The following is a 69,399-nucleotide window of genomic DNA, read 5'->3' on the forward strand; positions in this document are numbered from 1 at the left end:
GGCCTGTGAACGGATCTGGTTGGCGGGCTGAGGTCTCCTGGATGTCTGGGTCAGCTGTCCCTCCGGTGGTTTGGTCCTCTGCGCCTCCGTTCCTGCCCACACCTTATGCTCCCTTTGGTTCCGTTTCATGGTGATCATCGGTGATGCAGCTCATCTCGACCCAGCTGTTTTCCTGGTCTCGACGCTGCCCCTTCACAAGGGTCCCCTCCACAGCCGCCCGCTCCCCTGCTTTCTCCTCCTCAGTAGTTTCTGAGATTCTGAGCTCCTGTGTGGCATTAGGATCTTCCACTCTGAATGTCAGTTTGCCAATTTTACAGCAAAGTTCTGCGTGTTTTTTTATTTCTATATGTTTGAAGCTATACTTACAAACCTTTAGCAATTCTCTCAGTGTGTCTTACTTGACATCTTTGTCTGATCGTATTATGAGATGAACTTTAGAATACTAAAGTAGTGCCTATTACATTAGCGTTTGTCTTTCTTTTAGAGGTTTATTTTTTATAGCCGGGCGTGGTGGCGCATGCCTTTAATCCCAGCACTCGGGAGGCAGAGGCAGGTGGATCCCTGTGAGTTCGAGGCCAGCCTGGTCTACAAAGTGAGTCCAGGACAGCCAAGGCTACACAGAGAAACCCTGTCTCGAAAAACCAAAAAAAAAAAAAAAAGTTTATTTCTGTGTCCCATTTTTTTTTCTTTTGAGGTGGGTTTTCACTGTCTTGAATTCCTGGACCCTGCAAGCAATCCTGCTTTAGCTAGGTGCTGTGTCATGTGTGTGTAACCACACCTAGGCCAGTGTTTTTTTGTTTTTTGTTTTTTTGAGACAGAGTTTCTCTGTGTAGCCTTGACTGTCCTGAACTTGCTTTGTAGTCCAGGCTGGCCTCGAACTCACAGCGATCCGTCTGCCTCTGCCTCCCCAGTGTTGTGATTAACGGCGTGCACCACCACGCCCGGCTAGGCCAGTGCTCTTATTGTAGATCTCTCTTATGAAGGTGTTTTGTAGTGAGAATTTTGGAACCTTGGTTTCTTAAAAAACCAGCTATATTATAAGAGTGTGTTTTCATTTTAATCCCAGGTGTGGGAACATGTGGTTGCTTTGCAGCAACTGACTACGATTTGTCCCGTGCTCTAGCAGAGGTGTGGTGCTGCCAACTGCAGGTAGTTTCTGTGATTGGGTGACGTTTGGAACCTTGGGAAGTTTGCAGAGGGTACATAAACGCTAGGGCCCCAGGACGTGGGTGGTTGTTTGTTGTTCAGGGGAGTTGTTGGTGGGTTGTTGGCTGCTGTTGGTCACAGTTTGTTAAGTAGTCATGTGCAAAGAAAAAACAACAACAAGAAGAAATTAGACGACCTGACTTCAAAGATGAAACTCTCCCCAAGGAGAGGCGTGAGCGATACCCCTAACCAGCAGGAAGCAGTCTAACAGCCATGTCACCCCCTTTCCAGCCCCCCTCTCCAGCAGGAAGCAGTCTAACAGCCATGTTGCCCCCTTTCCAGCCCCCCTCACCAGCAGGAAGCAGTCTAACAGCCATGTCGCCCCCTTTCCAGCCCCCCTCTCCAGCAGGAAGCAGTCTAACAGCCATGTCGCCCCCTTTCCAGCCCCCTCTCCAGCAGGAAGCAGTCTAACAGCCATGTTGCCCCCTTTCCAGCCCCCTCTCCAGCAGGAAGCAGTCTAACAGCCATGTCGCCCCCTTTCCAGCCCCCTCTCCAGCAGGAAGCAGCCTAACAGCCATGTTGCCCCCTTTCCAGCCCCCCCCTTTGTTCAGGAATCTCTTTCCTTTCTTCTCTATCCTTTTTTCTCTCATATCTAGTCTTGGGGGTTGAAAGGGAAGAATAAAAGGTGTGAAGAAAGATGGGAGATAGAGGAAGGCGCACAGTAGCTAATGCAGCCGCAGTAGCTAATGCAGCCACAGTAGCTAATGCAGCCACAGTAGCTAATGCAGCTGCAGTAGCTAATGCAGCCACAGTAGCTAATGCAGCCACAGTAGCTAATGCAGCCACAGTAGCTAATGCAGCCGCAGTAGCTAATGCAGCCGCAGTAGCTAATGCAGCCACAGTAGCTAATGCAGCCACAGTAGCTAATGCAGCTGCAGTAGCTAATGCAGCCGCAGTAGCTAATGCAGCCACAGTAGCTAATGCAGCTGCAGTAGCTAATGCAGCTGCAGTAGCTAATGCAGCCGCAGTAGCTAATGCAGCCACAGTAGCTAATGCAGCCACAGTAGCTAATGCAGTCGCAGTAGCTAATGCAGTCGCAGTAGCTAATGCAGCCACAGTAGCTAATGCAGCCGCAGTAGCTAATGCAGTCGCAGTAGCTAATGCAGCTACAGTAGCTAATGCAGCTGCAGTGCTTGGCTGGACCCTTCCCTGCCAAAGTTCTATTTTCAATTTGTAAGCTCAGTTCATATATGTTTATTGATCCACTTGAGTGTTTCTACAATTTTACTTTTCAATTATTTCCTACTCTCCTTCTTTCTCCTTTGTTGGTGATTTCTCTTGTTTTATCTCCTTTCATTTCAGGTGTGGGCATTTTAAGTTCTATTTCTAGTCCTACATGGGCTCCAGAGCTCAGACTGGTCCTGAGCGCAGGGCTCACAGGCATGTGCCCTATGACCAACAGTAGTTCTTCCTAAGATAAACACGGCATCCGAGCAGAATCTCCCGGCCTGCCCCACAGCAGGTGGACCCAAGAACGTCCTCACTGCAGCAAGCCCACGTGTCACATACTGTCCTGAGCTGTCCTCCTATTCTACCGTTCATATCACTTGCTCATTATTATTTTATGCTAATAACCAGGCATATATATGTATATATCTATCTATCCCTATATATCAGACTACCAGACTTGTTTACATATATGTATGTATGTATATATCTATCAGACTTGTACACACACACATACCAGACTACCAGATTTGTTTTTATATATGTGTGTGTATATATATGTGTGTGTGTGTATCAGACTTGTTTACATATACATACACACACATATACCAGACTACCAGACCTGTTTACACATATGTATGTATGTTTGTGTATATATATATCAGATTTGTTTACACACACACACACACACACACACACACACCAGGCTACCAGACCTGTTTATACTTGTGTATCTTGTTTACATATACATACACGCACATACCAGACTACCAGACCTGTTTACATATGTTGTGTATGTATGTATGTATGTATGTATGTATGTATGTATGTATATATCAGACTTGTTCTCACACACACACACACACACACACACACACACACACACACACACACACACCAGACTACCAGACCTGTTTACAAGCTTCTTGAATCTCACTCCTGGTCTGGACACATTTAGCATGTTGCTGCATTGCTTGGTGATTTTGGGGCTTGAATAAGATATTGCTCTCACAGGTGCCATAAGCATGTTTTCCAGTTGCTTCTCAAACTTCCTGGCCTCATCTTTTTTCTTTAGTTTCTCAGAGTGAGGGGATATGAATACTAAAATTTCAGTTTTAACATATTGCAAATAGTCTCCTTCCACTATCGCGCCCACTCCTGCCTGGCAGCTTAGCTGGGTATAAAACCCCACGCTGACAATGTGATATATTCTCTCTGCACCATGGAGACATCTTTCCACCACCCTCTGCCTTCCAATGCTTCTAGTAATTTACTGTCAGCTGAATTGCGGCTCCACTGCAGGTCCCCTGCCGCCATGAGCTGGCCTGTGGCCACTTCACCCAGGTGACGATGTCTCCTTCTCAGTTCTTTGTTCTTGGAGGACATTTTGCAAGAGCGGATTGAACAGGGCGGCTTTAATTCCGTCTAGACAGATGTTCGTTTAAGGAGAGGAAGAGCCACACAGAGGAAAGGCCATGTGGGGGTTTGGTGCACAAGTGGTTGTCTGAAGGCCAAGGAGGGGCACTTACAAACCTGCTTACACGATGCCGTGATGCCTTGACTCTGGGCTGCCAGTGTTCAGAGCTGCAGAGATGAGCCTTTGTTGCTGGAGCCTCCTCACTCTCATCTGTCATGGGATGACAATTCAAGGGAAATTTTTATTGTGATAAAATATATTAACAACAATTAGACTCTCGGGGTTGGAGAGATGGCTCAGCAGTTAAGAGCACTGGCTGCTCTTCCAGAGGCCATGGTTCAATTCCCAGCACCCACGTGGTGGCTCACAACCATCTGTAACTCCAGTTCCAGGGTTTCCATACCCTCTTCTGGCTTCTGTGGGCATCAGGCACACGTGGTGTACAGATGAGTATGCAGGTAAAACACTCATACCCATAAAATTAAAAAAAAAGTACAATCTTAAATTTCTGCAAAATCCTGTATGAAATGCTCACTATTTTGTGGTGTGTTCCTCAGTGAGTGTGTGCTGACTAAACAGCACGCCCCTGAAGCACAGAGAAGTAAAAAGGGACATGCCCTAGTGCGTATGCCTGGGAATGACACTGCTGGATGATGTGCTTCACGTGGCGTCTCACACAGGCTCCTGAAGCAAGGCCATCACAGAGGCGGGCTATGGCTTGGTTGTTGTCTCTGATGAGGATTTGGGGGGCAGAGGGCATTGCAAGCAGCTGTAGAGGAGAATTGTCTACACTTTAGTCACCTTAGTGGAGAGATGATCTTATGTAGAGTGTGTAGGGAAGGGCACACAGTCGCTGATGCAGACATGCAGATGAACACGTGTGTAACCAGGGAGGGCTGATAAGATGGGCACCTCAGTGTGTCCTATGGAGGATGCCGACGTGAATTGAGTCAGGGTGTCTACTCTCCTATGCATTTCTTTGCAACTTCCTTGTGACTCTATGATTATTACAAAACAAAATGTTAAAACCTATGGAGCTCTATCTCTCTGTGTCCCTGTCTTTCTGTCTCTCTGTCTCTATCTGTCTCTTCTCTCTCTGTCTCTTTCTCTCTCTGTCCCTCTCTGTCTGTCTGTCTGTCTGTCTCTCTCTCTCTCTCTCTCTCTCTCTCTCTCTCTCTCTCACACTTGCTCTTTGTGTGGAAACAAGCTGCTGACTCCTTATACTGAACTGTTGTGTGGCTCGGGCTCCCCTCACTCATGGGCTTCCGATGTCAGTACGCACATGCCAGCACCCACTGCTTCCTCTACTGAGGCTCCAAGAAGGTGTAGAGTCCCCAAATAGGCAGTCTTACCTTGTAGCTTTCTTTCTTTCTTTTTCTTTTGGTTTTTTGAGACAGGCTTTCTCTATGTAGCCTTGGCTGTCCTGGACTTGCTTTGTAGACCGGGCTGGCCTCGAACTCACAGTGATCCACCTGCCTCTGCCTCCCGAGTGCTGGGATTAAAGGCATGTGCCACCACTCCCGGCTCCCTTGTAGCTTTCTTTTCTAGCATTTTGCTATTTGTGTGTGTGTGTGTGTATTTGCTTTACATTAACTTGTTTGGTCCATTAAACAACAACAACAACAACATCATCAACAACAACAAATACCAACCCAACAATCTTGTTGGTGATTTAACAATAAAGTAAAATAAAAAGTTAAATAAAAAGTTGACTTTGCAAGTCAAAGTAGGGACTGGAGAGGTGGCTCAGCAGCTAAGAGCCCTGGCTGCTCTTTGCGGAGGACATGGGTTCAGTTCCTGGCATCAAAACTGTAATTTCAGTTCCAGGGGAATCTGATGGCCTCAAACTCACAGAGATCCACCTCTCTCGGCCTCCCCAGTGCTGGGATCACAGGCATGCACCACCACGCCCTGCCCTAATAAATCTTAAATAAAAGTCAAAGCAAATGGAACCAGTATCCCTGGGGTGGTTTTAGTTTTAGTTTTAGTTTTGTTTGTTTGTTTGTTTTGCATTTTCAGGCTTTCTTCTGGTAGGATTGCTGTTTTGTTTTTGTTTTTTGTTTTTTCCCAAAAAGCTTATTCCTAGAAAGACACCCAAGCTATCGGTGCCACTATGCTGGGTGAATATGTGGTAGAGATGGTAAAGATGGAACATGTGGTGGAGAGATGGGAGAGAAAGCAAAGCTGAAAGGTTCATACACTGTGGAGGAAGGTACAACTGGAGGCTCACGGCAGGCAGACCGGAGGAGCATGAGCAAGCACCTGAGGCCATGGTGATGTCCAGGCCTGAGCTGCTGCCAGGGGCATGTCTAGGTCTGTGGTCCTGCTGTAGCTGGGGTCTATGTTGACGTCTGAGGCTTGTGTCACCACTAAAGACCGTGCAGATGTTTCTGGTCTGTGCTCCTGCCCAAGGCCATGTCAATGTCCAAGCTCTGTGCTGAGATCCACTCTCTTCACTTTGACCTCACCCCTTGCCACACTCTGGAGAGCTGGCCCTGCTGCTCCTCATCTGCCGTGAGGTGTGAGGTGACATGGCCGAGGGAGAGATATCCTCTCCGTTCCCTCATCGTCACTTGACACCTCTAGCAAGTGGAAGAGCTGGCCTGGAGGTCATGAGAGTGGGAGAGCTGGTCCTGCCTCTCATCAGTTATAGCATTTGGGACAGAGAGCCCTATACTTTGCCTTGGCAGCACAGTAGAGCTGGCCTTGGTATCATGGGGGGCAGATGAGTTGTCCCTGAGGGCATGAGAGGGAGAGCTGGCCCCACCTCTTACTGCAGCATTGGGTGAGATAGCCAGGGCAGTGCTGGAGAGCTGGCCCTGCCCCTTGCTGGCTGTAGCATTGGGTGAGATAGCCAGGACAGTGCTGCAGAGCTGGCCCTGCCCCTTGCTGGCTGCAGCATTGGGTGAGCTAGCCAGGACAGTGCTGCAGAGCTGGCCCTGCCCCTTGCTGGCTGCAGCATTGGGTGAGCTAGCCAGGGCAGTGCTGCAGAGCTGGCTCTGGTGGTGTGGTGGAAGACAGCTGACAGGCTGACCAACTCAGCTTCCACCCAGGCCCAGATTCAGGGCTGTGGGTTGGCCCAACTCAACATTTACCTCTTCTATGAGCTGCTGGAGCTTGTGAAGGGGCCAGGCTTGCAGATCCAACGCTGCAGGACTTCCACGACACAGGGTGGCAACAGGATATCTGAGAGGAGTCCTGGTGAGGATCCAGTATTGATGGTGTGTGTAGCAGAAGCCAGAGGCCTCCAACCAGACCAATGAACATTTGCAAGTAAAGATGAGTGGACAAAAGGGTCTGCTGTGTGACACACAGCGACACACTGCAGCTTCCAAAATGAGATTTTTGTTTTGTTTTTTAGTTTTAGTCTTTTTTTTTTTTTTTTTTTTTTTTTTTTGTGGGAGGTGGGGGCGTGTAGGTTGCAAGGGTAGAAGGGACCGGGAAATGAGTGAGATTGGGGTGCATGATGTGAAATTCACAAAGAATCAATGAAAAGTTTTTTATAAATAAATAAATTTGCTTCTTGTAAAAAAAAGTTTATTCTTAAGCTGCCTTTCTACCTCCCCTCCCCCACTTCAGGTTTTTTTTTTTTTTAATTTTGTTTTTCCAGACAGGGTCTTTCCGTGTAGCCTTTGGCTGTCCTGGATTCACTTTGTAGACCAGGCTGGCTTCGAACTCACAGTGATCCTCCTGCCTCTGCCTCTGCCTCCTGAGTGCCACCATTACCCAGCAGTCACTTTGTGGTTCTTTGACAGAGATTTTCTGAAACACTGTTAGTGCTTTCTGTGCAAAGACTGCTGGCTTCTGGGCACTAACTCCCAGCCTCACACGTCCAGCATAGCCCGGGAGTGTTGGAGTCCTTGCTTGTCCTGATCTCAGAGTTTCTTGCATTCTGTTTATTCTCTGAAATCATTTTTGTCTATGTTTTGTATCTTATTATTAGGTCAGTTTGGGTATAAATATTTTTCTAAAATTTTTTTTTCTTTGCCAACAAAGTGCCACACAGTGAGTGATATAAAACAGAGACACTGTCTCATAGCTCTGGACACGTCCTCTGAGGTGACCCTGGGCTATGCTTCCCGGAGGCTTGGTGTGGTGTGTGAGTCTTTCTGAGGGGATGTAAACAAATGTCTGTGCACTCCAGATAGGACACTGACCACAGACGAAGGAACTAATTCCACTGGAGTGTAGCTTCACGAACCGGGGAGTTTATTGGAGTCACTTGTGGGAGCCTGGCTGAAGGGCTACTCACAGGAAGGTGTGGTGCCAGAGGCAGCTGCAACACGGAGAGTCTCACTTCAGCCTGGGAGAGGACTCACAAACGCTGCGATCTGGATCTCTCTGCACAACCTGCAGGTTGCCCCGATGGTGTCTTCGCTCTCTTGCACTTGTCTACTGCGTGTGTAACCCTGGGAAAGGTGTTGTGAGTCTTGTGCCTTTCTGAACTTCAGGAATGAGTGAGTTTAACAGTTTCCTGTGTCGTAGGAAACACTCTCCTCCCTCATCCTTCAAGGGTCAAATATTTCAATTTGTAGGAAAAAGTCACACAGGGTTGTGCCTGCATGCTCCTCCCCTCTGCCTGCTTTGTGGCTGGCTGGTGCTCTTTGGCATTCCCTGCTTGCAGAAACAGCACTTGTGTCTCCGCTTTGGTCTTCTCATCGGACAGCCCTCAACCTGAGTGCTGGTGCTCAAATGTCCCTCTTCCTGTAATGGCTCAATCAGATCAGATGAAGAGCCCGGCCCCCTCCCCAGCTCCACTCGGCTCATCACAGAGAGATTCCACTTCCAGGCCAGGGGCCGCTGGCAGGGCTCCATCAGCCCTGCAGGCTCACACACAGTGCCAGGCTTTCAGATTGCACACACAGGTATCTGTGAAGTGGCGAATGGCCGTGAGCTGAGGACAGCTGTGTGTGAACTGTGTGTGAGCTGAGGAGGGCTGTGTGTGAGCTGAGGAGGGCTGTGTGTGAGCTGAGGAGGGCTGTGTGTGAGCTGAGGAGGGCTGTGTGTGAGCTGAGGACAGCTGTGTGTGAGCTGAGGAGGGCTGTGTGTGAGCTGAGGACAGCTGTGTGTGAGCTGAGGAGGGCTGTGTGTGAGCTGAGGATGGCTGTGTGTGAGCTGAGGAGGGCTGTGTGTGAGCTGAGGACAGCTGTGTGTGAGCTGAGGAGGGCTGTGTGTGAGCTGAGGACAGCTGTGTGTGAGCTGTGTGTGAGCTGAGGACAGCTGTGTGTGAGCTGTGTGTGAGCTGAGGATGGCTGTGTGTGAGCTGAGGACAGCTGTGTGTGAGCTGTGTGTGAGCTGAGGACAGCTGTGTGTGAGCTGTGTGTGAGCTGAGGACAGCTGTGTGTGAGCTGTGTGTGAGCTGAGGATGGCTGTGTGTGAGCTGAGGATGGCTGTGTGTGAGCTGAGGACAGCTGTGTGTGAGCTGTGTGTGAGCTGAGGACAGCTGTGTGTGAGCTGTGTGTGAGCTGAGGATGGCTGTGTGTGAGCTGAGGACAGCTGTGTGTGAGCTGTGTGTGAGCTGAGGACAGCTGTGTGTGAGCTGTGTGTGAGCTGAGGACAGCTGTGTGTGAGCTGTGTGTGAGCTGAGGATGGCTGTGTGTGAGCTGAGGATGGCTGTGCGTGAGCCTTGTGTGAGCTGTGTGTGAGTTGTGTGTGAGCTGAGGAGGGCTGTGTGTGAGCTGAGGACAGCTGTGTGTGAGCTGAGGACAGCTGTGTGTGAGCTGAGGACAGCTGTGTGTGAGCTGAGGACAGCTGTGTGTGAGCTGTGTGTGAGCTGAGGAGGGCTGTGTGTGAGCTGTGTGTGAGCTGTGTGTGAGCTGAGGACGGCTGTGAGCTGTGTGTGAGCTGAGGACAGCTGTGTGTGAGCTGTGTGTGAGCTGAGGACAGCTGTGTGTGAGCTGTGTGTGAGCTGAGGACAGCTGTGTGTGAGCTGTGTGTGAGCTGAGGATGGCTGTGTGTGAGCTGAGGATGGCTGTGCGTGAGCCTTGTGTGAGCTGTGTGTGAGTTGTGTGTGAGCTGAGGAGGGCTGTGTGTGAGCTGAGGACAGCTGTGTGTGAGCTGAGGACAGCTGTGTGTGAGCTGTGTGTGAGCTGAGGAGGGCTGTGTGTGAGCTGTGTGTGAGCTGTGTGTGAGCTGAGGACGGCTGTGAGCTGTGTGTGAGCTGAGGACAGCTGTGTGTGAGCTGTGTGTGAGCTGAGGACAGCTGTGTGTGAGCTGTGTGTGAGCTGAGGAGGGCTGTGTGTGAGCTGTGTGTTAGCTGAGGACAGCTGTGTGTGAGCTGTGTGTGAGCTGAGGACAGCTGTGTGTGAGCTGTGTGTGAGCTGAGGACAGCTGTGTGTGAGCTGTGTGTGAGCTGAGGACAGCTGTGTGTGAGCTGTGTGTGAGCTGTGTGTGAGCTGAGGACAGCTGTGTGTGAGCTGAGGACAGCTGTGTGTGAGCTGTGTGTGAGCTGAGGAGGGCTGTGTGTGAGCTGAGGACGGCTGTGTGTGAGCTGAGGACAGCTGTGTGTGAGCTGAGGACAGCTGTGTGTGAGCTGAGGAGGGCTGTGTGTGAGCTGTGTGTGAGCTGAGGACGGCTGTGAGCTGGTCTCCAGCATTGACGTCTCCTTGCCTCTTCTGCTTCCTGTAGTCAGGGGAGCCTGTGTTTTCCTACTTTGTCAGCTTCAATTCAGAATTTGATTCCATTTGTTTGTTTGTTGGTTGGTTGGCTTTTCGAGACAGGGTTTCTCCGTGTAGCCTTGGCTGTCCTGGACTTGCTTTGTAGACCAGGCTGGCCTGGAATTCACAGTGATCTGTCTCTGCCTCCCTAGTGCTGGGATTAAAGGCGTGCACCACCACGCCAGGCTCAGAATTTGATTTGTGAACTGGGTCAAATACTCTTCTGTCTTCCACCTCACGGAGGTCCACGCTGCTCTTCATCATCCTGATCTTGCTGCTCTTGTTTGAGTGAGGAACTTATTACCCTTTCGTATTCCATTATGGCCAGAATTGAGTTTTAATCCCCATTTTGAATATATCCCATGGAGTCAGCTGAGGGAACTTTTCATTAACATTTTAACTGTACATGTGTCGTTTGTGTCTGTGTGTGTGTGTCTGTGTATGTGCATGTTCCTGCCATGGTGTGGGTATGTACGAAGGCCAGAAGACAATTAGTTGGAATTGGTTTTCTTCTTCTTCCTCATGGGTCTTGAACTCAGGTTGTCAGGCTTGGTTACATGTGCTTTTACCCTTGAGCCATCTCACCAGGCCTTTCATCACCGTCGTCGTCGTCATCATCATCATCTTCATCGTCATCATCGTCACCACCATCATCATTGTCATCATTGTCACCATTGTCATCATCATCATCATCTGTTATGGGTATGAGTGTTTTGCTTGCATGCATGTCTGTGTACCGTGTGCCCTCCTGGTGCTCATGGAAGCCAGCAGAAGGTATTGGATCCCTTGGCCCTGGAGTTACAGCCAGTTGTGAACCGCCGTGTGGATGCTGGGAACTGACCCCACGTCCTCTGCAAGAGGCGCCTCTTCAGCTCCTGGGATCATTACTTCTAAAGGAGACTCTGTGATTGCAGTTTGTAACTCTCCACATCTGACAGTTACTCAGGAGATTACAGCATCTCCCATTTGGAAGGACTTTTGCTTTGCTTTTTTTTTTTTTAAAGATTTATTTATTTATTTATTTATCTATCTATTTATTTATTTATTTATTATGTATACAGTATTGTGCCTGCATGTACACCTGCAGGCCAGAAGAGGGCACCAGATCACATTATAGATGGTTGTGAGCCACCATGTGGTTGCTGGGAGTTGAACTCAGGACCTCTGGAAGAACAGACAGTGCTCTTAACCTCTGAGCCATCTCTCTAGCCCCCGACTTTTGCTTTTCTTATCTTATCATTAACTTTTAATTTTGTCATTTATGGTCAGGGACTGTCGTATGTGATGTTTCTGCCTTATGGAATGTACCGCTTCCCGTGATCCATCCGGAAATCGGCTTTCATCTCTGTTGCATGCGTGCTTGAGAGGGTGCAGGCGTCCCTGACCCCCGCTCTAGGGTGAAACTTGTGTGGGGTGGATGTGAGCTCCTCAGCCCTGGGCTGGGCCATCCTCACTGCTCCTTAGATCTTTTGTCCTTCGTGGCCGTTTGGTGGTACCACTCAGATCTCTCTTTCAGGAAAAATGCATTGCTTGCCTTCAACAAGGGCAGTTAGACAGCAGCTGCGCGTGCGTGTGCCCGAGGCCACCTTCTTCCTGGACTGCCACAGGCAGTGGCAGTGCCAGGTGGCCTCAGGACCTGTTGCTTCCCCCATGCATGTGGGACTCCTCGATGAGCAGTCTTTGCTGAGAGCCTCCAGGTGGGTTTTCGAGACTTTTGTCAGGTGTAGGTGTTTGGAGGGGTCCCTTCATAACCTCTTGTACCCTAACTCCATCACTGGCCTTGTCCTGGAGGACAGGAGTACTGGTGTTCAGGATCAGGCTGGAAGTCCTGTACGCGCTGGCTCCCAGCACTGCTTGTGTCTTCTGCAGGTCATGGCTGAATTATGTTACCTACTGCTTTATCTGTGGCAGGAAACCAGTCTTTTGCCTTAAAGTCTCTTTTGTGTTTAAAGCCAATTTCTTGGCCTTCTTTTTGTCTGGGGGCTGAGTCAGCAATCTTTCCCGCGTCTCATTCTAGGGGTGATGGCGTTGGGAGGGCGAGGACTTCAGAGTCTTCCCAAGTCTTGCTGGACTTGAAGCCCCACCCTCTTGTACTGGTCACTTGTGTATGTACATTTCCTGTCTGTTTTTTCCCAGGGCCACTGTCTTGCCTTGTACACCTCTGCAGTGAGGACTGAGCCTCAGAGTGATGACTGTCCCATACTGGCCTTCATCCTCTTTTTCCCTCAACCACTCGGCTCCAGTTCCTATTGTGGTCAGGGCAGCTACGTGAGGTGTGCCTTCGCTCTTTCTCTTTCAGTTGTGTCCCAGGTGGGTACTCTGTCTCTGCCCGGGGATGGCTTCCGCAAGGTTATGTTCTTCTCCCTGTCTGTCCTGTCCTAGGATGAGATTGGGCCCAACAGAGCAGTGAAGTCTCTGGTACCTTCTGTGGTGCTTGACCTTTGTGTGTGTGTGTGTGTGTGTGTGTGTGTGTGTGTGTGTGTGTGTGTGTGTGAGATGGTCTGCCTCCTTTTGTGTATGAGATTAGCTCACTTCAGGGTTGTTCCTCCAAGCCTGCATTGCCTGTGGACCTTGCTGGAGCTGAATGTCGTGAGCACCGCTGCAGGTGGGTGGTCTGGCCCTGGCACCTGCTGGGAACTGGGAGAGTGGGATCGTCATGCAGAACAGGGACATAGCTCCCTCTGTGTGAAGCTGCAGTGGAGGCCAGGGGACATAGAGGAGGCAGGACTGAGAGTGCCACGTGTCCAGAGCAGAGCACTTGTGGCGGCCTCTGCAGCTGTCACACTCAGAGCCCTGAGGTCCAGATTAAAGGAGTGGTGGCAAATGTAGTGCGTGTGTGTGATCCATGCAGTGGGGCAGAGCATGGGGCCCGTCTGCACACATACTGTTTGTGAAAAGCAATTAACAGTTCAGCTACATGAGGGAGGTTCTCATTTTCACTTTCAGGGACAGAGTCTCGGCCCATGTGCACAGATGTGATGTCTTGCAAATGACTGAGCAAGCCATTATAACTTATTATTTAAAATAAATTTGGGTTCCATTTTGGCTTTCTTAGATTTGGAGGTTTTTCTTTTGAAAAAGGAAGTGAAGTGACCAAAAGTCACTATATACCCATATTAAGTTAAAAAAATAAAAGTATTGCAAGGTGTGTGTGTGTGTGTGTGTGTGTGTGTGTGTGTGTGTGCGCGCATGTGTGTGTGTGTGTCGGGGGGCGGGGGTACAGGCTCACGATCCAAAAACTCAGGAGACCATGGTAGGAAGATGGTAGAGGCCAGCTTGGAATACAGAGAGACGGCTCAAAAAAAAGAAAGAAAGAAAGAGAGAAAGAAAGAAAGAAAGAAAGAAAGAAAGAGAAAAAGAGGAAGCAGAACAGGAGGAAGGAGAAGACAAGAGGAGGAGAAGAAAAGGAGGAAAAGGAGGAGGGAGAGAAAGGAGGAGGAGGAAGATGAGGAAGAGGAGAAGGAAGAACATGAGGAGAAGCAAGAAGAGGAGGAGGAGCAGGGGGAGGAGGAGCAGGAGGAGGAGGAGCCTCTTCTCCAAGGGCAGAGCCTCTCCTGACTTGCGCTCCTTTTCTCCTTTCTCTGTCACAGAGCCCAGGTCAGGAAGCTCACCCGTGGGAAAGCCCGGGTTGAGGATCTGGAAGGGCTTAAAGCACCCGGAGAATGAGGATATGGGAGCTTTGCTCACAGCTCAGCTTTCCACTTAGGGCTGAGAGTCATAGCTGGGACAGCGCCATCCTGGAGATAGAAGTTCCCTTGCCCAGTTAATAACGAGGGGGAGATGGCTGATACAGACCTTCATGCCTGTTTTGGGAGAGCAGGAATCTCTAACCCTAACCCTAACCCTAACCCTAACCCTAACCCTAACCTAACCCTAACCCTAACCCTAACCTAACCCTAACCCTAACCCTAACCCTAACCCTAACCCTAACCTAACCCTAACCTAACCCTAACCCTAACCCTAGGGCTGTTTGCTTCTTTGCAGTTTGGGTTGAGGCACGTTGTAGTTCCTGACAGAACATTTCTCCATGACCAACATGCCACAGGTAGAGCTGACTTAAGGTGGTAAAGGCACAGGGAGGACACGAAGCCAAAGACGCTGAGCCTTCTCATCCCATTCCAGTCACCTAAATGTACTTATTGGCAGCTTCTTTCTAGGGAGGTGGGGGGTCATACCTGTGCATACTGCCCTCCTGCCTGCTTGGGTCAAGTGAATGGGACCTGCTTGGGGTGTCCTGTACAGTCCAGGGAATGATCTACAATAGATACAATTTTGGCTTTGAATGAGTGAGTTTACTATGTATATAGCAAACAAGTGACAGATAGAAAAACATGAAACCATGTACTGAGTCACCCGGCTGACCAGTGTCCTGTGGAAGCGCTGTCCAGGCAGCTGGCCGGATGTCACCCCCTATCCAGTGGAGTCTGTGTGACAAGTACTACACAGGCCTGAGACTAAGACCCCCTTTTTGAGGCTAAGACCCCGAAGAGAAGAGAGGCTCCTGGAATGGGGTCGATGTTCCTGCCAGCAGAGAAACTGCAGTTTCAAAGCTCTCATTGCTGGGATCTATTTTCTATTATTTCTCTCTAATTCTAACTTCATTTTACTCCCAAAGTAAAGACCCCTCAAGTGTAGCAATGGTTGCTATAAGACCCTGGCCCAGGACTGCAGCCAGGGACTGTCCGTGGCCGAAGCGGTTCTCTTTCACTTCCACTTATTAAAAGAAACATGACTAGAGATTAATAATCAGTTAATAAGTTATACTATGTCCTACAAAGAAATGCAACGGTGGGGGGGGCACTTGACAAAATGATGCTTGGGTTTGAAGTCCAGGGTCCGGTGCACTATTGCTACCACAGACAGATTCTCAGTGAGTTCAAATATCACCTGAGTTTGTCAAGGACAGACAGCCCTCCAAGAGCAAGTGCTCAGCTACTGAGGAAAAGTTCACGTGCAAGAAGGAAGGTGGAGATCCCAGCAGGAGAGGCAGGAACAGAATCACAGAGCCACTGAAAACCAAGCAAATACCAGTCAGTCCCCAGAGGGGGATGAAATCCTTGGTGCCTCTGCCAGGGAGAGGGCGTGGCCTGTGAAAGCCAAGGAGGGAGGGGCTGGAAAGTGGCTCAGCAGCAAAGAGGGATGGCTGCCCTCCGGAGGACCCAGGTTTGGTTTTTTTTCAGAACCCGTGTCTGGTAGCTCACAACAGCCTGTAACTCCAGCCCCAGAGGATCCAACTCCCCTATGGGCACTTGAATAGGTGTAACATACACTCATGTATGCTATACATAAATAAAAATAGAGTAAGTTAATTTAAAAAAGCCTAAGGAAGCAAACATAAAGCCCCCCACAGGTGGGCTGGTGGCAGAGTAGACACAGGCAGAGGCAGGCTGGAGACGGTGCCAGAATCCCAGGAGGAATGTGACCCAGAGGACAAAAAGCTTGGGAATGCCACAGGTCAGTGGAATTTTCGGGTGAATTTGGGGATTCCCAAGCCATGAGACAGGGGCAAGGAGGAAGGGGCAGTTGTACTAGCAAGTTTTTATAGAGTTTTCCGGTTAAAAAAAAAAAAACCGGGTTGGAGAAATGGCTCAGAGGTTGAGCACCACTTACTCTTCTAAAAGGTCCTGAGTTCAATTCCTAGCAACCACATGGTGGCTCACAACCATCTATAATGAGATCTGGCGCCCTCTTCTGGCCTGCAGTTGTACATGCAGGCAAAACATTGTATTCATAATAATCAAATATTAAAAAAATAAACATATTAAAAAAACCCTATGCATCTGTTTATCTGTTTCTGTCTCCTGGTTCTGTACTTCTGTCTCTATCCACCTCTATATGTATTTATCTCTCCTGCCAAGAGAGTCCGTTTTCCATGTTGTCATGTGACAAGGAGACCCTTGCCGGAGGCAGTTGCTCAACCCTGGACTTTAGGGCATCCAGAATTGTGAAAAGCAGGTTTCTATTTTTTAGGTTGGAGACGGTGCCACCATAGCCTGCTTGCTTACCATCCTGTCCCATTCATGCTGCTCGAAGGACTTGCAGTAGATTTTTCTAATCAAGTAGGCATTTAGGAAATGTCCTGTCACACACAGCAGGGACAATGCCACGGCCATGGCAGCAAGGATGCATGCCACCCCTAATCACATGGGGAAGGATGTTCACATCCACTCCTGTGGATGCCTTACCCTTGAGAGCTCAGCATCGGCGACATGTGTTTTTGCTACAACAGGGACAGTGTGGCTGTGCCTTCCAAAATCATATTTGATTCTCTCTCTCCTTGTTCGGGTGCCGAGTGTTTTGTGACATTTCCTGGGGAGTCTATTTCTATTTGTGCCAGAGGGCAACAGACCAAAGAAACTGTCTGCCTAAGTCCAGCTTGATGAAGCAATGAGTTTAATTGGGGTTACTTACAGGACCATGGGCAAGTTATTGGCAGCTACACCACTGAAGACAATCTTCCCCCCCAACAATTATCAATCATTTTAAAAAGATTTATTTATTTATTTATTTATTTATTTATTGTATATGAGTGCTTTATCTGCAGAAGAGGGCACCAGATCACATTATGGATGGTTGTGAGCCACCATGTGGTTGCTGGGAATTGAACTCAGGACCTCTGGAAGAGCAGGCAGTGCTCTTAACCATGGAGCCATCTCTCCAGGACCCAATTATCAGTCATTTACATATCCTTGAGTTGAGTAGAGCACTTTGAGCCTCCCAAGCCTTACCATGAGGGAATGTTAGCAGAATCAGTCTTGTAAGAGCCATATACAGGTTACCACAACTGGTCTGATTTCAAAGTGGTAGTGACCATGCCGAACCTGGAGGACAGAGCTCCAAAATGCCTGTCAATGGTTGAATCTACTGAGTCAGAACCAAACCATCAACACATGAGCCTTTTGGGGATACTTCCCATGCAGGCTGTATAGGAGGCTCTGTTGATGTCACAGAGGCTAAGGGCATTGCAAGGACTAAGGCTGGGTGCAGCAGGAGAGCTCTTGCTTGGCTCTGTAAGAAAACCTAGTGACTCTGAGGATGGGACGCATCCTGGTGGACCTAAAGTTGGCACAGGCCACTTTTTCACCTGCAGAGGACTGCTGAGGTGGAGCCTGAGAAGGACATGAACCACCACTGCTGGCTTTGAAGATGGAACTAGAAGGTGGGGAACCAAGAGTCTAGAAACTGGGAAAGCTAAGGAAAACCCTTCCCTAAGACCCTCAGAAGGGAGGCATAGCCTGAGTTTAGATTCTGTGCTCCAGAGTGTCAGGGGACAAGCCTGTGTTGCCCAAGCTACTCAGTCTGTTGTAATAACAAGAGAAACTGTGTATTAATATCTCTGAGGTGCTTGGGAGACAGAGAGTCTACCCTATGGGAAGTGGAAATACCAGAATGGCCCCGGCAGACCGGGGAGGAGGGCCAGGGGCTCACACATGGGATGTGAAATGGCCTTTAGAACATCTACCTGAGGTCTGTGTCCCAAGCAGGAGCTGCAGAACCTCTACTAACTAGAGCTGTGTGACTGCATCCGGGAAAGACACCTGCACCGCCGCGGATCCCGATGGCGCCCCCTGGAGGTGCAGGGTGGGAGCACACAGTTCTCAGGTACCTGAGAGGAGGATCAGAAGGGCACAGCACAGGGGGCATCTCTAGAGGACGAGTGGGCACCGTCCCTCTGCTTTCCTGAGGGCAGCCTTCACTGCCCCATGTCAGACACTGTGACCTCTTGCCTAGTTTCTGAACTTGAGCCATTTTCGACCCAGAACCACTGACTGGACACAGGGAAGGGCCAAAGAGAAAGGACAGAGCCTGTCCCGCCCCCTCACAATTGATCCCTCAGGCCAGGTCTGCACCATGTTGCTGCCTGCGGCCCCCAGCCTGTTTCTCAGGAAACATGACCTCCTCGCTCATTTAGAGGAAGGCTACTGAATTTTTATATGTTTGTCTGGTGTCCAAGCTTCTTACAAAATGTTCTTGAAAATTCTAATTGTCGCAGCAGAATAGCTTGAGATCTCTTGGTGCAAAGTCACATTATCTCCCAATAAAGATAATCCCACTCGTTTCCATGGAGACGAGATAGAATCCTCTGTTCACTAGATAGCATCATCAAATAAGTGGTCAACAGTAGCTGTGACAGTGAGCATCCCTGCCTTGTTTTACATCTGGACAGGTACAAACTTGATGCCTTAAAGGCAGACCCTCATACTCTGGTGGCTCCTTCTATTTCCACACAGAAATGAAGAAATGGAAAGGGAAACTTCACACAGTAGCGTTCAGATATGCCTTGACACAGAGTGTAGGTTTCCCCCTTTACTCCTGCACCTCAACTCTTCTTGCATTTTTAGGATAAATTTTACTTATGCGTATTTTATTATTAATACATTAAATTTCATTCAATTTACTGTTTTATAAAAAAATTGGCATCAATATTTGCAAATGCAGCTTGTTATCATTTATTTTCCACACTGTTCTGGTAAGGATTTTCCATTAACGTAATGCTGTCTTTTTAAAATAAATTGTGAGATCTGGATGTAGTTGGGCCCGTCTTTAGTAAAACACTTAGGAAGCAGAGGCAGGTGGATCTCTATGAGTTCATGTCTACAAAGTTTATATAGATTGAAATCACCTACATAATAAAGGGGTTCATTTTATGGCTTAAATTAGTTGGACAAGATGTCCAGACATGTGGCTAAACATTATTTGGGAAATTTTTTATGGATTTAAAAAATAAAGTCCACATTTAAAACAATTGGGTAAAGCTGTTTTTCTTGGTGCTGTGAGTGGGCTTATTCCATTAGTTACAGGTCTCTATAAAACAAGCCTGGTCTACTTGGCTGCTTGGGACAAGAGGGGATTCCACGTCAGGAAAACTGTGAGCTTGAACCAGGTCTCATCGTGGTTCCCAGTTTTCCAGCCAAACCTGTAAACTGAGCTTTCCAGTTTCCACAGCCATGTGAAGTAATTCCTAAAACAACACTCCACTCTGTCTTTGTCTCTGTTGAAAAAGGACACACATACATTGGCATTGTATCGCACATATTTGTGTGTATATACGCATCCTGTTGGTTCTGTCTCTCTGGAGAATCTGAGTTAACACAAATGCCAAGGGAATCCCTGATTTCAACCTCAGTCCAGACATGACTTGATGTGCTGGGGTGGGTTTGTGTGGGTGGGGCTTTCCTTCTCTGAGGAACAGGAGAGGAGGGAACGGGGCTGTGATCGAAATGTAAAGTGGATAAATACATTATTTAATTAAAAAATGTATTACTTTGTTTTATGTGTGTGGGCATTTTGCCTGCACCCACATCTGTGCAATGCTTCCATGCCTGGTGCTTGCAGAGATCAGAGGTCAGAAGAGGGTACCTGGTCTTCTGGAACTGGAGTTAAACACAACTGTGCTCCACCACGTGGGTGTAGCCCCTGCATTTTGTTTTGTTTTGTTTTTTATTTTAGGTTTAAGTGGAACTCATACATAAGAGTACCAGAGCCTGTCCCTTTCAGATGCTGGCGTTCAATCATCCCTCGACTCAATCTTTCTCTCTTTCTGTCTCTGTTTCTCTGTCTCTTTCTCGGTCTGTCTGTCTCTGTCTGTCTGTCTCTTTTTCTCTCTGTCTCTGTCTCTGTCTCTGTCTCTCTCCAGGGTTTCTCTGTGTAGTCCTTGCTGTCATGGACTTGCTTTATACATCAGGCTGGCCTCAAACTCACAGCAATCCACCTGCCTCTGCCTCCTGGGTGCTGGTATTAAGGTGTGTGCCACACCCTGGCCTGTTTCCTTCTCAAATGTCAGGGGCTTTATTTTTTATTTATTTATTTATTTATTTTTTGGTCAAAGCTTTCAAGTGCTGATGAGTGGGTTGGATCTGTGTTCAGGTTGGGGCAGGCTGAACTTCCCAAATGATCCCCCTGGTTTGGACTGGGGGATTTAGCAGTGGAAGAAACCCTGTGTGAATTCTCTGTGGAAAGGGTAGCTGCTGCAGACCTTGTGCCTGCTCTTTATACATGTCCTCAAGAGATTGCGAATTGGATCGTCTGTGCGTGGAGGTGGAAAGCAAATGGTAATGAGCTTAAGGAGATATTTGACCTCCCAGAGATAAGAAGACAAGTGACACACTGACGAGCCATCCTCCCTATGTAAAACCAATCAAACGGAAGGCCCCGCTCGGGAGAAGGTTCTGCAACGTGAGTGTGTGGATTATCTTTACAATATTGTCAGACACGAGTTGCCAACATCACTTCAAATGTTCATCCCTCACGACCCAGTCAGTCCTTTCCTAAGAGTTTCATAGAGACTCGTGTGCTGCCTGTGTGACCGCACCAGGATTTCACAGAGCAGAGCTGGAAACAGCAAACACTAGAGACATTCAATGTCCCCCCAGAGAGGGACAGTTGTACACACCATGGAGCAGCAGCAGCCATTGTTGTGGAAGGTTACACAATTACTAAAGAGGATACCACAGACCTGCTTGTGCAGACGGAGACCAGTACCTACTGCACATTGTTGGATGAACGGGCTCACCTGCGGACACAGGCATTGTGGGAAACATTTTTGTAAATTGTGTGTGCTTATGTGCAAAATGTCTGGGTCAGTAGACGTCAGATTGGTTTTTTGTTTGTTTGTTTGTTTGTTTGTTTGTTCTTTGAGACAGGGTTTCTCTGTGTAGCCTTGGCTGTTCTGGACTCACTTTGTAGACCAGGCTGGCCTCAAACTCACAGGGATCCACCAGAGTGCTGGGATTAAAGGCGTGCCCACCATGCCCGGCTAGACATCAGATTGTTACAAGTGGTGATGGTGTGACAGGGTGGAGAGAAGAGGACGGAACTTGGTATCCTTGTATTTCACATATTGCTGCTCAGTGTAATAAAAAAAAAAGCTCATATTACTTCAGCAATAAAACAAAAGAATTTTTAGTGCCTGCAGCTACTAAAAAAAAAAGCTGATGTAATCTATATGCAGGAGTAGGGCTCTAGGGCTTGTTCACTCTGGGAATTGGATGAACGGTTACTTGGTGTTCAGGGAAACTAGAAAAGTCGTTAATTCTATTAATTAATGCACCAGCAGTTTCATCGCAGCAAAGAGGTCTTAATGAGGTACCACTATTTATCTTACAAATGCGGACTGGAGGGCCCCACCGTGGGGTAGAGGGCATGGTTCTCAGAGCATAAGCAGCTCACAGGCCTGCAGCAGCCTACTCTCTGCCTCCCGCCTATATACTCAAGGAAGTCACCCCAGTCAAGACTGCAAATCGGTCCCCATCCTTCTGCCTCTTAGCTTTTAGCTTCTTGTGTCCTTACTGACAATGTCGGGTCCCCCCAAGCTGATTTACTAATGCCCGCGCCCCTGCCAGGTTCCCATGGCACAGCTCCATCACCGCGTGTGGCACGCAGCCAGTCTGCCACCTCCGCAGCGGGAGCTGTCCGTGGTGCTGACCGCAGGCGCGCCCCATGCTCGGCCGGTGCGCTCGCGTCTGCGCGCAAAGCGAGAGACCCGCGGGCGCCGGCACTGCGCAGCCTCCTACGCGGCTCGGGCCAGGCCTGCGCGGCGCCCGAGACTCGCCGCCCGGCTCCTGGAGCGCTTGCATCCTCGGCCCGCGGCCTCCCGGGCGGCTCCTCTCATCCTGGCACCGCCATGGCGCTCAACAATTTCCTCTTTGCTCAGTGCGTTTGCTACTTTCTGGCCTTCCTGTTCAGCTTCGTGGTGGTGGTGCCTTTGTCCGAGAACGGCCACGACTTTCGTGGCCGCTGCCTGCTCTTTACCGAGGGTATGTGGCTGAGCGCCAACCTGACGATGCAGGGGCGAGAGCGCTTCACCGTGCAGGAGTGGGGTCCGCCGGCCGCCTGCCGCTTCAGCCTGCTTGCCAGTCTCCTGTCGCTGCTGCTGGCCGCAGCGCACGCATGGCGCACGCTCTTCTTCCTCTGCAAGGGACATGAGGGGTAAGTGGAGGCCTCTCAGCAGCCCAGCACAGACAGGCACAACACTCACACAGCTCCTGGCGACCCACCAGGCCCTCCTTTCAAGGCGGGGAGGGGGGGCCACGAGTCCCTCCTACCTCTCCTGCTGCAGAGGCCTGCTAGTGTCAGAGGCCTCACCGCTTCCAAGCAGACTACCCTTTGTCTACACACAGGCCCAGGGGCCATGATGTCCGACCCACATGACCTCCTTCTGTTCCCAGAGAGAGCATCACTCCAGTCTCCAGGCCCTTGTCCGCTTTGGGATGCAGATGTTGCACTGTCATGGCCTCATGTCTGAGCTCTCCGGCTCAGCTAGTCCACACTCTCTCTGCCCACACTCCGTGGGACCTGGGACCGTTTGCAACAGTCCTCAATTGTGGGTGGGGGAAGAGACCACACTTTGGAAAGGCGGTGTGTGTCGGGGTCTTCTATTCCTGCAACTCCATCTTGGGAAAAGAGGATGTCTGGAGAGTTCTTTAAGCTCACTCCAGGCGCTCAGGCCTGGGCGCGGGGTGGGTGGGGGGTGGGTGGGGGGGCACACACAGTGTGTGTGTGTGTGTGTGTGTGTGTGTGTGTGTGTGTGTGTGTAGAACCTGTGTTGCGGTCCCAGGACCTCCTTTAATGCTTTGTCACTTGGCCAGAGCCAGTGGAATGCGGTCACTCAGTGTCCTCAGCCAGCAGCAACCAAGAGCCCACCCTCCCCCTGACTGAGGCTTCCTGGGTCCTGGAGTGACAGGTGCTTATGCATGGACAGGGAATTCCCAGATCCAGCCTTTCCCAGCCTGTGTTGCACCCCACCTCGGTTTGTAGTAGCTCCTCAGCCCCTTGCAAGGAGGTGGGCGATGACCACCGGGCTCTGAGGCCGTGAGGATGCAGGAGGTTGGTGGGTGAAGTGGACTCTTACTAGTACCACAGGTGAGGACCTTGGAACAATTAACATTCTCATCACACCAGAGGCCGAAAGTCCAGAGTCAAAGTGTCCTTATTCCCTGAGGAAGGTCCTCCCTACACTTCCTACTCCTCCTGGTGGTCCCAGCCTCCTGTGCATTCTTTGGCTTAGGCCTGGATTGTTCCAGTCTCTGCCTCTGCCCTTGACTAGCCTCTTCTGTTTCTGTGTCTGCTTCTCCTGAGGGAAGACAAGACAGACAAGGTACCGTGTCCACAGTTACCAAGATTAGGACTTGGAGCCGGGTGTGGCAGCACATGCCTTTAATCTCATTACTTGGGTGGCAGAAGCAGGCAGATCTCTGTGAGTTCGAAACCAGCCTGGTCTACAAAGTGAGTCCAGAACAGCCAGGTCTATCACATAGAGACACTCTCGAAAAACGAACAAACAAAAATTAGGGCCTGGTGTGGCTTTGAAGAGATACCATTCAACTCGCTATGTTAAGGTTTCGATGGAAGTCTGTTGGAAGCTAGGGATGGCCCATCTGAGAGCCTCTAAGTGATGTGGACCAAACTCTTGGCTGTGAGACTGGGGTTCTGCCTAGAGTAAGCCCATGTCAGCTGTAGGACAGAATACTGTCCCTCTTCAGGACCCCCTTTTTGACCCTTAGTCTTTCATTGTTCTGATGAACTTGAGTTCTTTTATCACCAAACTGGGAGTCACCTCACTGTGTGCAGATTGGGGCAGGTGGGAGCACACCGAGACAGGAGCCATTGTAGTGGATGGTGGGAAGACATGGGCATGATTTGACAGTTCAGATGCGCTGTCCTCTGGCCTCCTGGGTTTCCCCACAAGAGAGGTGGCCTCAAGGTACCCATGGCCTAGCCAGATGGACCCAAGGGTAGCTCTCTAGGGAGGACCCAGGTGTGTGGTCTGTGTTTGGGAACGCCAGAGTCTGGGCACAAGATGAGGAAGTGAAGAGCCCCTGAGCTTGCAGCTGAGAGTCTTGGTGACACGGGGCCAACTGTTCTGCACCAATTAGGCTGCAGACCGGGACACACCATCTTCTTCCTTTTGTCACTGTAGGTGTTCATCTGCCCAGGGCAGTGTCATCACAAGCCCATCTTAAAGACAGAAAGGCGAGGCCTGGAGTTTCCAGCCATCCATGGCTCCTTTGTTGTGCTTGCCCTCCCAAGGAACAGTTGAGGCCGACTGATGACACAGGCGCCTGGCCTTCCATCACATACCCAGCTGAGGCCTGTGGCAGGCCTTAGAGCCAGTAGGTGACGTGGCATGCCATAACTCTTTGAGGAACTATCATGGTTTTTGACTCCACACCAGAGGCCAGGTCTGGGCAGCTCACACTCCCTCTTGTAGAACAACTGGGGTCTCTTGCCCTCCGCTTCTGTACTTGGTGCTCACCTGTTTTTCGCCAGGCATGACCCCTGTGCAGGCTTCTATAGACCAGCATGACTGTCTAGACACACCTGACATATATAGTCCTGCTTGGCTACGAGTCATTATTGTCATAGGTCATGTGGCTGTCTGGCTGCTGTCCTTCACCCTGTCCCCTACACAGTCCAGGTGGCAGCAGCCAACCGTGCTGTCACTGCTCACCAGAGTTCAGTGTGTAGGACGTAGGCACAGCTCTCCTGAGCCACCCCAGGCCATGGATACCCATCACAGCCAGGGAGTTGAAGCCAGTGCAGGCATACACTTAGTCTGCGTCCTCAGGCCAAGCAAAGAGCCCGGGGTATAGGAGTCACCACACAATGGCAAGGGACAGAAAAGTGTCTGGACCATGAGGTTTGCGATTTTGTGGCCACATTATGCCCTGTTATGATGGGGGAGTCATGACCTGGCCAAGACTTGAGTCAGCCCTTCAGTTGCCCCCAGAAAGTCTGGGGCCACAGATGCCTGTGATGGTTAATGTGCCCCGTGGAGAGCAATGATTACAGTACAGTTACCAGTGCTTAGAACAAGTGAGCAAGTGTCAGGTCATCAAAGGAGTCTCAAGAGAGCAGGACAGGCAATTACCGTGAGCTCATTTACAGTAGCAGACAAGGCATGTCGGGCCACTGGATACCCAGTCTGTGGAGGGTACCAGGCTTGTCAGTCCTTGGATTTACAGGGCTTGTTTGGTTGTGTTCCAGTATTCTCTGGTTGTGAGATCAGGTGCCAGCCTCAGAGGTCACTAAGGGCAGAGTGCTACCCTGTAGCCTCTTCAGGGACTCTTGGTTGCTGCTGAACATGTGGGCCATATGCTATGAGAGAGGAATTGTTTTTTCCTTATGTGGGGTACGTCTGCCATGCTAAGCAGGCTCTGGCTGTTCAGGCATAGGGGTGCAGAGAGGCAGAGTCTAGGCCAGCATTGCAGAAGGAGGGGTACCACTTCAGCGAGTGATCCCTGGCACCTACAGTTTCAGGGATGTGCCCTCGGGGAGATGGAAGGGCCCAGGTGAGCTGTGTGCCTAAGGCTTTGCTCAAGAGCAGCCCTTTGGACGGGAATTGGTAGCAGTCTGTGAATAACGAACGGACTAGGGACCACTGGCTTAACCCATCTGCCTGCTCACACCTGTCGCTCAGCCTTCAGATTGCTCCCAGGGCTTCCCAGGATAGCTGTCGCCATGGAGACAGCACATCCAAGGCTGGGCACCCCTAGATGCAGTGAGAGGAGGATGGGTTAACTCTGTATGTGCTGTGCCTGTCCATCCACTGTCCTGTGTGGGCCTGTCCTTGGATTGTGTGTTCACGGACAGGGAAGAGTGGCATTCTAAGCCCAGAAAACGGGATCCAGGTGTGGCTTTGCGCAGAGCAAGTTCTTCAAAGGTCTGAATGCCCCATGTTACAGAGAGAGAGAGAGAGAGAGAGAGAGAGAGAGAGAGAGAGAGAGAGAACCAATAAACAGCAAACCAATCCCCCCAAACCCAAACAAAAACAACAAAACAAACAACTGAGAGGTGCTAGACTGTTGGCTGGTGGTGACCCATCTCAGTGGCCTGGAAACTGGGACCAGATCTGCTGTACTAGTCTCACTTCAGGGACATGGGCTACCAGGACACTGTACTCTGAAGGGGTTCTAGCCAGATGCTGCACATGCACATGTGCCCTGCTCTCTCTAGAGATCTCAGAATGCTGCCTTACCCCCTCTGAGAGGGCCAGGGTGTGATGCTGGGATACAGCCGGCCTCACCTTCCTGTCTGCACCAGGCGGAGCAGTGGGAGGCAACAGGTAGGTTGCTGTGTCTGGGAACGACAGGCACTGAGGACACTGCTGCTGGACAGGGACTGCGGAAGGACTGCAGGAGGGGCAGCTGTCCCCTAGGAGGGGTGCTGTCTAAAATCCTCAGTTCTCAGCTGTCCCATGAAATTGGGTTTCTACGGCTGGACATGCCTGTGTCCTTGCCTCTGCCTGTGTTGACTTGGCCCTGGCTGCCCTCGGTCACCCCGTTTTCCTTGGTGGGACAGCACAGGCAGAATGAACTCTGGGTAAACTACTGGAAAGGAGAGTCCCACTAGGCTTTGTGGGTGAGCATGGAAGCACCCCAGTTTCAGTCTCTAGGTGTCTAGCTCCCCACTCTGTACACTCTGAGTTCCTGGTGATTACATCAACTTTGTGCCTGTGCACAGCTGCAGGTGAGCTCCCTGAGGGCCTGGGAAGGCAGTGGGTTCTTCTCCAGTGCAGGCCTGTCCTGGGACAGTACGGGGTGGTCAGTGAGCCCTCTGGAGTACACGGGCACGATGCTCACAGCCCTTCACCCACTTAAAGATTCCCCCTCCTTCACTTTCACAATGACCCATGGGAGGGGCTCTTAGTACACAACCCAGAGGGAGAAAGCGAGGCTCAGAGGAACGGCTTTAGTTCATCCATCTTGAAGGGAAGTGGGAATCAAGGCAGGAAGATGGAGGCAGAGACTGAAGCAAAGGAACGCTGCTTGTCGACTTGTTCCCCGTGGCTTGCTCAGTCTGTTTTTTTAAAAAAATTAATTCATTCATATTACATCTCACTAGTTATCCCATCCCTTGTATCCTCCCATTCCTCCCTCCCTCCTGCTTTCCCCTTACTCCCCTCCCCTATGACTGTTCCTGAGGGGGACCTCCTCCCCCTGTATATGCTCATAGGGTATCAAGTCTCTTCTTGGTAGCCTGCTATCCTTCCTCTGAGTGCCACCAGGCCTCCCCCTCAAGGGGACATGGTCAAATATGGGGCACCAGAGTTCCTGTGAAAGTCAGTACCCACTCTCCACTCAGCTGTGGAGAATGTCCTGTCCATTGGCTAGATCTGTTTTTTTTTTTTTGTTTTTGTTTTTGTTTTTGTTTTTTCTGAGAGAGGGTCTCTCTGTGTTGCCTTGGCTGTCCTGGACTCACTTTGTAGACCAGGCTGGCCTTGAACTCACATCGATCCACCTGCTTCTGCCTCCCAAGTACTGAGATTAAAGGTGTGCGCTACCACGCCCGGCGTCAGTCTGGTTTTTAATACAAGCCAGGATCACCTGCCCAGGGGTGACACTGTCCAGTGTAGGCCGGGCTCCTCAGATTTGCCCACTGGCCAGTCTGGTGGAGGCGGTTTCTCACTTGAGGTTCCCTCTTCCCAGATGACCCTAGCTTGGGACAAGTTACAAAAAAATTCTAACCAGTGTCCTTGTCACCATTCCTGGCCAGGGGGACCTAGGGATCCGGTGGAGAGGATCCAGCCTTTTTGGAGGGACAAGCTACCCTGAGGCAGCCCTTGGAAGACAGGGGATAAGTCCTTTCCCGCATTTTCCTGGTCCTACCTGGAGCAAAGTGTACTGGGTTCTTACCCTGGCCCATGCTGGGAGAGGAGGGCACCAAGTCCCTGCTGTGGCCCACACAAAAGCAGTGGACATCGGGTCCTGCCCTGATTCACGGGTAAGCCTCTGGGTAAGGACGGGGGTGGGGGAGCTAAAAGGAAAAATCAGTGTAGGTGTCAGCCGGGCAGAGCCAAGAGCTGCTCTGTGGTTCTCGAGGAGCCATGGACAGGCACAGTGTGGTGAGCTCAGGGTAAGTGGGCAGTGCACATAGCTGCTCACAGGCAGTGGGAGTGGCTTACAGGCATTTGCCCACTGACACTTGGTCTTCAGAGCCCTGGGCTGTGTAGTGATTGCTCCTTGCCTGCCCTTATTCACAGCTTTTTTTTTTTTTTTAACTGTCAGTCCAATAGACACCAAGACTGTGTGGTTTCACAGGCAGCCCTGTATGATCCTGGGAGACCCCAGGTGCTTACACCTGCCGATGCCCAGGTATCTATCACCTGTAGTGAGTTGGGTGGGGGTGACCTGAATTACTCTTAGCTTATTAACCTTGAGTGTCAGGGTTACAGTGTTCCTGTGCCTTGGCCCTTCCTCCATGTCCAGCGCAGGGCTGCCATATGGTCAAGTAGACTTATGGAATGAATGTTTAGGCGCACAAGCCTACAACCTTTTTTTTTTCCTTCCTTAAATCTCATCTATCAGTTGCCCGCTGTGAAGCCATTTTTGTCATTTTGTTTAGAATCTGAGCACTGTTGGCCAGACCTCGTGTCAAGCCCACTACAGGCTGGAGGTGGGCGGAGCCCTTATTGACTGTTCTGCTCTGTGATATGGACCTCCCACAGTTTGGGTGGCCCTGGAGATGGTGGGGTAATATCTCCCACATGTCCTCATTCTCTGGGTAGGGGAGTGGGCTGGGTTAAGGTGTGACCTGAGGCCAGGCTGCCTCTGGCTCCAGGCAACAGAGCAGAAGGGAGAGGGGGTCTTTTCCTCTTCCTCATCCCCTTCTCTACCCAGGGCTTAGAAGGCCTGGTGCTCACACCTTGGGGTTTGGAGATCCACCTGTGTCTTTGAGGGGACGCAATCCATAGCTGTGACGTAGAGCGTCTATGCAAGTAGGTGGCCTTAGGGTAGCTTGCATTTTCACTGTGCGTGCGCTGGCTCCTAGGCTTTGGGACTCATGATCTTGGGTTCTTGGCTTGGCCCTGATTCCCCAGTCCAGCAGTGGTGGCAAGGCCCCAACTCCAAGGCTGTGAGAGAACAAGACCAGCCACTCAGCGTCGGAACATTGGACGGCAACGGAGGAGAGGACGCAGGCCCTCTGAGCTCCATTCAGTCCCACCAGGGCCTTGGGTGCTCACCGGGAAGCCTGGATATCCCCCCTCGCTGTCTCAGTGGGAGCTGCTGGGGGACGGAGCCCGGGTGGCTCCCTTAGCATCCCTCTCTTGGCCCCTTTGCAGCTCCTTCTTCCACGCTTTCCTGAACCTGCTGGTCAGTGTCTTTGTGGTTTTCCTGGTCTTCATTGCCAGCACCATTGTGAGTGTGGGCTTCACCATGTGGTGTGACACCATCACCGAGAAGGGTGCCGCACCCCACAGGTATGCCTGGGCCCTGTTCCATCAGCCACCTCCTTAGAAGACCCGCCCCTTACCTGGGTCCCAAGATGGTTTTCTTCCGGAATCCCATTCTGAACCTGTGGCCCTGCCCCCCCCCCCCCCCCCCCCGTTGCTTTGTCCCTAAGACCCGCCCACTCAATGTCAAGCACCTCTTTCTCTGGCCTAGCCAACTATAGCATCACACATGGAAGGTTTTCGTGAGCCAAGAGACATCTTATGATGTCAACTGTAGTTGGCATTGCCTGTCTCACTTGCTAGTTTCAGTTCCTGTTGCCACGGCGAGGCAGTGGGAGTTAGTCTGGTTGTTGAGTGGAGGCTGTCCTCACGGTACCCCCTTGACACTTGTGCAGTGACACTTGTGCAGTGTGTCTCAGGGACATCACTTTCATCTCAGACTGGGGAACTGAAGCAGCCCATGACCCCAGTGCCAGACAGAGTGACAAGATAGCTGAGGCTAGCCCTTGTGCTCAGGGCCAATTGGAGAGGTCTGCAGCTCCTCTTCCTTGAAGCATGTCCTGCTCTACCCAGTGAGGGTTCAAAGCTGACCCCCAATGGAGTTCCTAGAGGCATCTGTCCCCTTGGGGGCTGCCGCCTCTGTCTTAGTCAGGGTGACTAGTTCTACGACAAAACACTATGAGGAAAGCAACTTGGTGAACAAAGGGTTTACTTTGCTTACATTTTCACATCGCAGTCCATCAGAAAAGGAAATCAGGACAGGCGGCCAAGCAGGGAGGAACCTAGAAGCTGATGCAGAGGCCACGGAGGCCTCTGCTCCTCATGGTCTGCGCAGCCTGCTTTCTTATAAAACCAGGCCCTCCAGCCCAGGGGTGGCCCCACCCACAATCAGCAAGGCCCTCCCACATCAGTCACTAATTAAGAAAATGTCTGACAGGCTTGTCTGCAGCCGGATTGTTTCTCAGTTGAGGTTCCCTCCTCCCAGGTGACTTTAGCTTGTTCAGGTTGACATAAAACAAAACTCCCTGTTTGGGGTGGTGTCCTCTGCTCCCTAGCCTGGCACTCTGCTGCCTTTTGGCTCAGGGGCTCAGGGGCTCCCAAATCACCAGCCACTTGACTTCCTGCTGTTTTAGCTGCGAGAAGTTCCAGGAAATGGACTTGGAGCTGAGTGTGGACAATTCTGCCTTCTACCATCAGTTTGCTATCGCTCAGGTAGGTGGAGTCGTAGGCAGAAAGAGGAGTGGCTATGTTGGGGGATTGGGGCGGGGCCAGGGCAGACAGAACAGACTTCTGATCTCAGGCAAGGAAACAGACTCAGATAATGGTGGGCCATACTGGGGAGGGTACAGGCTGTGGGAGACTTCCCTAGAGGAGGGTGGGAGAGCTGGGTCCTTGAGCAGGCTTGCGTAGGGAAGTTGGGCGGGGTGGGGGTGGGGGGGTGGGGGAGTAGGGGGGGGTGGGGCAAGAGAAGGCGCAGGCAGACATGAGGCGTGAGCTCAGAGTGGAAAGTGCATGGTGGCTGGGACGGAAGAGGAGGGAAGGGGCAGGAGGTGCTGGAAAAGGTTGCCAGCGGGACAGAGTTTAGATTCTGGTCTGCTTCCATCCAGGGAATGCTGGGGGTGGGGGTGGGGGTGGGGCTGAGCCACCTGCTGAGGGGGAGATGAGGGCCTGCCCTAGGAAGATCCCAGACCCACCTTGCCCTACCTTTCATGTGATTTTTAGATTATGGGGGCACATTGGTAGTTGAGTGCTCTGGGGAAAGCTTTAGGGTTTTCGTGTCCCTTGATGTCTGTGTTTGTGCCCCAGTGCCCCAGTGCAGGCTAGGGTCACCTAGGTGGGGCATGGAACCTGCCCTTTCCCACACTGCGTGGGGGCATTTATCCTTCTGTGTGGCTTCTGGAGGTCCTGATTGTCAAAAGCCAGACTGAGACAATTCTTGTCACTGCCAAAAGCCCTCGGAAGTCTAAAAGTTCTTTGCCGAGATGAGCCGAAGCAGTCACAGAGACCTTCACGCTAACTTTGGCTTAAGATGCTTTAGAGCTAATTTGGGCCAATCAGACGGAGGAGGCATGCACAGTCTGAGGACGAACTGCTCTAATGAGCATTAGGGCTCAGTGCAGTGCAGACCTGGAGCTGATTGCTTTGTTTCTCCTTCAGCTGTTTGCAAATAGCAGCTTAAAGGTCAATTTATTCCCTTGACTAGAGGGGTCCCCTGATCTATAGGCACTCCTTAGAGCCCAGTGGGCCATGGTGGGAAGGGCACTGCCCAGGTCCTGCTTGTCCGCAAGGATCCTCACCAGCTCAGATGAGAATGGTCAAGTAGCCCAAGCCTCTGTCACTACAGAGAATAAACCCCGTAGCCTCCTCCCGCCATAGTGTGCCCTCTCTCCCCAGCCCCCCTGCCCCCCAGCCCCCCCAGCTAGAGTGACCAGGTAGGTACAGAGCACACTGGGCAGGGAGCCACTCCCCCGTCTCTGACACTGTCTACCTTCCATGCAGTTTGGACTGTGGGCCTCGTGGCTGGCGTGGCTGGCGATCACCACCCTGGCTTTCCTGAAGGTTTATCACAACTACCGCCAGGAAGACCTGTTGGACAGCCTGGTTCACGAGAAGGAGCTGCTGCTGGCCAGGCCAGCCTCCCGCACCTCCTTCCAGGGCGAGAAGAGTGCTGTCATCTAGGCTGGGCAAGGGCGGGGCCCCCTTCCCCGAGGCTTGCACTGAGGGGTGGCTGGGGGCCCCCCTAGACTGGCCTATGCAGCTCTGCATGTGTCTCTTGGCCTTGTTCCCATGGAGAGCCCAACGGCGATGGCACAGAGGCCCAGAGACTTGGGGAAGGGGGTGCCTTCTGGCTTCCCGTCCTGGCCTTGGATGGTGCGATCCATACTTCTCCTCTGTGTGACCGTTTGCCCACGTATGTGCATGTATGTGAGCATGTGTGTGTGGATGGGAGTGTGACTGCAGAACAGAGTTGATGATGCCAGGTTAGCAGCCTCTTTGCACCACCAGGCCCCGGCACACCCAAGTCCCTGCCCCTCCCGGGGGGCCTGCCTTCCTACCCTACAGTGTCTTCAGCCATGGTCCCCAGAGGATGCTGCCTCACCCCCTGAGGGCAGAAGGCAGCAGGTGGAGCATCCTGGGAGATTGTGACACTCTGGGCTGGGCTCTGTTCCCTGTTCTGTGAGGACATCCGGGGCTGCGTGGATAGCAGAGTTCCACTCCAGGGGGCGTAGTCCTCTGTTTCAGGGGCGAGGCCCCCATGGCGGAAGAGGCCCAGCCCATCTGGGTCTCAGTGAGTGCATTTGGTGCTCCTGGCCCTCTAGTCTGGAGTTGTGCAACAATGCTGCCCCTCATGTCCAGGCAAGGTGATCCTGACCTGGGTCTGAGTCCAGGGGCCACCAGTGGCTGATATGTTAACAGGTGGAAGGCACCAGTTTTCCCAAAGTCTTGGACCCAGGCTCACTGTGAGAGGCCTGTTGTGGGGTCAGCTTGGCCCTAAGAACTGAAGCCAGCAAAGACGGTCAGGATGCTGAGCAAGGGGGTGCCTATCTGTGGAGGCCAGGGCCGACTGACACTCCAGCCTTTTCTGAGGGCTTTGGCTTGTGGCCTGGCTGAGCTCCTATCAGGGGATCTAGGTGCTGGAGGAGTGTTTTGAGGTCTCCGAACTGACCTGGTCTCTTCTCCAGACCCTCACACCAGCCCTAGTGGATGGAATATGGGAACAGTGTCTAGTCTTGAGACCCCTCTTCTGTCTCCCCAGCATTGATTCCTTCCACGTCTTCTGCCCCACATCCCTGCTAAGGCTGTAGCCATCAAGGACCTGCCTCGGGTGTGGGCCTGCCCTTGGCAGCTGCCTCCTGGGGATTCAGGAGATTTGGGCTGAGACCTGGTCCAGTCTAGAGACCTTCATTCACCTACAGATACCTAGACTTGTCCCCTAGATGCCAGTGTCCCAGGGACTCCTGGGGAAGGGCCTCTGCCTAGGTGTGCTGGCAGGACCTGTTGGCTGTAGCCATGGGCAGGGGTGTCTGTCCAGAAAAGTCTCATGGGGTGGATGGTAAGAGGCAGGCCCGAGGCTGAGGAATGGTCCCCATGTTGCCCTCAAGATGCCGGGCTCCTTTCCAGCTTGTTACGGGGCAGCCCTTGTGTCAATCTTCCTGATGAAGCTGGAGGTGGTGAGTCCCAAGCCTCCATGTGTCTGACTCTCAAGCCGAAATAAAATAAAGATGAACCGCCTGAGATGCTGCACGGATGAGGTGTTTGTGCCTTCGCCAGCCAGCCGGTCCATTCCAGGCCCCTACATCCGGTCTCCTCCCACTACCCCCTGGTGCTCCAGCCTTAGCTGTTTGTTTATAATTTAAACAGTCTGTTTGGTTCCAGGTACTCATGGGACGCTCCTTCATGCCTGTGCATTTTTAAGGAGTTTGACTGTTGTAGCTCCCTCTGCCTCCTAACATTCCTACAGCATCCCCCAGGCATGAGGATGGGGTTTGGTGACATCTCTGGGACACGTGTATCTCATCTATGTCTTTGAACATTTATTCTAAAACAAAATAAGCCCGGGGAAGTAGCACAGTGGGAGATCATTTGCCTAGCCGTGGCTGGGTATGCACTGTAGAAATGAAACAAAGCGAAATAAAAACTCACACCAGCTGGGGGAGTCTTGGGATCCCTCCGGGGCTGGGCACCTTTTCTGTGGCCTTTGCAGCCAACGCTGCCTGCGAGGTGAGAAGCCCCAGCTCTCGGTTGTAAAACATGGGTGACCAATTCACCCTCGGAAACGGGGAAGGAAGGGCGGCCTGGAGGTGTTCCATCTCCTCTTAGTGCCTGTTTCCGTATCTGGAATACAGGCCAATAATGAGCCTGCCTTTTACCAGGGTGGGAGAGGGTGGAACAGGCCCTGTTGCAGCTGCGCTGGTGCAGGCAACAGTAACCATGGTGATAGCCAGTCCTGGTGAGTGGCTTTCCAGGCTGGTCCTCCTTGGATCACCCCAGGAGGCAGGGTTTCTCTGCACTGGCTCTCCCCTACTTTGTTGCTCTCCTACTCTGCCCCCAAACTTTGTAGCTGGAGACCACTGTGTAGAGATTCCTTGAAGGCCAGAGAGGGGCAGATGGCACCTCAGCATGTCTTGCTTGGGGGGGGGGATGTGGGTCCCCCAAATTCTCATGAATGACAGCTGCAAGAGACCTGTGGGCCGTGGGGGTGCGTGGGTGGAAGGGTGTGCTCTGGTACTTTGACGAGCATGCTTGGTTGGTCCTGGGGAGATTCCTTAGCACCTGTCTCACGTTGCTCATTTGTGTAATAATTCTGAGGCTGAAGCGGCTGGAGGCAATTTAATACAGAATATGTGTCTGCCCACATAAATAGAGGGGCCTTTAGGAGGACCAACACAAGTCTCGCCCTGGCTCCCAAACCTTGTTCCAGGGCGGTGCAGGGTCCCCTGATGGATCCTGCTGGTGTCTGGCGGGGCTCCCTTGCTGTGCTCAGGGCTCCCCCTCCAGGCAGGTCTAGGGGGTCCTGAAGTGTGTTGCTATCTATCCTTGCCTCCCTTGAACTTGCAGCATGAGTGACAGAACTGTGTCTACACAGGTTCAGGAGACTCATAGGTCCTGCAGCTGTGGGCAGTCCCCGATGGCCTTTGGGCTTGTCTGTGGCCCTGGAGGTAGGACCGTGGTGCCATGCTTTTGTTCTGAGAGCAGCTAGGTTCAGAGCTGGACTCTGCTCCCACACCATAGCGACCCCCGACAGATCCTGGCAGCAAGTTGGAGAAATCAGAAATGGGCTCAGAGCATATAGGGCCCTGCTACCTACAGGGAGGCCCCCGAGACTCTGTCTCCTGATGTGTGGGACAAAAGCCTGGCCCTGCCCTCAAAGCAGCAGGAAGTTGGGGCTTGCATTTCCCAAACTTCCCCTCAAATGCAGGTGATGCCTACCCTCAAAGAACTGTGTGTGGCGACATCTAGGCCAGAGATTCCGAGGGAGGACCGGGCAGGGGCCCCCAGCTATGGTGGCTGAGTTCTTTCTCTTACACAATCTTAAAGTCATAAGATCCCAGCCTGTGCTGACTGGAGCAGGAGGTGCCTCAATCGTCAAGCCAGAGGCAGCCCCCTTTTCCCACTTTAACCTCTACAGCAGCCTCTTGAAGCTCCTGGGTTTGTCAGGCATCGGCTAGCAGAGTGCCGGGGTTAGCCCTAGTGACTGGGCTCCCCCACCATGCACAATCCCCCAAACCTCCCCGAGCTCCCAATAGCATCACCCTCTAGCACTGTCCAGAGGTAAAATCGCCATTCAGCCATGTGTCAGAGCTGCAGGAGGCAGTGCCAACATGCAAGGAGCACACGCCACAGGCGCAAGGTGAGGTCCTCCAGGGCTACTGTGACGTGTTTGGCCTGGCCACAGTACAGGCCCAGGACCACTCCAAGCAGAACGCACAGAATCAGCCACAGGAGTAGGGAGCCGCTGCAGGATGCTGGCTGGAGCAGAGGACCACCATGGGAAGCTGGCCGGCTGGGGACTGTAGGAGAGTGACAGGTCAGTCCAGGCAGCTCCCCGGGGGGGGGGCCCTGCAAGGTGCACCCTCTGCTGGTGGGGCTGTGGTGGAGGGAGACTGGAGCTGTCTGGCTGTTGACTTGTAGTTAGCCATCAGAGTGATGGTCAGGTGGGGTCCTGGGGTGAGTCTCATGGAATCCATGGGACCCAGACTCTTGTCCTGCCTCACCTGCCTAAGGAAGGTTTCTGTTGCCCATCCACACGTGAGTGGCCTGGGGAGTGGCCCAGTGGGGATGGGGGCACTTCTAGAGTAGTCATGGAGACCGACCCAGGGTCTAGAATGATTGGGGCTGTGGGGGCGGTGGCTGAGGCTGTGTCTGGCTCTGCCCTGTGGAGGACCTGTTGGCAGAAGGAGCTCCTCCTCAGAACTCACCCTTGGTAGAGGCTGTGGGATCCTTGCGGGCAATGTCTGGGAAGGAGACCACAGATGGTTTAGTCAGGAAACAAGCTCTCCCACTCCGCCATACAAAGGTACCGGGACAAGTCTCACTGGCCTAGCCTAGAAGATGAGATTCCCAGAAGCCGGCCTTTCCCTAGAGGGCAGTGATGGGAGAGACTGCAGCCGCATTTGCCCATGTTGGCTGCTGTCTCGTTGACCGTGGCCCATCGTCATGACCCCATGTACAGGTTTACTGGGGCCCTGTCTCAGAGGGCAGCATGAGGACAGGATGGTCCCAGACCATGCCAGAGTTGAAAGGGCACCTTCCCGCCTACCCCAACCAGACCCTCACATCGGAGCCCCGGCCCCTCTTACAGTGGACAGCCACCTCCAGGGGCTCTCGGAACCGCACATGCCTTGAAGCTCTCTGTGGCTCAGCCCCATGGCACCCACATCCTTGCCGTCTGGGTCTCAGGATAGATGGGGGGCATTTCCTGTCACCATCCTAGGGTGGGGATGGAGAACATAAGACTGTAAGCCCTTCCTGCTTGGGACTGGCATCATGGGCCATGGTGCCCGCTGACTCCTCTGGGCTTAGTGCAGAGGACCTACTATGGAGGACCGGAGCGGGGCACAGAGACATTGGGACCAGCCATCAGCCTTCACCCGTTTCTACAGTGCTCTACCATGCAATGGCGCCTGGACAGTTGGGAGTGAGCGAGCTTAGCAGCTGGAAGGCCCTGCTCCATCCCTGTCTCCCTGCCAACCCCAGGGCTTCTGAGGGAAGATGCACACCAACTGCAGACAGCCTGTACACAACCACACTGACCTCCTGGAAATACTATCCAGAGGCCACAGGCTCAGGCATTGAGAGCCCAGTGGCCAGGGAACGTGAGTGGTAAGTGCCTGGGTACAGAGCCCAAACACCTGCCCTGCCATGTGCTTGGCTTGAGACACACTGGGCTTCTGACACAGTCCCTTGGGGTTGCCACGCAACTCAGACCTGGCCTCGTGGCCTCAGAGATTATTGGGCCCTCTTCTCTGACAGGAAGTGCACCCCTCTGCTCCCTGCAACTCCTATGCATCGGCCCAGATGCCAGGCTGTTGTTCAGATCCCAGTAGAGATTGCGAGGGAGGGCCTGGAACACAGGGGAGGGTCCTTGGTTTAGGGGCCACAGTCTGTAAGCTCCCTCCAGTGGGGTCCAGAGCTGATCGACAGCTGTGGCCAGCCAGCAGGCTAGGGTCTGTCCTACGTGAATCTGTCCTTCTCTTCACCTAGGTAGACTTCAGGCTGTCTGGCAGGAGGGGGAAGGCACCACTCACAGGCTGCATGTCCAGGGCCTACCCTCAGCGCTGCTCCCGTAAACTGCAGGGTCTTCATTCACAACGGCGTGGGACAGCAGGCTGTTTGTGGGACACAGTACAGGGGAGCCAGGGGCCATTTCTAAGTTGCTCCTGGCAGGGAACTGGACAGTGTACAGCTTGATGAAAAGCCCTGGGGGCCTGCCCTGCTCCACCCACAGCTGCCTGTGCTAAAGTGAGCCTGGAGTATCACTGCCTCTTCCTTGGCCTGTCAGCAAGCTTGGGGGTCAACAGAGCCTCTGGCTTCGCAGGTCTGGGCTCTCTCCTACTTGAAACCCCTCCCTCGCCTCTTGAGTGACTCCCTTCCCCTGTCTTCTTGCTTACCCCTGGACCGAGCCGTTACCAGCCTCTGCCAGGTGTGTCCTCACCCTCTCCGCCTAAGTTAACCAGCTCTGTAGCCACCTATGACTCTCCTTTCCTGTTTCCTTCTAGCATCCTTCCCTGTCCTCCAGCTTCTTCAGTCTGATTGTCAGACCTCCTCTGTCCTCGCATGGTGGTCCCATGCCATAGCCTCTGGCTTGGTGCAGAACAGAGCGTCCCCCTAGACCTGTGTGATCCTTTTTGTGCCTTTGCCTGTGCTATGCCACGCTTGGTGCTCTGGCAAAACAAAAAACAAAAAACAAAAAACAAAAAACAAAACCCTCCAAAAAACGGGACCATTTCCTTGTCTCCTACCAAACTCCCAGCCTTATCCCTTCCAGAGTCCCAGAGGCAGAGGGTATCTTGAGAGCAAGGGCAGGAATTCTGTCTGCCTTCTGGCCCCTGCCTCTCTGCCTATTCCCAGGAGCAGCCCGTGTCTCCAGAGCTAGCGTTTCAGGCTGTGTGTCCTTACCTTCTCAGTCCTGGGAGGCTGTGAGCCCCACGCGGCCCCCTCATTCTCTCTGGTTGGATGGCGTGTCTGTGGGTGGGAATCACGGCGAGAGACTCGAGCTGCAGACCTCATTTACTGAAACATCGTCCTATGATAAGAAAGGCGTTATTTATTGCACAAGCCATCCATACAGAGATAAAGATAAAAGGATGAGGAAATTCTTCCCTGGAAAGCAGCCTGGCTTCCCTAGCCCTCATCTTTCTCACAGACCTGTAGACACCAGCTTTCCTTGTAGGGCTCACAGCGCAGATAAATCCTGTGCCCTACCAGCTCCAAAGTCTTGCCGTCAGCAATTTCCTTCTTGGGCATAGTCTTCATAATTATCGCCTTTGACGGCTGCGTAATATTCCTTTGGGCTGATGCCCTGAGATTTACAGCCACCCACCCACCCATTGTCATGGGCTGCGGGAGTTTATAGTCCTGAGATCACTGGTATGGAGGTGGTAAACACTTCTGTTAATGCGATAAGTCCTCATTGAAGATGGGACACAGGGAGCAGGTGACAGCAGGGGCTTGTCATCGTCAGGCTGTTCTGGAAGGTGTGCTGCCTCTTCAGTTGGCCTTTGTGTTGGGTGGTGTGGGGCGCGATACAGCCAGCCTGCTTGTCTCTCTCTGTCCTTTGTCCTTCCCTCTCTATCTCTGGTCCTATCATCTCTGATTGTCTCTGCATATGTACATAACTCTCGGCCTCTGTCTCTCCGCCAATGTCCCCATCTGTATCTCTCCCTTTCTCTGCATCTCTCGGTCTGCATGGTCTGCATCTCTCTCTCCCCCGTTACATCCCACATTTGGTGTGGTGCTGTCGCCTTCTTTGCCTGTGGAGAAATGACCCTTGTCACTCCCCGGCTCCCTACAACACCCCACTGCTGTGATTATTTCTCCCAGCTTCAGCCATGCCTTCTGAGTCCTCCAGTCCTGTTCTGGGTGCAGACCCTAGATTCCCCCAGGTCGCTGGCCTGGAGTGGGCATCACTACCCCTTGAAGTGGGGCAAATACTTGCTTCAAGAGTCATGGCTCTGGCTCCCATAGACTCTCCACGGGCCTTGCCCTTGAAGACTGAGAGGACACAAGAGTGAGGGTCACCCCAGGAATAGCTGCCTTGAAGGTTGAGCCAGAGGCCTCTCTATACAGTCTCCCACAGGAAATAATGGACCAGCCAGGCTTTATGCTCGGTGGACGTGAATATGGCAGGTGGCTGCCCTGTTAATGGTCTTTGCCTGGATGCATTTGCATGGCTCAATTACTTGAGAAGGGAGCGAGTTCTCCTGTCACATCCTCAGGGTGGAGAAGGGGCAGGCCATGAGGCTCAGAGAGAAGGGGGAGGGGAGGGAGGAAAGGGGCTTATGCTCCAGGTCCACTCTCAGGAAGTCCCATACTCATACCTTACTGCTAGCACCCACTTTGTGGCCCTTTGTGGGGGGGGATCTGTTGGGGATTGTGAGGCAGTATGTGTGAGTGATTTCTTTTTAATATTTACTTAACTTATTTTGTTTTCTGTGTATGAATGTTTTGCCTGTGTGTAAACACATGTACCATGTGCATGCAAGTGGCTCACTGAGATCAGGCGGGGATGCCAGACCCTGTGGATGGTGGTAAGCTACCACATGGGTGCTGAGAACTGAATCCCTGCCTTCTGCAGGAGCAGCAAGTGCTTCCAACTGCTGAGGCATCTCTCCAGACCTGTGTGTGTATTTGTACACACATAACAGCACATATATTTGTGGATGTGCAGTCTGTGTGAGTGTGCATACATGGGGTTTTATGACATATGGTGTGTGTGTGAGTGTGTATGGTGTATGTGTTGGTGAGTGTGTGGTGTATGTGAATGTGTGTGTTATGTATGTGTTGGTATATGTGTGCTGTATATGAGTGTGTTTGTGAGTGTTATGTATGTGGTGTATGTGTTATGTATGTGGTATGTGTGTGTGTGTGTGTGTGTGTGTGTGGTATGTGTGTGTTGGTGTATGTGTGGTGTGTGTATGTGAATGTGTGGTGTGTGTGAATGTGTGGGTGGGTGGGTGTGTCTTGAATCCTTATCTCTGTGGCCTCAATCCAGTAGAGAATGCTCTCTGGCTTTCACACTCCCATCAAGTGTCCAGAGGGGAGCATCTCTGGCTCACATAGTGGATGCATGCATGCACACACACACACACACACACACACACACACACACACACACACACACACGCATGCCTGCTGGTATCCCTTCCCACTGGCCCCAGAGCAGAGGCCTTGGCACCAGCAGAGACAGGCCGTAACCCGAGTGCGTTTGCTCAGAGGCTGGCTCGTGACAGATGGGTGATAAAGGGCGGAAAATAGTTCCAGGAGCCTGGGGCCTGGGGCTGGGGAGGGGCTGGCATCTAGGGCTCTGTCCTTCACTCAGGGAAACAACCCAGCAGCTGCCCCTCTTCTGGTCAATGCTAAGTTCCTCTAGTCCAGGGGCAAGCAAGGGGCACTGTGCTCCTAGCAGAGAGGAATCTGGACCCAGGTCAAGAATGCCACCAGCCAGGTCTCAGAGCCAAGCTCAGACATTGCACCCTCAAGTCCAGGCAGGTGAGCATGGTGTGTGAAGACAGTTGGAGTGCAGACATTCCCAGGGAGAAGAGTTCCGCCCTGAGGTCAGCCAAATCTCACCAAAGCCCCAGCCTGAAGATTCCCAAGAGTCTAGAGTCTCGGCTGTCTGCCAGGGTCTGGTCAAAGGATCTTCCCCCCTCACCTATTTTGAAGTTTCTGGGAGTCAGCAGAACCGCCACCCCCCCCCCCCATGCCACATACCGCTTGCCAGCCTGGCTATCTATACACATTTGCCTCCCGTTTTCTCCTTCATGTACCTCCATGGTCTATGATATGTTCTGGGGAGTCTCTGGAGTGGGCAGTGTGCCAAATGAAACAGCTGGCACAAGAGTGACTTCAACACTACCTACCAGCCCGGCCAACCTCACACAGGGGAGGTCCTTCCTTCCTTACCTCTGGCCAGTGGCTGGCACTGTGCTTGGCAGCCATGGCTGCCCGCTGCCCACCCCTCACACTTTTTCTATGCTGGGGACCTGGAGGGGCAGAGTATTCTCACACCTGAGCTCTGCTGGATTTCCTGACTGTCTTGCTGCAAAACCACCTCCTCTGGAGACACCCTGGAGGGACTGGCGGTGGCCCAGGGCCCTGGAAGCCAGAGCTTCTATGCGGCTTTCCTTACACGCACAAGCACACGCAGACACATGGGTCCGTGCACACAAATACTCTCTCTTTCTCTCACACACACATACACTCTCACTCTCCCCCACCAAGACCTGCCCCACCTGGGCTCCTGTGGCACTGTGCTTGTCCTTCGTGTGCTTGCCCACCTGCCTTGTCCTGCGATCTGCTGCCGATCAGAGCCCCACACAGGGCAGGAACCCGAGCTGTTGCTCCCAGAGCAGCTGAGAAGTTTCCATTACCGCGACATGGGGGCAGTGGCCTCAGCAGCCTTGAAGACAGGCAGCCTGTTGACCTCAAGTTAGCTGGATCTATAGGGGGGGCTGTTGTACTCAGGGCCTAGTGGCCTCCCACAGGATGAAGTTTCATCCTAGGAGCCTCAGCAGCCTGGCCACAGAGGGCCTGGGACAAGGCGAGAGGCTGCTATCTGCTCTTCCTCTTCCCAGCTGGAAAGGAAGCAGGAAGCTGTGGACACTCCTTCTCTCTCACCTCCCTTTTGCAGGGCGGGAGGCAGAGTTCAGGCCAGGCAGGCAGTGGGGTCCCTGGGAAGGCTGGTGTTCCTAATCTGGTCCTCCTGCCAGGAATAGTCTGGAAGCTCCCCAGATAGCAAACATTCCTGACTTAAGTGAGAGGGAGCGTTCTCAGGAAGGCTCCCGGCTAGGCTGGTCTCTGTTGACTTTGCTCACACACCCCTGGCCAAGGACCAAGGTGTAGGAGCAGGCGCTGGGCTCATGCCCCGCTCCCCCTTCCAGGCCTTGCTCGGTGACGTGGGGTCTGCCCAGCTCAGCTGCATTCTGCTCTTGTAGTGACAGAAGCACAGATTGCAGCGGTGTGCAGATGAGGTTAGGAGGAGCCTTGAAATGAAACAGGACAGTGACCTTAGCTGGACAGTGTGGACCCTCCCCTTAGCAGGACCTAAACTGAAGTGAGTTGGTGTGTGTGTGTGTGTGTGTGTGTGTGTGTGTGTGTGTGTGTGTGTGTGTGTGACCTGCGAGGCAGGTCAGAGGTCTGCTCTAGCCAGCAGCTGGGGTCGTCAGCCCACCGACACATGCTCTCTCAGGGAAGGCTGACTGTGGCATGCTGACTCAGCCCTGTGCTGCCCTGGGAGCAGACCCTGGCCGTGTGTTCTGTCTGACACAGCAGTTACTCTGTGGCCAGGGGCGAGCCATCCAGCCTCCAGGTTTGACATGGTCACCTCCATGTTCCTCCCAAAGATGGCCTGGCAGGGTATGGGCTTGGGGCTTTTGCAGCCCTAGGGCCAGGTGTAGCCACCCAGACAGAGCCTTGGAGCCTCAGGTACCTGGGCTGAGATTGAGCCTCTCTTCTGCTCTCTATATACATACATAAGGACACATGGCGTCCTGGGCTTACCAGCTGTTGTGGTTTATCTGCTGCTCTTCCACTGCAGGAGGCCCCTCAGAGCCTGTGAAAGGGGATGGAGGCCACCCCGGAGAGTGCCCATGGTGACTTGTGTGATCTCTGCCCACACTTCCTTCATCCTGCTGCTCACCACAGTTGGCTTCCTGCCAGCACCTGTCACTGGAAACCTTGATCCCAAGAAGGTCTCATAGACCTGGTCCCCAGAGCTGATTACTCACCTGGCAGCCTCCTGGGTCCACGAGGGATGAAGGTACTGTGCTCTGCAGGATGTCTGTGGGGCGCAGTCCAGGACAGACCTGGTGGATTTCGGTCAGCAGCATTCACTGTCTCCTTGAGAGGGAGGCCCTGGCCAGCACCTGTAGGCCACACTGGTCTCGACAGAATTCCTTCTGACGGGGCTGCCTGCCCATATGTGGGGTACAGTTATTGCTGATCTGTGCTGAACCACAGAGCTACCCAGATAGCAAGGGATGAGCTAAGACTGCCTTCCCCTTTGACAGAAATTGCAACAACGTTGAAGGCAGGCCACTGGCTCCTGATCCCAGGGCCCAGTGGACAGCTGGCCAGGCCTGTATAAAGGCCAGGGGTCAGCACCGCTATCCCTGCCCATCTTGGGCCAATTTGTTCATACCAGGCCAGTTCCAGAGCTGTGAACCTCTTGAAAAAGCTATAGTGTGGAATTAAGGGTACAGTGCATATGGGAGGGTGATACAGGGCCTGTGAGATGTGGGGTGACTGGAGAATCCAGGTCCTGATTAGACTTTATAGTAGATCTTTGAGCTGCAGATGGGACCTAGTCTGCTCCAGGTCCCCTGCTTTACAGGACATCCTGGCCCTGGGAGTACAGGGCCCAAGTTACAGAGGTAGGCATGTTGGTTGAGCCCTAATAGAGCCCTGAGACGAAGGGTTCTGGCCTCTCTTCTGAAGGCAGGAATGACCAGAATCATGCACCAGACTGTGTTTGTTCCTGCTCTGAACTCTGTACTACAGAGTGACGTAGATCAGTAAGTCCCTGGCCTCACGCAGGAGAGAGATTCCCTATGGCCACGGGTAGTGAACACTGGAGAAGACCCGGTGCTGCTTTCCTTCCTGGGAGGGTATTGAATGTCTCCAGGAGGAGGTGACCCACGGGGCAGAGGCTGGGCGGGGGGGATCCCCTGTTGTGGGGGATCCCTGGTTGCAGCTTCTCTGGAGGCACAGAAAAAACCAAGAACATCACAGTGACCTTTGTGTTATCAGACCTTGCCTGTTTTCCAGTCCTCCCTACTGCTGTGCTGTACCGGCCGAGCTGCCAAGGCTTTCTCTGGCCTTGTCAGGCGGGAATGCAGAGGTCCGTTCCAGAAAGGCAGGACGAGTGGAAAGACAGGCCAGGGACTGGCACACACTGGTTGCCAGGGTGGGCAGTGGGTAGTGATGGTATGGTGGGACTCAGGCTGGCTGGGGACAGGCAGGCGTTAGTTAGCCTATGGGCCTGGGGCAGCAGAAGGATCTCCACTGTAGGAAATTTTCAGCAGCCTCGGTCTAGTGGGTATGGCTGGAGCCTGGTAGCCACTGCTGGCACTGTGAGGCTCAGCCCTGGGACAACATCAGTGAAGTCAGGCTTCTACTAGGTCCATGGCCTTGGGGGCTTCATTCAGAGGTGCTCGCTGGCCCACTCTTGTGCCTAGACTGCTGGGGTGAAGGGTTATGACCCTGAACCCCTGGACCCCAGGGCCACCGATATGCCAGATCTGTCTGATTATAGTGGCAATGCTCTCTGTAGTGTCAATCATCAGCCCTAGGTCTTCTGAAAGACTCGGAGGTGAGGTGAGGTGTGCGTGCGTGCGTGCGTGTGTGCGTGTGTGTAGGGTCTGTGGATAGGAATGAGCTGCAGGAAACAAGACAGAGATGCAGAGGATCAGGAGTGGCCTTTAAGCTGCAACCATGGGCATATGAGAAGGGATTTAACCAATGAGGTTTGACGGATCCCTCACTGGGTACAGAGAAGGGCTTGGGCAGGGAGAGGCCAGAGCACAGGGGAGTCACGGGCTGGCTTGTTCCCATAAGGAAACAGGGGTGAGGGCATCAGGAGAAGGCATGGGGCCTCCTGCTGAAGGGTGGCAGATGGCCCAAGGGACTGGCTGAGGATGAGACAGGGTGGTGGTGGCTGCAAGGCTTCTGGCTCAGACACTTATTGGCCAGGTGTGTGAGCTGGCACGACAGGGTGTTTCCTACCACAGCCAATGACAGCAAAGCTTTGTCGAATCAGGACTGTACCAAAAAAAAAAAAACAAAAAAAAAAGTGATTGAGAGTGAATGGAGGCAAAACTCATTAAATTGGGGTTTGCCACATTCCAGCTAAGTTGACTGGGAAACTGAGGCAGCTAACTGGACTCCCTGATCGACACTTGTCTCCATGGATACACCCTGGCTTCTCTTTCCCACTGTGTTCTATACTCTGCAACAAACAATGGCGGCCTCTGTTGGAAATGTTCTAGCTGTTTGCTACCTCATTCATTTCAGAGCCAGACCCAGGCTGACCAGAACAGGGGGCCTTTGCAAGTGACGAGAGCCTGCCTACTGAATCCCAGAGTCCCTGCCAAACCGGTGTACACGGCACGCGGCAGCAACTCACTAATGTACTGTGTGCTGCGCTGATCATGTCCCGGGCTCTGGGGAGGCTTTGAAGCATTAGCCTGCTTTCCACAGGTGACAGATGGGTGAGTTTGGGGTGCCACAGGGATTAGAAGATGAGAGCTGGGTAGAGACGAATGGAGAGCTCCAAGGACTGGGAGTCGCTGTATGTGTCCTGGGTTCTCATGATATACAAATGGAGGTGAGTTTCAGGTCATCCTCTGTGGCAGGCAGAAAAAAATGGTACCCAAAGAGATCCATCTACTTGAGGTTTCTTGAGTCTGTGAACAAAGCTCATCTGGGATGGTTTTTGCAAGTAAGCTGAGATAAGGAAGGGACCTTGAGATAGGAAGGGACACTGGCACTGGGCTGTCTGTCCTGTGGACACTGAAGGCCATCACACAAACCCTAAGAGTCAGGGGTCAGAGGTCAGATGCAGAAGAGGAGATGGTGTGATCACAGGGCACAGACTGGTGACAGAGCCACAGGCCACGAGTGTCAGTGGCCACCAGAAGCCAAAGGTGCAGGAAGGTCTCCCCATTGCTGGAAGGCCCTAAGCTACCATGGCCTGCTGACACCTTGGGTTTGAACACCCCCTTAGGTCTGAGGCTGCATCTGCCTGTTCTGTTGCATTGAGGAAAACTGGGTGCTCAGAGGCACATGGGGGTCTCATGGGGTCCTGGGTGCTCTAGCATGAGGAGAAGAAACCAGGCATAGTGTTGGCTCCTGCACGTGGTGTGCTCGGGCTCCAAGGCCTGACGGAAAAGGGGGAGTCATCTGTCCAAAGTCACCACTGGACAGGACTGAGTGGCTAACGGGTGGGCTTGGCCAGGGTAGATGGTAGGTGTGTGGCCTGAGGGCAGGGGCCACAAGGGAGAGAGGAGGAAAGAGAGATGACAGGCGGAGTGAGAGCAGGGTATGGAATGCTGGCGCTGATACACGACTCCAGTGAATACGGTAGCGTAGGAGCACAGGCTGGGTCCATGGTTCTGGGTGTGAGGGACTTGTGGGGCAGACTGGGGAATTTTAACTGTAGAAACTGTCTGAGGGAAGAACTTCCAACAGTGAGGTACTGAGTCGTCCATTACTTCAGGTAAGCAAGGGCACTTCTTGCCTTTTTCAGTTCTCAAGGGCCGCACAGGCCTTTGAGATTAGGTACCCCAGGGAGAGCAAGCAGCAGGAGGGAAGGCGTGTGCCATGTGGCATTCGGGTATCATTTGGGGCTCACTCTTAAACATGGCACGGGGAGGGACGCTTCTCTGCCTTGCAGTGCAGTTAAAGGCCTTGCCTGAGTCACAGCCTAGATATGGGATTGACACTTGTTAGTCTCTGCCTGGAGTGGAGCCTCTGACCCTTAAACCTGGCCACCTGTCATTGAGCTTGAACCCTCAGTAAGATGAACATGCTGGGTAGTGTCCTTGGCCCCCAACAGGGTAGGCCCCTGGGTGTCAGAGGCTGGTCCCCTTCGGTGGGACCCTCAGAACGGCCAGCCACAGTGCCACCCGCAGCCAAATAATGGGAACCTCTGGGTCCTATTGTACACTAACAAAAGCGCTCTGGTTCCATTCTCCTAAATTATTCATGACCTCCAAGAGGCTGTAAAAGTCCTCAGCTCTCTCCAGGAACCGTAATTACAATGATAAATTTTATTTATAAAGTCAGTCCCTCCCCACAAGCCTGCCGCCTGGGGGGCTGTACATAAGCCATAACGGAGACAGGGGCTGCCTAAAGCCGCTGCGACAGCTGTTTCTCCGGCAGGGGCTTGGGGGCAGGCTGGAGTAGGTTCGGGGATGTTGGAGGGGCAGGAGGCTTAGTCGGCCACCTCCAGCCATCAGAGGGTGTGAGGTTCAGGATGGGGCTCTCTCAGGGTGGCCTGGCTGTAATGGCTGTTGCCAAGCTCGACAGATTGCTGTGTGGTCTTCACTGGCTTCCCATCCTTGGTCTCGGGACCACTAGGACCCACGGCAGCAACATGTCTGTGCCTGTCCCAGGACAGAATCTCCTCATGTTGCACACATGCTCCAACTCTTGCACGGGAACACGAGCAGGTGCATGGACACAGGTGAGCCGGGTCAATCACAGAAGCGCTTTGAGGGCTGGGGTACAAGCAGGTCCTTCGCATGTCTCCTCAGAGCCACACTGAGCTCCTGCCATGACCTCAGTGGACGACAAAGACTAGAGCTCTGAGGAGGTAGTGTCGTGTACAAGTCAGAGTGGTGGCAGCTGACAGAGCTACATCAGTACCATGCAGCTGCTAGACATGGCACGGGATATCCTAGAGCCAGGGGCAGGGCCCCACACCACCTCTACTTTACTGTGCCACGAGGCAGTCAATGCCCAGCTGAGCTCGGCTGAGCCTTCCCCTGTAGGAGCCCTTGCTTTGCTGTGTGTGCTACGTGCTGAAATCCAGGTGGGAAGGGCAGACGGACACCAGGACTAGTTTATATCGGTACCAACACGACAGCAGCCAAAAGCTTACAACCGGGTCTCTGGTCCCTCAGACATGCTTTCTATGTGTGATTCCTTTTATTTGGGGGTGGGCCCAGGTGAGGGGTACAAGTTCTCCTGACCATCCACAGGGGTGGCCTCACTGAACAGTCAGGCCCCATGAGGCAAGGCTATATGAGAGACTCTGCAGATGCTTTACGCAAAGAGGGAGGAGTGCCCAGATGTTTTAAGAGCTCTTGACGTCAGCCATCAACAACAACACCATAGAGTGGGGACTCACAGCAGTGGTTCTCCACATTCCTAAAGCCGTGACCCTTTATTTCAGTTCTTCATGTTGTGGTGACCCCCAAGCACAAACTTATTTCGTTGCTACAGCATAACTGTAATGTTGCTGCAGCTATGAATTATAATGTAAGTATGTGATATGCAGGATATCTGATATGCAACCCCCCCCCTATAAAAGGGTTGCTCGGCCTCCCAAAGAGGTCGCGACCCACAGGTAGAGGACCACTGGCTGAGAGTGTAAATGAGCCCAGTGGACACCTGTTATTGTGGAGACAGGATCTTAAAACATTTCTGGAGTCAGCCCCTGGCTCCTGGTGAGTAACTGGGGCTGTTTACATGTAGGGCTGGGCTAGCCCGCACATCAGTTCCCTGGCCCAGGAAATGGGGCCATTGTGCCTCGCAGAAACCAGAGAGATGGCCTGTTCCACCTATGGCCAAAAAAGTAAGGCCATAGCCGATAAAGGGCAGATACAAACTAGGATCACTTCAAAGACTTGAAGGATGCAGGCTGTGGCCTTACCATATCCCTACTCAGCTTGGCCATGTGGGATCTGATGAACCAGATGGGACCTGGCAGGTGGTAGATCATCCAGCCCAGTGACAGATGGTGATGGAGCACCCAGGCTGGACCAATGGCAGATCACAATGGATTACCTGGCTTAGCTCAGAGGCGGGTGATGATGGATCACCTGTCCTAGTCCAAACGGCTGATGATGAGGGGTAGCTATCTAGCCTAGAGGCAGGTGGTGGAGGGAGTGGCCTGACCAGCCTAGTGCCAGCCTCCACTATCCTGCTCTGGTAGGTGTGGTGCCCCGTGAAACGAGGTCTCTGTATCTTCTCCCGTGGGCCGTGTGCTCTTCTCAGGACCCGTCAGCAGAAGAGCCACACATTGGTAGATGTTGGTCACAGGTGCCGCAGTAGAGAGAGAAGCTCGCTAAGATGCTAAGCCTTCATTTCCTGAGGGAGCAGAGGGGTTCGGCCTCTTTGTGAAAGACTGACACCCAGCTATCTCCCTCCGGTTATTTTATTCAAACATTATACAAGGTTGATTGGGGCTGGGAAAGGTTCCATCGACCAAAGTTATCTTGCCCCTGCTGCCCGTGAGAGCAGACGCCCCATACGAACCTCAGTGCTCTTTGGCCATGGCTAGCTGCAATCAAAAGTAAGAACTCCAGGTTTGCCAGGAGTATCTCAGGACCAAAGCCTGTGCAGCTGCAAGCTCTCAGGTAGCACCGAGTGCAGATTCTCTAAAGAGACATTTCTTCAATGTTCGAACAGTCTCAAAACAATTTCTCAGCCTCTAGTAATTAACGTAAACATAGCGAAGGCCTCGATGAGGCCTGTCACCCAAAGCCAGACACAAAGGCTGCACTACACATTTCACTTCAGCCACATCTGTTGCTTCTCTTTTGTGGACAATGACAGTGAACATGACTTGCCTGCCGTCCACACCTCCATTCTCATTACTCTGTCATCGGTTAGTCTCTGAGACCACTAATGGTCTGCATAGACTCATACAGGTCAGCTACATTCATACCATTGAGCATGACCTGGCCAGTGTTGGTGATGTCATCGAGCTCGACCTGGCCAGTGTTGGTGGTGTCAGAGCTTGACCTGGCCAGTGTTAGTGGTGTCAGAGCTGCATGGGACCTCTGATAGACAGAGGTGTGGAGACTTTAGGACCTGGAACAGTGCTCTGCTTCCCCACTGGAGATGGAAGGCCCTGGTCCCCTGGGTCTGCCTATCACAGACTAAGACGTATTGGGACACTGGACTCCCTATAGGCAAAGGCCATTGCTCAGTCCTGTGACCAGGTAGCTTAGGCTACCACTAATGTGCTGAGTGGATAGAGGTGGTGACAAAGTCCCAGTCTGCTGGCTAGAAATTCAGGAAAGCCTGAAGTGACTGGTGTCCCCCTCAGAGCATAGCTGAGGGGGCCCTATCAGAGGCAGGGGTGAGCTCTGTCCACTTGGAGAGACAGCTTTGCAGGGGAGTGGCACAGAATACTGGATGCTGGTGGTAGGCAGGGGACTGGGAGGAGCAGGGTCTACAGGGGAGGCTGCAAGATCTCAGCGTGGGCACAGAGCACAGGCAGTCTGTGCCTCCTGGAGAGTATAGGCTGGCTGAGGGGGAGGTGAGCCAGGCTGGTGGAGGTCCTGGGACGTGGAGAGAAGGAAGATGTCTACTACACAGTGGCCACATTTCTCCCTGTTCAGTGCTTTCTGAGTTGTTGAGGACAGAGCTGGCTTTTTCTGGTCAGGTCCAATTTCTAAGCTAACAACATTGATCGGCTTTCCCAGGACTTTTCATCTCAGTAATGCATCCTGGCTTCCTCAGTCTTCTGTGTGCACACCTGTCTGCAGGGCAAAAGCAGCCAGGCAGCTTCCGCAGGAAAGGAACTTTAAAAAGTGGCCCATGCAAGACCCTTCTGAGGACCTCTGGGGAATAACAGCAACACTGTCTACAGGCTGTGGAGGCTTGTCAGGGGACAGGCAAGTTCAGACACAGAAGTGGCAGAGAGAATTTGGTCCTGGGCAGAAGGTGTGCAGGGCTTTGAGCCTAGGACTGGGGGCGGGGACCTAGCCTATGCTTCTGTCTCACACAAAAGTAGCTTTTTTTTTTTGCGTGCTACAGAACACAGAATTCCCGCCCCTCCCCCCCCCCCTCTCTCTCTCTCTCTCTCTCACACACACACACACACACACACACACACACACACACACACAAACACACACACAGTACCATCATGATGCCCAGCCAGGAGAGAGTTACCAAGGCACAGGCACAGGCATTCAGAGAACTGTGACAGGGGATGTGGCCTTACATGGAGAGCGGCAAACCTGGGATGTCATGGATGCCTCATAGTGGTCTGCTTTGGGTCCCACATCCCCTGAGTTGTACATAGCCCTTGACTCCACTCACTCATAAGGTGAGTACAAGTAGAGATGTCACAGCCTTATGGCAGGGTCACTTGTGCCATTGTTGTAGGCATTGTATCCACATACCTACAGGGTCACATAGGTGTTACTTTAAGACCGCCCCCCGAAGTGAGTTTAACTGGGTGGAGGGTACATGCTCCTTTAAGAAATAGTTGTATGTCCTCTTGATGTCTGGGGACAAGTAGGGACTCCAGATGCCAGTCAGGCTGAGGACTGAACCCTCTCTTTGCAGGGACCAACTGACAGGTGTGACTTTGCAGCAGGTCTTCTGTATGCTCCACAGGCAAACTTGTGCCAGAAAGGTGTACACTCCCTGCCTTATGCTGAGCTCACAGCTGCTAAGGTGTCTCTTTGGGCTAACCTGTTCTCCTTCTTTACCTTTGCAGAACTGGGGAGAGATAAAAGAGCAGGTTCAGGAGAGAGAGAACCTTGTGCCTCGTGCAGGTGTGTGCATACCCAGGCATACAGGTGTGTGCATACCCAGGTGTGCAGGTGTGTGCATACCTAGGTGTGCAGGTGTGTGCATACCCAGGCATGCAGGTGTGTGCATAACCAGGTCTGCAGGTGTGTGCATACCCAGGCAGAGCTGAGAGCTGTGCCTGGGGCCTTGTCTAATGCTCTGCAGGCAATGGGCTCTGGCCCCCAATTTGCTAGGCAGTTGTTTTAGGGACCTATGGGCAGTGGCCATGCATAGTCAGATTTGTGATAATTAGCTGACAGATATGCTGGAGGAAGGGACAGAGACACTTGAGTATGAGAAAACACTCAGGAGAGATACCTAGGTCAGAATGCATGTGTGGGCTGTCGGGGAAGAACTGTTCCCAGCCTGGCTCACCACGACCCTCTGACCTCGGCTCTCTGGCTTCGCTTGGCTGTATGCTCTTCTCTTCCATTTTCGTTGCCCGTTCTCTCATGTGCAGTGCCCGTGTTAGTCCTCCTCTCAGATCTCTTCGCCCCACACAGGTGTGAGGAGGGTCAGCATTTCCGTGGACCAGCATCCCTAAGCAGAGGTGTCCCTGGACAGGAGAGGCTGGCTCCCAGCTCCCTCCTGCCATATAGCTCTGGCCTTTCTAGTCCATAGCACTAGCCTATTGTTCTTAAATTACCTGTATTATTAGTATTATTACTGGCTAGGTCTGGCTAGCAATCAATGAAGACACTGACACTTGTTATATTTTAAAATAGCCTTAGTTAACCTGTGGTAGGGTAGATATCAATCCTCTAAACTACCTCCCATAGTGTGGCAGGCATGGGATCCCTGCCTCAATCCCATGCCATCTGCTTCCAATAACTTCTATTAAGCTACCTCCCATCCATAATCCCAGATACTTGCTAATGTTCCTCATCTTGGCCAAATCTCTATTCACGCCGGCCATGTGCTTCTCCTCCATCCACCCCATGGCGGCCTTCTCCTCTTCTCCCTCCAGGTCTCTCCCCTGGTCTTTCTCTTCTTCCTCCTCGTAGCTGTCTTTCTTCTTTCCAGGATTCCTCTTTCTCTCTCTAAGCCTGGGGAATCTTAGCCACACACCCCTCTATCTCCTCTGCCCTGCCCAGTGTGATGGCTTTTTTATTAATCAAAAAGTGGGTCACAGAGACAGCAAGCGATAATTAGCATCAAAATACGTCAGATCATCCCCCAACACTAGCCCACTCCCCTGGTTCCGTGCTGCCCCTGTAAGGGCTCTCTACTGTGTGAAGCAATGCTTGCCATCGGGAACAGAGGCTGCCCACTGCCCACGGATCTGTTACCCGGTGGAGGGAAGTGCTCCCTCAGAGGCTGACATGCCCCATGGGGTCACATTCACACGTGGCTATGGCTGGAATGAAGCTGTCTCAGGGGACATGTGGTGGGAGCACGCCATGTTTGTCCCCAAGCCACAGTACTGCAGAAATGGTTTAGGGAGGAAGGGTTTGTTTTGACTGTGGGACGGGGTTTATTCTGAACCTCACGAAGGAGAGGACATGATGGGGCCCAGCCATTGGTGTCTTGGCGGCTGGGAGCCAGGAAGGTGTGTGCGGGGGGGGGGGGGTGGGGGGTGGGGGGTGGGGTGGGGTGGGGGGTGGGGTGGGGGGTGGGGTGGGGGGTGGGGTGGGGGGTGGGGTGGGGGGGTGGGGGCAGGGAGGGCGGAGCTCTGTGGGCAAAAGCATCCTTCTTTCTCAAGCCCGGCTCCACTTGGGGATATGTCTGGATCTTCCAAATCAGAGTCCCTCAGTGGTGAGTCACAGAGTGACTCTCGCTAGAGATTCAGTTGTTAGCCGCACCTCTGAGCTTTGCTTCATAAATCTACAGGGAAAACTTCATGCCCAAGCCACAGTGAAGCGTGAGGACACTGGGCTTTGTGGGTCCCTTGCCCACTTGCCTCGCAGGAGTAGGGAGCCCAGAGACTCTCTCTGTCTTGATCTCAGCGTTCTGACTTGGTGGCCATGAATCCACACAGACCGCCTGTGTGGGCGAGAGGCTTCCTGGGTGTTACCTACACAAGTATCTAGGTCTCAGCAGGCTGAGAGCTGATGGGACTAATTAAGTCCCCAGTTCTTGGAATAGGGAGCATCCTATAAAAATCTCCACTTCATGGGCGCTGCGCTCTGTCTGTGTGGAGTTGGCTATAAATGCAGGCAAGGAGGTAAAGAGGCAGCCTCGGGTATGTAGGGGAGTTTATGGCTCTCCGTTTGAAAAAAAATAATGGAGTCATTAAGAAAAATACCTTTTCGAAGCATTAAAATTAGAGGTGAATTGATTGTGTGGTAAACGGCTGGATTTCCCTTTTGGGGAGTTATTTAGGGCTTTTAGCTTGTATTCTTTCTGCAATACTGTCTAAGAGCCTAGGTGTTGGGAGACTGTCACCTGTCACCTCCTGGAGCTGGCTTGCCCTGCTGGGAGGCAGGACCATACTGGTGGGGTGGCAGGAGAGAAGCCCATGAATTCGGCCTCAGGTCCTGCCAGGGAGGCACGGAGTGTCCACTGGCATGCCTGTGCCCATGTTTCCACAGGACCCTGACAGATAGAGGGAGGCCAGGCAGAGCTGCTCCCGGAAGAGATCAACCAGGTGTAAGCTGGCCTGGTACTTTTTCCTTGCAGTGCGCATGTTCCCACTGAGTTAGTTGTATATCCCACTTTGCCAGCATGAGCCTGGTACTAGGAGCTATGGACAATGCCACTGCTGCCACAGCCACGGCTGCCACAGCCACGGCTGCCACAACGTGGCCTGTGGTTTAGCACATCCATATCGAGCAATAGGGGAACACCCTGACTATGAGCAAGGAACTCTGGCTGAGAAACTGAGTATAAAGCAGTGCTGGGAGGGCTGGAGTCTGGGCTTCTAGAATGTTCCTAGGGAAACTGGTACCGATGGAGCTTGGAGCACATAGCATTTTTGAGCAACAGGGTCAAGTCTGGAGCTCCCTGGCCACAGATGCCTTGTGGAGATCCTTGGCAGGGCCTGAGTGGCTATACCATCTGGGTAACCTTACCATGACCTCAAGTCATCAGATTCTGTCCATCCCTCAAGGTGGCAAATCCTGATGAGTCCTGACCTGGCCTGTCTGTCCTTCCATAGACCAGGCAAGCGCACAGGTGACAAAGGCCTCTGAGAAACACCAGGGTGGCCTGGCCTCCATCTATGATGTTCTCAGGCTATAGTGGGTTCTGCTCAAGGGCTTCTTTGCCCAGTCCCCCACCCCTGACTCCAGGCAGGTTGACGTGTGAAGGGCCCAGTGGAAAGTGCCTTGTTCCCCAACCCTCCTCAGGCCTGGCCACAGCTGGGAGGATGCTGCGGTGGGCCACTGTCTTCTGGCCCCGCTCAGGGTTTATCTGAGCTCATCTTCACTGAGTTATGGCTCATTTCCGCAGCGAGGGACGGCTCACTTTATTAGCCCCATATCGAAGGATCCTCGCGCATTTTAATCTCCGTGTCGGTTGGGAAGGCCGCCTGATGGATTTCTCCCATCCTATCTTTGTCTATTTGCCTCCTCAAAGGGAGTGTTTCTTGGCTCCCCCACACACATACCATCATGAGGTGGCTTTTAAGGAAAATGTGGATTCCATGTCCCTTGCGGGGAGAGAATTGGAGTCAGGGAAGGTAACCTGAGTGTCTGCCTTGCCCCTACCTTCCTGTTCTTCCCTGCTCTACAGCCTGCTGTGGGCATACCCACATACCCTGGGCATGGGTCTTACCCACGACTGACCCCAACCGCACCCTGCTCCGCCCACCCTACCCACTCCGCCCCGCCCACCCTACCCAAGGACTTCAGGACACACTTTCCTCCAATTCTCTCCTTTCCACTTCCTTTTTATCCCCTCTTTCCTGTTAATCTTAAACATCTGCATCCCCAGCCCTCTGCTCAGAAGAGGCAGCTGTGAAGTCTGGGAAGTGCTGCAGGGCTGCGTGCTCAAGCGCCTTTGTTGTGGGAGCCCATGTGTTCTCAGGGGTGGATGAAGGGAACCAGCCGGGAGGGGGAGGCCGGCACCTTAACACATGGCTGCTGTTCCACCACTGGCTCTGTGTTCTCCAGTGCCTGGCCTGAGTCCCCGTCCCAGGCCTCCTTAGGCACAGTCCCCACCCCCAACATCAGGAGCACCCATGGTGCCCCACTCAAAGGTCCTCTTACTGTTCTGAAATAAAAGCTGCCTGTACTTCCAGAGTACAGTAGTCCCTCTCTGGAAGCTGGGCCCCAGCTTGCCGCTTAAAGGGACACTGGCTCTTGAGTCCTGGTCTGACAGGTAGGCAAGCCTAGAAGATTTTTCTCTGTGGTCAGGGGGTCCAGGTTGTGTGCATTCAGAGTGGGTGGCTTTCCCTCACGGCAGCCACGTGGAGGGCCTCCTGAGGAGCTTATTTGGGGACTGTGAAGCCCGTGATCTCACCTCACAGCCCCTGAACACCAGCACCTTCACACCTGTACACTGCAGTGGCGATGGCAGCCCTCCTGTCATGGCAAGACAGTCCTGTTTGGGATGCTCCCAATGGGTGGAGGAGGGAGGAGGAACCACACATACCCTGAATTTCCTGTTGCTTCTCTGGAGATAGACGCTGGCTGCATGGGATGGCTCCTTGGCCCCACAGGCCTACCCACAATATTCACAGGCCTCAGACAGCCACTAGCTGGGCGACTGTTTGGTTAAGACGCTGGGCAGCCAGCAGTCACCCTGAGACATGTCCTGCATTAAGTGCAACCCTGTCCCTCTCTCCTGGAACATCGCAGACTCCCTTCTGCTTGGGGGTGTGGACCAGCCCTCAGTCCCCAGTGGCTCCCTGGGTTGGACCCTGCAATTGGGGTGCACCAAGGAGGCAAGCAGTCTGTTGGGGGTGTCCTCAGCATCTGGGATGGAGCCAGGGCATCTGTGAGGAGCAGCACCTCAGTGGGGACTGCCGGCTGGCTCTACCCATGGTCGCTTCTGGGCACGTACAGCTCCAGCTGCCTCGCACATGGTCCCTCCTGCAGCTGGGCCCTGCAGTGCTGGGTCAAGGCCAATACTGCCAACAGGCAGGTCAGGCAAGCTCAGGGCAGGCCTGTGGCCAGAAACTGACCTGAACCCCAATGTTATCATTAGGGAAAGGGCCTGCAGTCTGTGTTTCCCCCTGGCCAGCTTGAGTTTTGCTTTGGGCTGTGTCATATGCTCAGGGGTCTCACCAGTTTACTTTCCCATGATTCCCTCAGGGTTAGGCTTCTCCTGACTGTAGGAAGCTAATTCTCTGGAGGTTACCTGAATGTCAGCCCCAGTGGCAACCTGTCCACAACCGAACCATTGCCACTTGAGGCCCCAGTGGGAATCTGATGCATGACTGACTCCCAAGATGCTCTGCCTTCAGGTAGTATGTGTACCTGAGATGGGCCAGGCTGGACACTGGGCACGTTTCCCACAGTTTCCATGTCCTGAGCACAGTCTGAAGGCAGACCTGGTCCCTCACTGCCTGGGCCCTGAGCTGCTTCTACACTCAGGTGTCGGCCGGCCTCCAAGCTGTACATCTGTCCTTCTTTTGAATTAGCCAGGAGAAACAGGAAGTCAGGGATGATATAGGGCTGGCTGCTCCGGCCAGGTGAGTTGGGGCCACAGCAAGTGCGGACATCAAGACTTCCAACTTTACAAGGGCCTCTAGTCTTGACTGCCTGAGCAGCAGAGTGTCGGTTTATCAATAACAACAGCCACAGGACCCATTTTCCGCTCTTCACTAGACAGCAGGAGTGATGAGGATGAAGGGAGGAAGGCAGTGCCTCATAAAAGCCTCTTACTTCCCGAGACCCGCACAGGAGGAGGCGGGCAGCGTGCGAGATGTTGCCGTTTAAGAGCAATGTTGATTAGAATTTTTATAAGTTTTTTTTATAAGTGTAATAACAGCTCTTTGGAGACAATAATGTGGCTCAGGAAGGGTTTTTAAAGAGCTTCAGGAATGAGGCTATGATTAGCCATCACGCTCTGCCTGGGCCGGCTGAAGCCTGGCATTTGTGTGTTTATTTCCATTTGCCCTCTGGGGATGGAGCTCCCAAGACAATCAGGGCTCCTCAAGAGTGAAGGCAATGCTTCAGAAGCTGCCTCAGTGACTGGGGTGCCTCAATTTCCCCAGATGCTGGCCTCGGCCAGTGTCTGCAAGGCCAGTCAGGACGGTGGCCCAGCCTAACAACGGGCTAGACCCGCATCCCTTGGTGCTGCCTGGCTCATGTGAGGAGACAGCCACCAGGTGGCGTTAGAGGACTGGCCAGAGAAGGTCAGGAGGCATCCCTAAGCTGGGCTGGCTTGGGGAGGCTGTCCCACAGCTGGTGGGGCTATTCTAGGCCTTCCTATGGTCGGGAGCCCCTATATCTCTGGGGAACCCTGCAGGGGCAACATGTTGCTCAGAGGCAGGGCCACCAAAAGTGACTTTCAGGTCTGGAGGGAACCACACAGTTGTCTGGACCATAGCAGCCTTTTGTATTGGTAGACACTACCAACTCACAGGGGCTTACAGCCTTGTGGGGCTGAGAGTGGCTTGGCGCTATGTGCTCCCTCAGAGACTGCTGCTCTGGGGGACTGGTGCCCCTCCTGCCTCATCTAAATGGCCTTACCTGTTGGGACCTAAAGGGAATGGTATGCAGTCCAGGGGCCTCCCTAACAGGGGCCTAGAGACACTTTTGGGGGCCCTGTGAGCTCCTAGCCTGCAGGGTTTTGTTTGTCGTCCTGTGGTTTCCAGTGTCAGAGAGAGCTGGTAGCCTGGGTTACACCTAAGTCCGTCTTTTTAGACTGGGTCTTTCTTCCCAGGCGTCAGACGGGTGCTTCTTCAGTTTTAGGAGCAGCAGAGACCGAAGATGATCTGGATTTCATAACTAAGCAGTTGGGATGGATCCTCCTCCTGTCATGTGAGGAAGGGCAATGGCGCCTGGAGAATTTACCAGTAGCCTTGTCACCACCCATGTGACTGTGAATAAGTGGTGTCACTGCGTCAGAGACTTTTGGCTCAGTCTGGAACTGGTCCTGGATCCCAGCCCACATGGATCCTTGATCCCACCTCATAGCATGTAGATCTCAGCTTTATATTTGAATCCTGCTTCGTGTGTACTTGAGCTCTGATGGCAGCCCTAACTGAGCCCTGATCCCAGCCCACATGGATCTCTACACTTAGCTCACAGGCCCTGGATCCACGTTCTGTGGAGAGGCAACACATCTTTCTGCTAAAGGTGGCAGCGATCTTAAACCATGTCTAGAGGAAGTGTTGAACCTCTTTCCTTGCTCCTCCTGGATGTGGGGCCAGTGGTCTCTGACTTGCAGGGAGAGAATGCACCTTGAGGATGCTCTGGGCTCTTGTCTGAGTATTCGAACCCTATCATTAGTATGTTCTCCCCGTGCCACGTGTTGCCTGCCCACAAGGACATCTGGGAAGGTGGGAAAGTCCAGCCCCAGAGGAGAGCTGTGCTGGGGCGGTGTCTTTGCTCATTACAGCAGGTGGCATTAGCATGAGCAGCTGGATGGAGGCCCAGGGCCGGGAAGACCTCTGCAGGAGCCCTAGGGTGGCCAGGCTGATCATCCCCACTATCTGTAGCCTCATCTCCAACTCCACGGACGTCCCCGAGATGATGACAATGCTGTTCACTCTCAACCTCGTCTCAATTCATTCTCTCTCTACCCCATCCACGGTCCTGCATAACCGCACTGCTGACTGCGTGTGAGTGTGGGGGAGTTCTGAAAAATTACCTGCCACCAGCGCTTGTTTAAATCCCGGGTGATTTATGAGTGTGGACAGTTTTAAGGCCACCATGGAGCAGGTCCTCAGCCAGACTGCTGAACTGACAGTTTCCAAAGTGAGCGCAAAGGCACCGGTGCTGGCCGCTTGCTACCCGCCCGCCCCTGCAACCCAGCCCCTGCCCACTGCAGCCACGTGGCCAGGCCGTGCTCCTGCAAAGAACTCACAGGTCTCATCAGGGGACCTGGAGTGTCCCCATAGAGCAGTGTGTCCTGGGAAGGTGGAGCAGGAGCTCACACTGACCCTTCAGTGCTGAGTGGCAGGTCTGGGAAGGGTCGAAGGATGAGGTTAGATCATTCCAAGTCCAGCAAGGCTGGTTTGCTAAGACCGGGCCCAGGTTGAGGGAATGGCTTTCTCTTTCCTTTGGTTAGGTCACTGGTGGCACGGAAGCTGGAGTCTATGGGTATGGACACAGGGGTGGGAAAGGAAAAAGGACTTAGAGGTCTAATACAAGGGTCAGTGACCAGTGGGGACAAAGACAAAGTGTGATCACTGAGGTACAGGTTCAGGGTGAAGATAAGAGGTGAAGGGACCAAGCCACAAATGCTTCCCTGAGCTTGCAAAACTCTGTCTGGTACATTCTCACACAGATCTCAATGGGTTGGGCTCAGCTCAACCTTGGACCTAAGCCCACCCTACTCAAACACTAATCCTGAATCTAGCCATACATATAACCTTAAGCCGGGTATAAACCCATCTCTACTCCTACTCATAACCTTAACCAAACTTTAACCCTACACCCAGACCTAAGCATAGCCTGAAACTTAACCCATCATCAGACTAATCCTAGCTCTGGCCACAAGCCTTCCCATGACTTTAGCCCTAGCCTAGCCTAGGCCTAACACTGGTCCTAGCCTTGACCCTAGCCCTAGCCCTAGCTCTGACTCTAGCCTTGACTGTAGCCCTAGCTTTGGCCCTACTCTTTTTTTTTTTTTTCTTTTTCATTTTTCGAGACAGAGTTATTCTGGGTAGCCTTGGCTGTCCTGGACTAGCTTTGTGGACAAAGCTGGCCTTGAACTCACAGCGATCCGCCTGCCTCTGCCTCCTGAGTGCTGGGATTAAAGGTGTGCGCCCCACCGGCCTCTTAGCTCTACTCTTAATGCTAATCCTGGCCCTGACCCTAGCCCTAGCCCTACCACTAACCTTAACCCTTGGCTTAGGCCAATGCTAGCCATAGCCCTAGTCCTGGCCCTGATCCCATCCCTAACTCTGACCCCAGTCTGAGTCCTGTTCTAACCCTAGACCTATCTGTAGCAGTAGCCTTTTAACCGTGAACTGGCCAGGAAACCCTGCATGACTCTTTCTCCTCCTCAGGGTCAGTTTCTTTGTTGTACAAAGAACCCTAGGGGTGCTTCCGAGCTGGGTCCTGAGAAGGCACCAACGTTGGGATGATTTGGGTTTTCATGTGGCCACGTGCATGTGAGGGTGTACACTTACCATCCATGTGCATGTGAGGGTGTACACTTACCATCCACGTGCATGTGAGGGTGTACACTTACCATCCACGTGCATGTGAGGGTGTACACTTACCATCCATGCGGCACTGTTGTGTGCACATGTCCGTAATACTTGTGCTACCACACGTGGATTTGTACACAAGTCAGCATTTGTATTTATGGATGTGGCATGTGTGTGCATGCTTGTGTATAAATAAAGATGTGTGTGCACATGTGTAGGAATTTGTGTGTGCATCAATATGTGTGTGTGCTTATACATGAACATGGGTGTGTATTGTGTATGTGTGAACATACTTGTATGGTCAGGTGTGCATGAGTGTATGTATGCATTTGTGTGCATAGATGCATGGGCACACACACACACACACACACACACACACACACACACACACACTGTGTGTTGGAGAGCTGTGAGCTGCCTGTATGCATGGGGTTGGATGTTACTGGGTGTTTCTGTGTCCATGGAGGCATTGGGGCATGCTTGGTGTGTTGCCAGCCACTTCCATCCCTTCCATCCCTATTGTGGATGTTACTTGGAAATGCCTGAGGAAGATACTTGAAAGTTTATCTCCAGCTGTGTCAAGTTGGGAGCTCTGTTGCTCAGTGGAGGGGGTGAAAAAAGTCCCTCTGGCCAGGACGCTCCGTGGTTAAAGCAGGATGGCTCAGTTGCCTGGGGCCCTCGGGACTCCTCCTGGCCAGCTCTCTCTTCTTTATATTTCAAAGCCAAATCAGTGAATGTTGGTAACGTGGAAAGGAAAGGGGTGGCTGGGGACGGGGGGGGGGGGGGGTGGGGATGATAGGAGTGGGACCCAGGGAGAGCTGGGACTCCTTGCAGCAGGCAGGCCAGGTCTCCAGATTGTGAGTCTGGACCCTGAGTGTAAATGAGGATTCAGCTTGCAAGGATAGAGTGGGACAAATATGACTCTGGAGTGGGTCCTCATGACCCCAGGGGACAAGCAGGGCCTTGGAGTGTGGCTGGCACAAGGGTTCTGGCTGTCCATAGAGCCAGGTCTACAGACCCCAGGGTAGACTGGAGTCTTAGTAAAAAAAAAAAAAAAAAAAAAAAAAAAAGGGAGAGACATTCAATGGCCTAGAGTTCTTCTGGCTGAATTTCTGGAGGAGAGACTGATTGCAAGGAAGGTATGGCAGGAAGGGGGGTGGTGGTGGTGGTGGTGTCTGGAACTTGGGCCTGGCAGATCTTGGTGCCTTCTTGGTTGCACATCAGAGCAGTGAGCATGGAGAAAGGCTGAGACCTGGGGTGAGGGTAGAAGCCTGGGGTGGGAGACATCGGGCCAGCTGGCGCAGGTTAACTAGCGTCCGAGAGCTCAGGTGGGCTCCCAGGGTTGCTCCTACCCATTGCAGCAGGCCTTGACAGGGTGAGCGGGCCTGTGGCGTGTGCTGGTTCACGGCCTGGGAGGTATAGCACCTGCTAGGCAGTATGGAAGACCTTGTATAGTGGTCTCGTGACCAGCAGCACCCCATGTGCCTGGACCTTGAGGGCCACAACTGCTGCCCTGCACAGAAATGAGCAGTGGGTCAGGGAGAGCAAGCCCACAGCTAGTGAATATTTAACATCTCCTAACAAAAGCGCATGCATAATTAACCAGGCGGCAGAGGAGTAGGAATAATTTGTCTTCTTAAAGGGGATTTGGTAATTTGTTAAGCTGTTTTGAAATCTGCAGTCTAGCTGCGGGAGCTGCTCTGATTTCTAAATTAATTTGTGTGATTTAGAAAGTGGGAACCTCCTGGTTCTGCAGGGGCTGTGGGCCCCGGGCAGTCTCTGCTGGGCTAGCTCTCAGGTGTGCTGTTGTTGACTGACCCCATGCTTGATGCTCACGCTTGTGGCAAAGACCTGCTAGGTTCCGTCCTGTGTGCCCCGTTTCCACTGTCACTCTGGTTTCCATTTTCAGGGCCTAACAGCTCCTGCTTCCCAGTGGGTTTGTGTGCAAGTGCCGTGGGCATGTGACCTGGCTTCCCCCTTCCTACCTTGTCACCTACTTCTTGCTGTGTTCACTGAGCGCCTCTTGGGCATGAATGTGTGAGCCCACCTCTGTGTCCTGTGAGTACCAGGATGAGGTTGGTTGGCCTATCTGTGGGATAAGGATTGAGCAGAGTGTCTACAAAGTGAGGCCTGACTTTGGGAGTCACTGCAGGCAGCTAGGAGATTCCTGCCTGTTCCTAGCCTTAGGCCCCAGGCCATGAATACCGACTGCGGGCCAGTGATGGGGAGCCTGCGTCACATTCTGGGGGTTCCTATTCACCCCCGTGGGGCATCTCTGCACCATCACCATGAACCTGAGGCTTCGGGTTGCTCTCTCACTAGGCGGGTGGCTGCAGGTTGGTGGAAGGTGTCTTAGTTTCTCATCCTGTTGGGAGAAAGCCTTCTGACAAGAGAGACGTAAGGGAGAAAGCGTTTATCTCAGCTCATAGTTCAAGGTTCCTTGGTCATGGCAGAAGTCAAGGTAGCAGGAGCTTGAAGCAGCCAGGGGCTCTGCCTGTGTAGTCAGAAGAGGCAATGCATGCATGCATGCGTGAGTGAACGCATACTGCTCAGCTGGCACTCTCTATTTTATGTAGTCCAGGGTCAGAGAATGGCCCTACCCAAGCTAAGATGAGTCACCCACCTCAGCCAACACAGTCAACATAATCCCGTACGGCTAACAAGCCTGGGATCTTCTTCTAGTCCAAGCCTGGTCCACTTTCCCAGCTATGTCTGGACCCACCTACCCTGCTGAGATCCCGTCATAAATGTGGCTTTTCTCCTGTGCTCAGCCAGGGTCCATGTGCTGTGTCCATGCCCCAAGTGGACCCTTCCCCACTACCACAGCTCTCGCTCACTTCCAAACATGCCCCTTCCAAGGCCTGGGATTCAAAGCCGGTCTCATGGGTCCTGGTCAGACTTCTCCTGTTCTGATAGTTATGAGGGTGCTGGTGTGGGGACCTCAGGGAAGGCCTCTACAGCCAGGCAGGCCCTGGACAGTGCAGACCCTGGCTCCTAAGAGCAGAACTGGTTACTGCTGCTGGCACAGGAAAGGATGGGGTTCAAAGCAGAGTTGTGATTCCTCAGAGGGGGAGAGAGGAGGTAGCCAGATCCTGGGAACATCTCCCTCCTTAAAGCTTTGTACAGGAGGGGAAACTGAGGCTGGGAGAGATTTGCCAAGGTCTTCCAGGCAGCAGAGGAAGGGTTTGGGTCATCGTGGGCTGCCTCTAGGCCATCTGCTCCCCACTTAGGCAAGCCTTCCCTGGTCCAGTAAGGGAGGTCTCTCCCTCAGAGGCTCTTCACCAGAGCGTCCAAGCCTCTAGCCTCTCTTTGTTCCGCCCCCCGCCACAGCCTCCCATAGCCCCTCTGCGACACTTTCTCCACGGCTGGGTGGGTCCTGAAATTCTCTTTCCATTAAAAATAAATGCCCCATTTTATCTGCCTGGAATGGCTCTGCTCTGATTGTCTTTTCCATGAGCCTGTATATGGAGAACTATAAAATCATAATACAACTATTAATCCCCTGTATCTGCTTGTACCTAATTTTTATTAAAAATATCCTGTGCTCCAGCTGCCTTGTAAATCACAGTGAGGTGAAGGAGGGAGAACTGAGCAGAGTCAGGTCTGTTCTGGGATCCTAGGCTGTGCCCAGGTGACCCTGAGCGGCTCCAGAACCTTCTTGGCTGGGCATGACTCTAGTCCTTGAGGCTCGCAGTGCCTGTCCCTTTGCCCAGCATGATTCTCTGGCTCCAAGGGGTTAGACAGGTGTGGAACTGAGGACCTCAAGGGTCAGATGGGCCCAGCCTGATGCTAAGGGGCCCCCTAGCCAACTTAGGCTGGGGTCTGGCAGAAAGCCATTGTGTCATGCGACTCACAGTGGGCGGTCTGTTCTGTGAGAGGGGCCATGGTGGGTAGCGACAGTTATAAAGATCTTAGGGGTTCACAGATAGGACCTGGGGTTCTTTTAGTCTAAGTTCTGTGCAGCTTGCTCTGTAGGGACTGGAGGTGCCATGGTGGCTGGGATGACCAGTGGCACCCAAGGCCACCAGCATCATGGTAAAGCAGTCCCTGGAAGTCCAGGCCTTGGCTGCAGTTGGCAAAGTGGGGTTAAGGAATAGAGAGACTGTTGGGAACAGAGGGACTGCTGGGAACAGAGGTCCTGCATGCCTTGCTGGGCATTTTGACCTCTGATTCAGGGGGCCTCCAGGAAGGAGGATATGGGAGCTGCTGACCCCCACCGAACATGCCTATCTTCAAAGCAGAAAATCAAACCCAACACCTTCATAGATTTACAGCAGGCTACACACGAGACTCAAGTAACAGCCAAATGCCTGGCCGTGGGAGACTGCTGTTGTGTGGCTCTGTTCACGGTGCACGGCCCCAGAGTGAAGTCACGCTACTCTGGTACTTCTCACAGGGCAGCCACGCTTCCGGTCCACGCCAACTGAGATTCATTTGTTTCATTTTGTTTTTGACCACGGGTGCTTTCTTTGAGGTATCTAATTTGTGTTCCAATTTCAGTTGGCTACGGTGCCCACCAGTTCTGCACCAGCGGGTTCAACTAGCATGGAAAGCATTGAGAGAATAACGCATTTGCAGGAACATGTGCAAACTTTCCTCTCTGGCATTACCTCCCGTCAGTACAGGGAGGCAGCCTAGAACACAGTGCGGGCATCGTGTCATCCGTCCTAAGGTGTGGGGATGCGCAATGTTCCAGAACGTTAGGTGTGTGCAGAGGCCCCACAGGAGGAAACAAGCTTCTGAGGTGCCTGTCGAGTCTGCCCCCAGGAAGTTCAGAGCATGGGCTACATTCGGGATGTCCCTTTGGGTCCAAACCCTGTTGTACCAGGGGAGCATACCATGCTGTGTGTGGGCTTCTGTCTTCTGCAGAGCCCTGGTCACTTTGCTATGCTTTAAAGCCTCTCTCTTTAGGTGACAGGTGCATACCACGTACGCGGTTTTCACAGCTGCCTTTTCCATGAGACCTGCATTTGTAACAGTGTTCCAGCTGTGGGTGAGGAGACTCCTGGCCTCCTGCCTGACCCCTGTCTGCACTGCACTGCCCCCTTGCGGCTACTAGTGGCCTAGCTGGGCCCAGGAGAGAGGAGGTGATGGAGTCTACCATGGTCTTTTGTGTCTTTAGCTGGACACTGTGTTGGAAAAGGTTGTTCTGGTTTGCAGGTGACAATTCAACTCTGCCCTTGGCAGCCCCTGGAATGCTCTGCACAAGGAAGGAGGGTTTTGTGTCCCCCCCACAAGACTGCCATCCTGGTGGCCTCCTCTCATCTGGGATCCCTCAGGAGCCCCTCTGTCTTAGTTAGGGTTTCTATTGCGGTGATGAAACACCACGACCAAAAAGCAAGTTGGGGAAGAAAGGGTTTATTTGGCTTACACTTCCGGATCATAGTCCATCATTGGAGGAAGTCGTGACAGGAACTCAAGCAGGGCGGGAACGTGGATGCAGAGGCCATGGAGGAGTGTTGCTTACCGGCTTGGTTGCTCATGGCTTGCTCAGCCTGCTTCCTTATAGAACCCAGGACCGCCAGCCCAGGGATAGCAACCCCCCCCAACACACACACGTGCGCGCGCACACACACACACACACACACACACACACACACACACACACACACCAGGCAGGGTCCTCTCCTAGTGATCACAAATTTAGAAAATGCCCACAGCTGGATCTCCTGGAGGCGGTTTCTCAGCTGAGGCTCCTTCTCTGATGATGCCAGCTTGCGTCAAGTTGACACACAGACCAGCCAGCCACACCCTCCAAATGCAAAATTCTGGACCGAGGCCCCAAGAACAGGTGCTGAACCCAGACAGGCTTCTCTGCCCAGACTGCCACCCTTTCGTGTTCCTGGTGTGTGGATCCAGGTGAGTAGGCAGTGCAGTGACAAGAGATCCCTCACCCCCCCCCCCCCCCCCAGCTTTCGCTTGCTTGGCCTCTGGGCTTGTCCAGGTTCCTAGAGAAAGGCTGTATTGTGTTGTGGGTGGGCGCTTCTGGAGGGTGGAGCATTCGGGGCTCCCTCGAAACTGCAACTTCTCTAAGGCTTTCATCTGTGGGGCAAGCCCCCCTGCAAATCCCCTGAGGCCCTGTGCCTGTTTCTCCTGGACTCACATAGGGGCATAAAAAGCGATTTCCCGCAGAAGCGGAGCCTTTAATCGACATTCGCCTTTTATGAACAGTTTTATTACAAAGTAGATTTCCCGCAGCCTTCTCCATCAGCCGACCCTTGAGGCCTCAGCTGCCCGTGTCAGTGCGGGTTGCTAATTGCAGGGGAGGAGACCGGGCTAAGTTCCTTGCGCCAAGGCTGTCCTGTCCCTGCCTCACAAATCCCCTTGGTCTTGACCTCCAGGGTAGGTCCTCAGGACAGAGGCAGCCTGTGATACCATGGCACTCTGGGGACAAGAAGATGCAGGGGGTGGCAGCTGTGGCCCCAGATAGCACCAGTCTGTCTTACTCACCTTTGCTGGGACACATGTGCATGCCAAGGTCCTAACTGCCTTCCTGCTCACAGTGGCGTTCTCACAGAGTCTCTGAGGCCCAGAAAGTTTCGAGAAGCCCCCAGGGTGGTGGTAGTAGTGTAGACAGGGTTATCTCACTCCAGTGCCCGCGTCCATGTCTCTGAGGGTCAGCTGCCAGCAGTAGATCCCTGGCCTGTCTGTAGGTCTGGGGAATTGGGACTTAGCATCAGTGATATGGGGGACACGTTGGCCTCGAGCAAGGAAGGTTTTCCACGCCTGACCTTGGATGGCATGTTAGTCAGATTTCTGTCAATGTGACATAGTATTGTACATAATGAGGAGGGAAGGTTTAGTTTGTCAGGTTCTGGCACAGGGCACATGCGGTGGCCCCTGCAAAATGGAGGAGGCGCTTTACCTCAAGGAAGCTGGGACAAGAAGGAGTGGGGCTCCAGGAAGATGACCTAACTTCCTCCGGTGAGGTCTCACTTTCCAAATGTCACAGCGCCCCCTAGAGTCGCACATGCGGGTGCCCTTAGAACATCCCTAAGTATGCAGGTGGTCAACTGGCTGAGGAGACATGGCTGCTGTCTGGGCTGTAGTCTTGGTAGTCATGGTCACCAGGTGTCCCCTGGAGAGACCTGCTTATGACCAGAAAGGGTCAGGGACACCCCATGGCCGCTCACTTCTGAGATATTCATCTGCAAACTTGTCATCTCCCCAGCTGGGAAGGCATCAGGCAGACTTGTGGTCAGCAGGGTAGGGACCAGCTGAGGGCGGCAGGCTTGGGGCTGGGCTGTAAATCAGAACCCAGCACAGCACGGAGCAAAGCTCCTGCGCCTGCCAAGCCCTCCTTCTCTATCACCACAGCACTCGCCTCCCATTTCCTGCTTTCTGGGTGTAGGGTTTGGATTCCTCCTGAAGGCTGTGTGCCCTAGAGATGACAGGGAGCCGGAGAGAGTCTTTAAGTGCAGCTGGGAGAGGAGAGTGGGGAGAACTGGGACCCAGGCAGGCACACGGCCTCCTGAATTCTGGGCACTGAGGTAGTGATGGAAGAGGCCTTGTCCCGGAGCCTGTCCCACTGGCTGACCTGACCTCATCCCCACCTTCACATCCTGACTCTCCTTGGTCCATCTCTCAAAAGTGGCTGGGCCCTGTGGTCTCCTGCTAAGATGTTGGGGTTAGGGCAACACAGAGCTTGAAGACAGTGCCCAGGCTGCCCAGACCCCAGGGAGAACTGCTAACACATCACATCTGATGTCTCACTCCAGGTAAAAAAAATCGAATGACAACCTACTGACAAGTGCAAGGAAAGAAAGATACTTAGGAGAAGCCTCTGATACCAAGGAGAGGCCGTGCAAGTCTCAGAGCAGAGTGAGCTGAAGCGGTGTATTATTGGGAAAATGAGTTAATAAAATCAAACAATGCATCCCTCTCCCAAATGCTGAAAAAATCAATTTAATGTTGCAGTTAAAACCTAACTTTTGGCACTGGAGATATGACCCGGAGGTTAAGAGCACTGGCTGCTCTTGCAGAGGACCCTGCTTTGATTCCTAGCAACCCACATGGCAGCTTGCAATGTTAACTTCAACTACGCGGCTGCAGTTGCCCTCTTCTGGCCTCTGTGGGCATTGCATGCACGTGGCATATA

The 69,399-nt window shown here is 52.8% G+C and overlaps 2 protein-coding genes across 5 annotated transcripts; one reads left to right on the forward strand and one right to left on the reverse strand.

The window, feature by feature from the left end:
* The first annotated feature begins 21,887 nt into the window (after nt 1–21,887).
* Nucleotides 21,888–33,853, forward strand: TMEM179 (transmembrane protein 179). 2 transcript variants are annotated; one of them, XM_084793464.1, is made up of 4 exons: nt 21,922–22,374; nt 29,507–29,644; nt 30,751–30,829; nt 32,117–33,853. In XM_084793464.1, exons 1-4 carry the CDS (start codon nt 22,070–22,072, stop codon nt 32,294–32,296), a joined length of 702 nt encoding a protein of 233 aa, XP_084649590.1. In that variant the 5' UTR covers nt 21,922–22,069; the 3' UTR covers nt 32,297–33,853. The 2 variants fall into 2 exon arrangements, with proteins under 2 accessions (XP_084649589.1, XP_084649590.1); XM_084793463.1 differs by lacking the exon at nt 32,117–33,853 and having other exon boundaries at nt 21,888–22,374; nt 30,751–32,027.
* A 1,080-nt stretch (nt 33,854–34,933) lies between these two features.
* On the reverse strand, nt 34,934–43,823 carry LOC311604020 (nutritionally-regulated adipose and cardiac-enriched protein). Of its 3 annotated transcripts, none has more exons than XM_084793465.1 (5): nt 43,567–43,823; nt 38,738–38,864; nt 36,919–37,048; nt 36,538–36,573; nt 34,934–36,129 (listed from the first exon to the last, which is right to left on the reverse strand). In XM_084793465.1, the coding sequence occupies exons 2-5, from the start codon at nt 38,846–38,848 to the stop codon at nt 35,915–35,917; spliced, it is 492 nt and encodes a 163-aa protein (XP_084649591.1). In that variant the 5' UTR covers nt 38,849–38,864; nt 43,567–43,823; the 3' UTR covers nt 34,934–35,914. The 3 variants fall into 3 exon arrangements, with proteins under 3 accessions (XP_084649591.1, XP_084649593.1, XP_084649592.1); XM_084793467.1 differs by lacking the exon at nt 43,567–43,823 and adding an exon at nt 42,118–42,774; XM_084793466.1 differs by lacking the exon at nt 43,567–43,823 and adding an exon at nt 42,073–42,772.
* Nucleotides 43,824–69,399: the final 25,576 nt, after the last annotated feature.

This window comes from Acomys minous (assembly GCF_964271855.1).
Source record: "Acomys minous genome assembly, chromosome: 8".
Lineage (NCBI taxonomy): Eukaryota > Metazoa > Chordata > Mammalia > Rodentia > Muridae > Acomys > Acomys minous.

What these genes read in the sequence shown, in the direction of transcription:
- LOC311604020 (XM_084793465.1), bottom strand. Translation starts at nt 38,848, where the DNA reads ATGAGGTCTGCAGCTCGAGTCTCTCGCCGTGATTCCCACCCACAGACA. An exon ending in AGCCTCCCAGGACTGAGAAG is followed by an intron (nt 37,049 to 38,737) that starts GTAAGGACACAC and finishes TCCCCACCCTAG; the next exon opens with GATGGTGACAGGAAATGCCC. An exon ending in CCTGGAGGTGGCTGTCCACT is followed by an intron (nt 36,574 to 36,918) that starts GTAAGAGGGGCC and finishes TCTCCTTCCCAG; the next exon opens with ACATTGCCCGCAAGGATCCC.
- TMEM179 (XM_084793463.1), top strand. Translation starts at nt 22,070, where the DNA reads ATGGCGCTCAACAATTTCCTCTTTGCTCAGTGCGTTTGCTACTTTCTG. An exon ending in CTCTGCAAGGGACATGAGGG is followed by an intron (nt 22,375 to 29,506) that starts GTAAGTGGAGGC and finishes GCCCCTTTGCAG; the next exon opens with CTCCTTCTTCCACGCTTTCC. An exon ending in AAGGGTGCCGCACCCCACAG is followed by an intron (nt 29,645 to 30,750) that starts GTATGCCTGGGC and finishes CTGCTGTTTTAG; the next exon opens with CTGCGAGAAGTTCCAGGAAA.